Source organism: Motacilla alba, chromosome 3, assembly GCF_015832195.1.
Source record: "Motacilla alba alba isolate MOTALB_02 chromosome 3, Motacilla_alba_V1.0_pri, whole genome shotgun sequence".
Taxonomy (NCBI): Eukaryota; Metazoa; Chordata; class Aves; order Passeriformes; family Motacillidae; genus Motacilla; species Motacilla alba.
The window spans coordinates 19,381,535-19,448,597 of NC_052018.1; the positions used below are offsets into that span (position 1 = coordinate 19,381,535).

The 67,063-nt window shown below is 37.5% G+C and overlaps 1 protein-coding gene across 1 annotated transcript; it reads right to left on the reverse strand.

The window, feature by feature from the left end:
- Nucleotides 1-15,025: 15,025 nt before the first annotated feature.
- TPO (thyroid peroxidase) lies at nucleotides 15,026-60,650 on the reverse strand. Its single transcript, XM_038133466.1, has 15 exons — nucleotides 60,430-60,650; nucleotides 53,405-53,692; nucleotides 52,516-52,609; nucleotides 49,758-49,842; nucleotides 47,975-48,144; nucleotides 45,566-45,698; nucleotides 40,698-40,827; nucleotides 37,954-38,160; nucleotides 31,897-32,412; nucleotides 26,185-26,443; nucleotides 25,492-25,662; nucleotides 24,478-24,715; nucleotides 20,692-20,900; nucleotides 19,633-19,803; nucleotides 15,026-16,417 (listed from the first exon to the last, which is right to left on the reverse strand). Exons 3-15 carry the CDS (start codon nucleotides 52,607-52,609, stop codon nucleotides 16,257-16,259), a joined length of 2,544 nt encoding a protein of 847 aa, XP_037989394.1. The 5' UTR covers nucleotides 53,405-53,692; nucleotides 60,430-60,650; the 3' UTR covers nucleotides 15,026-16,256.
- Between the last annotated feature and the right edge of the window lie 6,413 nt (nucleotides 60,651-67,063).

The window sequence follows — 67,063 nt, forward strand, 5'->3', positions numbered from 1 at the left end:
GCTGCCTCACCATGGTCACCACCACAGCCTGCAGAGGAATCTCAGCTCTGGTGCCTGGAGCACCTCCTGCCCCTCCTTCTCCACTGACCTTGGTGTCTCCATGTTGTATTCCCTTGCAAGGTCTCACCTCCTCCTCTCCTCTGACTAGAAGAAAAACTTTGTGGGCTCACTCAGTTTTGATTTTCTTCTTAACTTTGTTATCACAGAGGCATTACCAACCTCTCTAATTGGCCCAGTTTTTATCAGCAGCATGTCCATCTTCAGAGCCATCAGGGATTGGCTCTGCAGGACATGGTAGAAGCTGCTAGCGGCTTCTCACAGAAGCCACCTCTATGCCTGGCCCTCCTTCTCCACTGCTACCAAAAACAGGGCCGTGTAAAACCAACACAGAGGGAAATAAAAAAATTGCGTGGAACCGCCTCAGTCCAGGACAGGAATGGAATGTGGGAGTGCTTTCCAATTCTTCCCCTTATTTCTATCTCTAAGAAAGCTTCATAGTGCTGCATAGTTTTACTCTTAGAAGCTAATTTCCTGCTTCTAGTAGAATTTTATATTCTCCTATTTTAAAGATCTGCAACAGGAAGGTAGAGGAAATCAGACTGAAATAATGATAAGAAAATATTTGCTATATAAAATAAGCAGCAGCAACAACAAAACAATTTATTAAGACAGCAAATTCAACTAGGGATGACATTTTGAGGACTGTCTTTGACTTTTGTCCCTTGTGTTTATGCTTTGCTTGCTTAGCTATATGCTTGTATCTTTTTTTTCCACACAAATCAGTGCAGCATTGCTTATGGCCTTCAGTGCTTTCTTGTTGCGCTCAAATGTGGCCCTATGCCACACATACCCCTGAACACCTTTTAAATTCAGCTCTAATTCAGAATTATTCCTTTGTTTGTGCTTTTCATGATAATATCTTTATCTCAGAAGTGAGTCTTGGAGTAATCTTGGAGCAAATCACACTGGGTGCTGGAAATGATGCTTGAAGCCCCAACAAGATAAATTTTTTAGTGATATGGATCAAAACATGGATGACTGTGAGACAAATATAAACCACAAGCCTGGGCCTTCTCTTCTAATGCAGATGGAGCCTGTGTACAAAGATAAAATCACACTTCATACTGACCACTCTTGTCTGCAGCAGTCCCGGAGCTGCATCTGCTTGTTAGCTTCCTACAGGTTTGACAGTGTTTATTCTGCTACAGATGATACCATCTGATCTGGTGTCATTCCTAATTTGACAACATCTGCACATTTGCTGAACATGTAGTCTGTGTGATACATGTTGGTGATAATGAACAATGTCAGCCCTGCTATTGAATAGTGCCTTCTGGGGGTAATGCGAAGTAGATGTCAATCTGTCAGTCTTGTGGCAAGCTCACAAATCTGTAGAAGCCTATGGGCATATCTGCAACATCCTATGTAGCTTTTGGCAGGGAAGAACCCCAAAGTTGGCTCCTCAATGATACATCCAGAAGTGTGAGACACTGTCTCTGTGCTGTGCAGAACTAGCAACACTTTTGGAGTTAAACTGTGTCTTTCTTTGTGGTTCTACATTTAAATTATAGACCCTATAGAACAGGTAATTGATTCTTTTTACTGCAAGAAACAAGAGTTCAAGACCAATTGAGTTTTCTTTTTTTTTTTTTTCAGTATTGTAGCAAGAGTTTAATATTTCTCTCCCTGTTATAGTGTGGGTGATTTTTTCACTTCCAAGTGATAAATGGAGCTCATTTAGAAGTTCCCTGTTATCTTATAATGCCTTAAAGTAAATCCATTGTACCCGAGTACATTGTTGTTATGTCTTACAACGCAGAAACAGGGAACTATTCAACCATCCCTTTGAAAACACAATGTGAATTTGACAACAGAAAGGAAAGAAAAACTGTGAAGGCACAGTAAAGTTGGGAAAGCCTCAGTGTGACTAGTTAAAACATATTTTTGATATCCATTGGCAGTGACACAGCTCAAATATTTTGTCAGTCTTTGTAATTAAATCCTTGCTTTATCTCTGGTCTAGATGGTATTAGAGTATGGGGTTTTTTGCCCTGATTTATGCATGCTTTCATGTTTGTAACAATTCATAAGCCTCAGGAAAAGTATTTTGCATTCACTCCGGTTTTGGTTGTTTTCTAATTGCTGCATTCAACAAACAAGGCTATAATTTTTTTAAAAATGAATTTACAGATTGTCTGTCTTCTACAGTTATTAAATACAAAAACATTTAAAATATCTTGGTTTTTTTCATTTCTTCTTTCAAATGAGCATTTGATATGAAAAATCACATATTCTACTGGTGCCTAAAAATCCATAGAGAAGCTCAGAAAGGAGAAGTAACTATAATACACAAAACAAGGCTTCTGACACATCCTCATAGGTAAACTCAGAAAGTGTGAACCAGGTAAGTGGACAGTGAGGTGAATTGACCCATTTTGTAATTCTATGCAAGTTTTATTAGAGTGCAAGGGGATCATGCTTAAAACTCTTTGCTAAAAGGAGTTCAAAAGTGTTTGGGAGCACTCAATGCTCCCAAAATAGTGAATTTCTTTCTGAGTTTTTCCATTGTCTTCTAAGACATTTTAAGATTTTTACATGGTAGGTAGATTATGATGGTCCTAAAGACAAGGAAAAGAGTACTTAGATTTTGTGTCTAAAGCTTTGCCTGAATTCCGTGCACATGTATGAAATTTTTTGCTGATTTGGATCCAAGCATCCAGTTTTAGAGAGCTGAGGCTGATTAATGGCTGCAATAACAAAATTGTTTTATGACTCACCGCTCAGAAGAGAATTTTCATTCTCTTCAGCCCCATCAGACAATGGCAATGCTCGGTGCTAACTTGCTGTGTGCATGCAGAGTGTTGCACAGTGTTTGGGATGACATAGCCTCCTTTGTACTGGGAGCCTCCTGTTTGCAGATGTGCAGCCTGCCTTCCCCCAGCAGTGGTGGAGTGCTCATCACCTGAGCCACTTGGAAGGATCTCCCAGGGCCCTGAGCCTAGATTTTCCTCTCCATGATCTGTTCTCATGGCCTTGCTCCTGCTAAGTTGCTAATGTGGCTGTGGTGGGCTCTCAAAGGAAGCAGTTGTGCCAGGCAGGAGAAACACTCAATCTTGACCGATTTTCACCTCTTTTGGGTCTTAAGGGTAAATTGGAGAACCAATAATATGCTTAATACTGAGTGTAGGAGTGAGGATGCAGTGGCAGCCCCAGTCAGCACATCAGTGATAAGATCTCATAGTCAGGAGCCATCAACAAGGCTTCAAACATAAAGCCTGTGTCTCTACTGCAAGAGTGCTATGGAGAAACCCTGCTGCACTGGAGAGGAGCCTTGGGGTGGCTGCTTACCTGGGAACCTCCATCACTTCTCTTCCTGCTGGCCACTGAGGAGAGTTTTCTCTTTAAAGAAAGAGAAAACTCTCCTGTCTTTTACCTTTTGATTTTATTTTTTCTCAAAGTAACTTTTACTGTTATACAATATATGCCATGAACTATGCATTGCCACTTGCAATTTTTGTACACCTTTCTCAGCATTCAGTCTGTAACAATGGCTCTTTCTGCGACTTGCTGATAGATTCCTGCACCCACTCATCTTTTCTTACCTTGGGTTTTGAAGAAGTATTTTCTGCATCCCAAAGTCCATGCCCCTTACCTTTTTCAGAGGACAGTTGTCATCTGCCCTTTCATAGGTGTGCTAAAACCTACAATGTCCAAAACTAGCTAAATCCAATCTCATAGATTCACTAGCTCCCTGCTTAATTTAGTATTCAGCTCAGAGAACAGTCTGCAAGCAGGTCTGTACCCCAATTTGCATGCCGTGTTCTGTTGATATCCCTAGTCTCCAAGGCTTATTTGTAATTCTCCTTTCTGTGGTACCTCACGTGGAAGGAAAGAAGAATTCACTTGGTGTCAAGTTCCTGGGTGAGATTAATTTTTATTTTTTATTAGCATGTGACAGGTTGCCTCTGGCAGTGATTCAAATATTCTACTTATTTTCAAAGTTATATTAAAACTAAAACCCAATAATTTGTTCAAAACTAATGAATAAATAATTGGTAAAACATGTAAGAAAGTCCCAGTGCATCTGCAGGACTTTATATAAACACTTCACTGTCAACTGTATCTGTTTTCTATAGTGCTACTCTGGATTTGGAAACTGGATAATTCTATGTTTATATGCCCACCCTTCTGTTAAGGTATTGCTGTAGTTAATTAAATACCTTCCCTGTCGATAAACTTTGATCAGATTTACGATTTTACTTCAGAATTATTTTTATGATTCTTTAATTTTGGGAACATTAGACCTTACTGGCTGGATCAGCCAATATGGTGGATTGAGATGTCTTCATCATCATGGCATTGTTTTTCAGCTTCTATTCACTAACTAGATTAATTCTATCTATTGAATATATTCAACAGACCTGATGTGCTAACAAAATATGTTCTGTTTAAAACAAAAGAAGGAAACATGCTGAACTTCTCACACAGCCAATAAAGTGAGCAATTCAGCATGAATCGAAACATATCTTGTGGGTCATTTCAGGTAAAGCCTAAAGAAATTATTAAGCAAAATTTGGAAATAAAAGAAATATATTATTTAAATCAGCTTTCAAACATTAAAAGAAAAAGGAAAGTTACATAGAGTAACTGGAATACTTCTGTGAAGCTTCTAAGAGCTGAATGTCAGCGCTGGTGGCTGTCTGGATAGTTCAGGTTTCAGCCTTAGCTCTTGAAAAGAGTTTCTGACTCTTTTATATCAGTTAAGTGGGGCAGAGGAGATGCTTTCAGAATACTTTTTTAAATCCTTCAAATTTCTCTGTTTTTCATCTCGCTCTAATTGACAAGTATTTTGCCAAAGAGCATGTGTACACACGGGCAAACACCCACATGTGCACAGGCAAGGAAACAGATCAGTTTTAACACTTTGCAGTCATTCTTCTTTTCAGAGTAATTTACTGTAAAACAAGCAATAAAACCCCTGTGTATGGTTTACCACATGGTTGACCTAGCTTTCCTTGTTATGGACATTTAAGCAGTTCAGATAGGATCCTTAAATCAAAATTAATCCTCAGCAACAAGGGGAATCCTTCCCCTTTGGGGAAGGAAGGAAGGAAGGAAGGAAGGAAGGAAGGAAGGAAGGAAGGAAGGAAGGAAGGAAGGAAGGAAGGAAGGAAGGAAGGAAGGAAGGAAGGAAGGAAGGAAGGAAGGAAGGAAGGAAGGAAGGAAGGAAGGAAGGAAGGAAGGAAGGAAGGAAGGAAGGAAGGAAGGAAGGAAGGAAGGAAGGAAGGAAGGAAGTGGCGGAAGGAAGGAAGGAAGGAAGTGGCGGAAGGAAGGAAGTGGCGGAAGGAAGTGGCGGAAGGAAGTGGCGGAAGGAAGGAAGGAAGGAAGGAAGGAAGGAAGGAAGGAAGGAAGGAAGGAAGGAAGGAAGGAAGGAAGGAAGGAAGGAAGGAAGGAAGGAAGGAAGGAAGTGGCGGAAGGAAGGAAGTGGCGGAAGGAAGTGGCGGAAGGAAGTGGTGGAAGTGGCGGAGGTGGCGGAAGGAAGGAAGTGGCGGAAGGAAGTGGCGGAAGGAAGTGGCGGAAGGAAGTGGCGGAAGGAAGTGGCGGAAGGAAGGAAGGAAGGAAGGAAGGAAGGAAGGAAGGAAGGAAGGAAGGAAGGAAGGAAGGAAGGAAGGAAGGAAGGAAGTGGCGGAAGGAAGTGGCGGAAGGAAGTGGCGGAAGTGGCGGAAGTGGCGGAAGTGGCGGAAGGAAGGAAGGAAGGAAGGAAGGAAGGAAGGAAGGAAGGAAGGAAGGAAGGAAGTGGCGGAAGTGGCGGAAGGAAGGAAAGAAGTGGCGGAAGGAAGGAAGTGGCGGAAGGAAGGAAGTGGCGGAAGGAAGTGGCGGAAGGAAGGAAGGAAGGAAGGAAGGAAGGAAGGAAGGAAGTGGCGGAAGGAAGTGGCGGAAGGAAGTGGCGGAAGGAAGGAAGGAAGTGGCGGAAGGAAGGAAGGAAGTGGCGGAAGGAAGGAAGGAAGGAAGGAAGGAAGTGGCGGAAGGAAGGAAGGAAGGAAGGAAGGAAGGAAGGAAGTGGCGGAAGTGGCGGAAGGAAGGAAGGAAGTGGCGGAAGGAAGGAAGGAAGGAAGGAAGGAAGTGGCGGAAGGAAGGAAGGAAGGAAGGAAGGAAGGAAGGAAGGAAGGAAGGAAGTGGCGGAAGGAAGGAAGTGGCGGAAGGAAGTGGCGGAAGGAAGTGGCGGAAGGAAGTGGCGGAAGGAAGTGGCGGAAGTGGCGGAAGTGGCGGAAGTGGCGGAAGTGGCGGAAGGAAGGAAGGAAGGAAGGAAGGAAGGAAGGAAGGAAGGAAGGAAGGAAGGAAGGAAGTGGCGGAAGGAAGGAAGGAAGGAAGGAAGGAAGGAAAAAAAGGTGAATTTAAATCCTGTTCACATATCTGCACCTACAGTCACAGAATAACCATTAAGTACAAAAAAAAGTTCTTGGTAGTGATGCTTTTCTCCACGCTGTGTGAATTTAAGGCAGGGATTCAACACAATATCATCAGAGAATGCATATAAGCAAATGTTAATTCATCATCTATGCAATTCTACTGAAGCAGGTTGGCTATTATGCACAGGGATCATAGAAGTGGGTCAAACGTGCAAATTAGATCAATGCAGGAGTTATTACATTGATCCTTTTCTGTCATCTAATGGAGATGCAGTCTGCACTTCCTGCAGGACCACCAAAAGATTTACTTTGATAGAGTCCACTTATCACAACTTTTTTTCTGCAAAGGGAGGGCAATGCAACAAAGCCTACCAGGCTTAGCAAGCTTATGGGGAAAAAAAACAAACAACGATACTTTAAAATGTTACATAAGCAATTAATCTCATATATTAATAAAAACAGAAATAAAATTATATACAAAATTAGGACCTCTTTATACTGCTAACCATGGATATCAGTCCACCATGGTGCAACTCTAACAGTATCAGGCCTGGTCTTCTGGGGTGAGTTGCATGTAGCTGTAGAGTCCCTGTGAAACCTTGTTTTCTCCAACCTGTAAGCCGTAATGGGATGAGGGTCTATTTGCAGAAGAAAAGATAGATCCCAGCTATTTGCTGAGGAAAACTCATGTCAGGATCAGAATCCAAGGTTTAAATCTTGGGTGCAGAAATGCATTTTCCTTCAGCCAGGAACTGAGGTTTCAGGACTGCCTAGGCTTAGCTGCTTGATTGCTGTACTTGATCTAGCCCTTGGACTCCTGTGTGCTTTTATAAATATTGTCTGATGAAAATAAACCAAGACTTTTTCCATTGAAATGATCAACAGTAAATGTAGTTTCACTTTGAAATAAGCATGGAAAATTCCAGTATTTGTGTAAATTGCTGTCTTGTACGAAAGGCAAATTAGGAGAGCAATCTTAATTAAAAAAATTAGTTACCTGTAAATGCCTAGAGATTTCCAATATATCAGTGTTAAAGCAAGGAGTTTTTCTCTGTTGAACTGTATTGAAGGAATGCTGCAGACAGCATACTCAGGAGAAAGAGGGCAGAGACGTGAAACACAGACAATGGATTCAGGACAGGAAAGCAGGAGAAAATCCAAGCTTGTAGTTAACATTACCTTACCATCACAGTACTCTTCCTGTTTTTAATAATACTACTAAAGATTTTTGATGATGGGTAAAAAAATTGAATTTCTTCAGAAGCCAGAAAGTCTTTGAAATATATATATATATATATGTCTAATTTTTTGTTTGTTTTCTCATATTTAACTGAATAGCATCATCATGAATAATAGGCTAGAACTGGGATGAGGTCAATAATGTAGGAATATAGTTCAATCATGGTGGATATAAGGGTAGATCTGATATTGTTGGACCCAGGAAAGCAATTTGGGTCTCAAAAACAAGGAAAAGAGTCAGATGCCCACATGTTCAATAATCTTACCTACATAGGTTAACTGGATAGCATAAAAGGATTATATTTCACATATTTAATAAATATCCAGTTTCCTAATCACAAATTCTTAGTGAAAATGTAAATATGTCTCAGCAATACTTTTCAAAGTATTAACTTTGTTGCTGCTCCTAAATTTCCAGAGTACTGAAAATCTAATTCTGCTCTGCCAATAAAATCAAGAAGAATTTGTTTGTTCATTAAAATGAAGAATTTGTGTTGCTTCCTTTTCTAAAAAAATAAAATAACATTGATAGCTTTTGTAGTAAGGAAAGATTGCTGTAATTGATTAGAAGTATAGTGAATAAGACTTCTACTCCTAGTTCAGATTGGGCTAGCAGTCTCCAAAGTGTTTCTAGAGCCTGCAGAAAAATACCTTGTAGACACATAGTTATTAAATTTGTTAAACAAATTTCAGTCTTGTCTATCAGATTTTTGTAGTGACAAGTTAATTAAATAAAAAATTCTCTTAAACAAAATTTTCTACATATTTAAGATGCAGCACAAATTAGTATAATTTGGAAACAGCTTTCACAGGACGTGTCTCAGCTGCTAAATATCAAGCAGTCTTTATTTAACAGAGAGAAACCTCAGATTGATAAGGTAAAGAAGACTGCATAAAGATTGTAAACCCCCCTCACATTTTTCACAAAAAAAAAAATTAGTAGGGCTCTAGCATTTGCATGCATTTTGAAGTTTCTTTAGCTTGAGACCTGATTTCAAGCTAGGCTCCCTCCTGCATTGTTTCCCTCCTGCTCTCTGCTACAGATGCCACACAGTTGTGCCCATGGCAGTCCTCTATGAATGTGAAACATGAACCTCACTTGTAGGCTCATGTCTTAGTCCCGCCTTGTCCCATCCCTATTCCCCAGCAATGCTCCCAGTGCCTGGGCTGGGGCTGCTGTGGTGCCCCTGGCTGCCCTGCTCTTGGTTGGGAGGGGGACATGTCCTGCCTGAGTGCCCCCACCCTGCCAGCCTAGGGAGCCTCCAGCAGCTCCAGCAAGTACCCTCAAGCAGCCTCCAGAGCGCCTCATACCCTGGCAAAGTTCATTAAGGTTAATGTAGATATCTGTGCATTATATGTCTAGATTTGGGGTGCTGTAAACTTATGGAGCATTAACTTCATCCTCATGTAGAAAACTGAAGTAAGTCAGAAGAGTATCAGAGGAGCTGTACCCCAAAAGAGTCCATTTCCCCCAGAACCTCACAAAGGGAGGGACTTTAGCTACAGTCAAAAATCTAAAATCAAGTGGTGTAAATCCCATTCTCCAACTTTATCTGGCATAGGAAATAACAACATATAGCAGAGTGTATCATAACATGCAACATTATGTTGCCGGATTCAATACGTCTTTATTAAGCAAATCAATAGAGCAGAATGACAGAAAGAGCTCTGTCTGACTTTACCCATTGAAATCTCCAAGGTTACATCCATATGGGTATAGATACATATATATGGAAGTTTTGGTTCTGGTAATTTAATAGAAAAATGGAAGAAGAGCAGATATTGCACTGTTCATGGAAAACATCAGAACACTTTTTACAAGCATGAGTGACTTCACGTGTCATCATTTTCCCCATTTATTTTAAACCAAATAACTTATGATTTTGGTTTTATGCAGTGTGCCCTCAACTGTGAAAATCAACAGCCATGTCTGCTGCAGGAAGATTTCTAAAGTTTCTGTGGAGAAAGAGACACCTTATATGAGTCTTTTAAACTTCTTCTTCGTATTGTTGCCAGGTATCTTCCACTGAAGGTATATATATTTTTTTGGGTTTAAACTTCTTCTTCGTATTGTTGCCAGGTATCTTCCACTGAAAGTATATATATTTTTTTGGGTTTATGTTTAGCATAAGGAGAATTGTCACCAGAAAACACAAGAAGATCACTCTACAGTAAGCTCACTTAAATACTCCCAAGTTACTTACCTCAACTAAACAGACAGGTTCCTTTTATTTTGAAAGTGTAATACACACCAGACAGAAGCCAGACATCACCAGGTCAGAAAGAGGTCAAAGAAAATAGTACTGCTTTACTTGGGAACAGCCCAAAGGAAGAATTTCTGTCCCATGGAAGAAAATGGCGGAATACTACAGTGTGAGGATTTGTTCTACCTGAAATACCATCCTTCAGTGAGTTTATTTTAATAGTATGTCTGAGGAATATAATGGGAAAGTTAACTCAGAAACAGTCAAAATGGGTCAGAGCTGATTATGAATAGCATAATTCCAAAACATACAGGAATTATTTAAATTCCTTCTGGGAAATTTGTCATTGTCACATATTTCTTATACTTTAGTTAAAATGAAGAGTCACATTTGACTTTGTTGGGTACAAGTAAACATCAGCAATTTTTCAGAAATGTAGTCAGCATGCTCTTTGTAGCCAGCAATTGCTTGACTATCTTGCCACCAACTCTACTTTCAAAGCTCTCAAATTTTTGGGATGGTCAACAGTCTACCTATTTGGTATTCAGAGACCATTTGCAGCAGATCAGAGTCCCTAGTATAAGTTTTGACATGGCAGAGTTAAAAATCTAAGGGTATTGCTAGAGGTATTCAGGCTGCAAAATGACCCAAAGAAGTTGAGAGCTTTGTATTTTTTCCTAAAATTAATAATAGAAGACATAAACATGCTGCAAATTTTCTCACAGACTGGAAAATGGTAAAAGAGAAAAAAGTCACAGATGATGATGTATTTTTCTTTGTCAAAGAAGTCAGTGTTTCTAAAATGCTTTCCAGCTGACATCTTGGTTACTTGCCATCATAGTGAAAAATGTCAAAAAATCCCTGGAACATTGTGGAATAAACTTTGATCCACAGCTCTAAGTCTTTCCATTCACACAAAGGATCATGGGATTTTAATGACCCAAATGGGTCACTACCTTTGATTTATAGCTCATCTAGTAGGGCCCTAACCTCAGCCTGTTCTTGTTTACCTTTATTGTTAATTTGCTATACAGAGAGTGGTACCAATACTTATTCTTTATTTTAGGAGCTCAAAAAGGAAATGGAATACAATACTCTTATTTCAGTCATGTCAAAAATTATTAAAGATCTGGGCATTTGTAATGTGTAGTGCTCAGACAAGCTGAACGACAGATAAGTACTGGGAGAAAATAACTGAGAAAACTGCAGTTAATTTTGAACATTGGCCGAAGTTTCTCTTGGTACCTCCATGGCACTCATCCAATATTAATATTTCTTATGTTCTTCAAAAGATAATGCTCATCCTTTCCCTTGTGGTCAAATCTCGTTCTGCAATCAAATCAGCAAAATAATTATTAACTACCATTAATATTGAAACCTCAAGAAACCATGAATGGAAATAAAGGATAAGCGCTCTGATATAAAGGCAGAGAAAGAGCATGCAGGTCATGTGTGTGAAAAGTAAGCAGGTGCATGAAACAGCCAAAAGGACAATGGGAAGAGCATGATAATTCTGATGGAGGATGGGCTGCCTACCCCTTTCCAAGCACTGTGCAGGCACCTGGACATTGCTCTACCATGACATGGAGTCTAAAATCACAGCTCTGAGGCTGCACCATGAAACAGAGAGCAAACACCTCCTACAAACCTCTGCCTTGCCACTGGCTTTTCAGCATGAGTTCAGCCCTGTGGTTTGGACAAGGCTGTCAGCTTTGTGGTTGTTTCTCCTGAAGTGTTTGCCTCTGAGTTAAGCCTGGGCTGACATGTTGGCTGGAGGCTGGCTGTCTTTACTGTGTGCAGGAACTGGGGATCCAGCATGTGGCCCATTACAAAAAATATATTCTGCTATGTCATGTGCCACAGTATCTTTTGTGGTTTTCACTTTATGTTTCTGCGGAAAACATGATAAAGTACAAACTGGCACACGGTGATAGAGCAACAAAACTTTCCTGGAGGGTGGAATTTGCCTCTGCATTGATGGGCATGCCATGCATCTTCAGCTGCCATCTGTATCCTTGCAAAATTGGTTTCCTGTTTTGGGAGTGGGCAGGCAGCCATCAGATCGGCAGATGTGTGTGCTTCCGAGGCCATGTAGAACCACCCAAAATAAAAATGACCTTCCAGGCTGGGAGGTCTGTTTGCCATTTTTTCTTGAATTCTAGTATCCAAAGGGTGTAATCATGTGACTGATAGACTTCTGAAGAGAGGTACACCAACTTCATTTGCAGGCTGTGAGTCAGAATCAAGAATAGTAAAGTGAGAATAATTATTCCTTCTTAGTTTTTCACCAAAAGCTGTACAGATTTAAAAACTGATTACACTGCTAACTCAGCTTTTTAATTGTCAATGCTTTTAACTATAAATGTAAAAAACTTTTCTTATGTATGCTGGAAGGTACAATGGAATTGCCATGAACACTTACAGAAATCATAATAGAGTTTTTATATTTTTCATTGAAAAAATCTAATTAAAGGGCATGTGTCAGAAAATAATATCATAGCTGCTAAAAATACTGCTAAAACTTATCTTTGATTCTGTTTTAATTCAAGTACTTAGTTATGCTTTTACACATCATTAGTGGAATAAAACTGTGTTTTGAGTTTAGTACATATTTAATTTGAAGTGCTGAACTATTTTGTTTCAGTCTATTATCTTTACCCATCCATGAATATGCCTCATTATTTATCTCAGTTTCTCAGTTAAGTCTTTACAACAATATCCATTCACTGGTAAATACAAAATCAAGCATACAAAAAGATCAATTTTGTAAGCATGTGAGTAGCACAGAATATAAAGCTCCTGTTGTAAATTTTTCCCAAAATGAGCCATATTTTTCCTGTAGTTTTGATAAAAGTGTCAAAAGTCTTGTTTTCTGCCATCTCAAACCAGCTGGCTTTCTCAACCCTGCAGGGTGCAGTGCTGAGTGTACCAACTGACTTTGCAGACTAAAGCACCTGCTGTGATGAGTCACTTCTTACAGCATTCTGCAGCACAGCAAAGAAAGTTGGTCCAATATTATAATTCCATCAAAGTTTAAGGAAGTGTCATTTTTGGGATTTATGTTCCTTTGACATGGTTGTAAAAACATGCAAAAAATTAAGAACATTTATCCAAAGGTTACAATCTGTCTCTGTCATATAACTCAAGAACTAGAGGTAATTTAAATTAGAGGCCAATGACAATATTTCGGGTTGCATGACTATGAGGAATCTTGAGAGTAAATTAGTTTGTGCAGAGGTAAAATAACTGTGGATCAAGAATGAAGATATTTAAATTGTGACAGTATTTTTAATGTCATTAGAGTATGCATAGATAGAAATTGGGAATTTTATGGGTTTTGTTGGGGGTTTTTGTTTGTTTTTATTTGGGGTTTGTTTGGTTTGGGTTTTTTCACTTCACAAGTATCACAAACCACGGGCCAGAGTGGTAAGGGATGAGCAACTTTGATTTGAGACCATTCAACAAATTCACTTCCTGAATAAAGTTATCCTATACTTTAGTTTCCATCTGAGTCAAAGACATTATCCAAACATAGAAAAAAAAGCCTTGAGGCTACTGATCAATTCCATCAATAAAAGCAGGATTGAAGGTTATATAGATTTTTAGTATTGAATAGTTACCATCACTAGAGCTCTTCAAAATTTATAAGAGCTTTTTAGTGTTGAAGACTGAAATGATCATAATAATGTGAAGTGCTCTCATAATTTTAAATCACTCCATATTGCAGATTACCAAATCCTTATTACTGCTCAGTTTCAGCTGTTCATCTATTATAATCAATATGTTGGTTTAGAAAAGTTTTGCACTGCCTTTTTTCCCCAAGTCTCAAAACCTCATTCTAATCATGGGATGAAATTGGCTAGGCCTTATGAATGGTGTCCTTAAAAATGCAAAAACAATAGACCAACAAATGAAGCCCCTCAATGACCTTGATAAAAACTTGTTTTCTGGAATAAAAACACAAATGTCTTTTTTTATGAAAAAATTTCATTTTTAATATGGAAAGTAAACAAACTAGAATACACTTAGCTGTAACATTCTCCTTTCCCTTGTTAATACAAATATTTTTGTGAGCAGTCTACTATCAAGTAGCTAATTGACTGCTTTCCCAATTCCAAAAATATGAGAAATGACAGTGAGAGATGTACACTAGTATGTTACGAACCACAGTTTACAGAGAATCCATGCAAAACACTGCTAAAACCTGTTTTCTCTTTACCTAAACATAGACTCAAAGAGTCTCTGGAGTTGGAAGGGACCTTTTGAGGTCAGCTAGTCAAATTTCCCTGTTAAAGCAGGATAGCTATGGCAGGTTGCCCAGGGGCCTCTACAGATGAGATAAATGGGCTGACAGGCACCTCACAGTTCAAGAGGGAAAATGCAAACTCCTGCATCTGGGGAGGAGCAACCCCAGGCACCAGTCCACACCAGCGAATGACTTGCTGGAAAACGGTTTGGCAGAAAGGGACCTGTGGGGCCTGGTGGCACCTAGCTGAACGTAAGCCAGCAATGCATCCTTCCTGCGGGGGTGGATGATGGTATCCTAGGTTGTATTGAGCAAAGTATTGCCAGCAGATCAAGAGAGGCAGTCCTTCCCCTCTGCTCTGGATGAAACATCATCTGGAGTTGGGTGAGTGTACCATAAACATCAACACACTGGAAAGAGTACTGAAAAGGGGCACAAAGACAATTGGAATCTGAAGTATTTCTCCTATGAGAGGAGGCTGAGAGCTCTGGGACAGCTTAGCCTTGCAAAGAGAAGATTCGGGGGGAGCTTATCAATTTGTATAAATATATGAAGGAAAGGTGCAAAGAGGATGGAGTTGGGGTCTTTCCAGTGGTGCCCAGTGACAGGACAAGAGGCAGTCTGTAGCTTTTCAAGGCAGCCAGGATGAGGAAAGAGATGAGAAATCTTGATTCCATGTCTCAGAAGGCTGGTTTATTATATTATGATATATATTATAATAAAAATGCTAAACTAAAACTATACTAAAAGAACAGAGAGAAAGGAATCGTCAGAAGGGGAGATAGGAATAGAATGGAATGAATAACAAAGTCTTGTCACTGACCAGAGAGTCTGAACAGCTGGACTGTGATTGGCTATTAGTTAGAAACAACCACATGAGACCAATCACGGGTCCACCTGTTGCATTCCACAGCAGCAGATAGTCATTGTTTACATTTTGTCCCTGAGGCCTGTCAGCTTCTCAGGAGAAGAAAATCCTGGCAAGATGATTTTCATAAAATATGTCTGTGACAGCAGTGGGCACAAACTGGTATACAGCGGGTGTCATGAGGAAACTGAGACTGGGAGGGTAAGTGAGCACTGGCACTGTTTGCCCAGAAAATGGCTACCACTGTAACTTATTAGTCTAGTCTCACAAAAATTAGGCCCTGAAGATTTGCTTTTTTTTTTTTTCTACAGCAAGAGAGGAGGTCTATTCTGGCAACCTCCTGTTGGGGAAGTTTTTCTACTGGTGTGCCTCCTGGTTAGTGCAGTCTCCCATTGTACTTCCTTCCTGGGCCTTTGATGAAGTCATGTGGCCTTGCTTAAGGTGTCATTTGAAGAATGCAGTCTTACTGGTCGGATTGCTCATGTGACCTTGAAACACAGCTGGAAAACTGACTGGATGTGCCTCATATAATTGAAGAGATGTTTGTTTGCAACCAGTTTGGTTTTTTTTTTCCCTGTGGAATTATCATATTTTGTTTTCTTAGAGCAATTAATAATAAGTGACAGTGTAGTCCCATGTCATGACCAAGGAAATAGGAAAAAAGTAATATGCTATCAGTGAGATTCGGTGTGCTTATGAGTGTGTGGTGTACAACACTCCATCTGCAAGATCTGAGTGGTTTAAATATTGTGTGCTTCCCTTGGGCAAGGGAAGAAAGTGCTTAGATAAAGCAAATACCTATCCACTTGAGTTTGGATTGAAGGTTTCATGGAGGTTTCCCCAGAACAGGTATTGCTCAGCTTCAGAAGGCAACTGCAGTCATATTCCCCCCTAAACTTCTACCATACAGCTTCTATGCATGCTGAAAAGTAGAAAACCCCCAAAAAATGCATATTTTCTGCTAGCTCTGAAAGCATTGACAGTTTTGGAATGTGTCAGGTAGAACTTTAGATGCTGAATTTAGATCCTGACTAGGAGAAACTGAGACAAATTTGATTCCCTCCTCATATGCACTGTCAGGAAATACTTAGTGGTTTATATGCAATAGGAATGGAAATAAAAAGCTTATTTCTCTATAAGAATTATTTATTCAACACCTTTATTTACAGAATCTCTCTGTATCTTTATGCCCATGGTTGTGTAGAGATTTTTCACATATGTGAACAGCTCTTCAATGAAATGTTATCTGATGAATTTTTACAGCATTGTAAAGTGGAACAGAGAACATTTTAATGGACAGTAGGTTCACAACCATTACCAATGCATGTTCTTCCATCTTCTGCCAGCTTGTAGGGATCAGTGTGGAGACATCTGTAGCTGCCCTTAGTGTTAATGCATATAGCAGAAGGATGGCATGGTGGATTAATTTTATTTTCACATTCATTGATGTCTGCAAAATGAGTACACACTGTTCAATAATAGTTAAAAATTACAAAGGGATTACTAATTTCTCACAAACACTTTTTACAAGGATTCATAAATAAAAGACATTGTACATTTCTAATGAGACAGATAATGATAAAAATCTATATTGTTACCATTTAAAGAAAAAAGTAGAGGGTTGTTGTTTTTGTTTTAAAGCTGGAAATGATGGAAAAAAAATGTTGCTTTCATAATCCTCCAAAAGCTACAAATGGAAATTGGCTGAATTTTCAAAAATGCAAACCCTAAATTTGAGAGCACTTCTTGCATGTGTTTATGTCCTAAGATTGACTTCCTCTATAAATGTTTTCATCCTGTGCTCTATAGACATAATGAAAATAATAATGCAGACACAGTTCTGTACACTTCTAGGCATGATTTTGAGGAGTCAAATTTTCAGGTTAGCTTTGCTTACAAAATTTATAAACACGACTTGTGATATCACTGCAAGGATGGTTGTTTCAAGATGCTATATAAATTCTGTAAAATGACAATATCCTGGCAGAATGTTGAGCAGATGAACAATTAGCCACTGGAAAATGTGCTTACACATATTGTTCTTGAGGCCTTTCAAGATCTTTCACTCTCACTTTCTGGTTATACGATGAAATGGGAAACAACAGTGCAGGAGAGAAAGTACTCAATGAAAGAAAGAAAGAAAGGGGTCTTTTCATATTTTTGCACTTTCTTCTTTCTATGTAATATTTACTTGCATGACTGAATTCAATTGACTAAAAATAGGTGTCCAGTGTTATTTTAGGTACTTTCCAATTGGTTCTGTATATCTGACAGCTTGTTTAATGTCTCTGATCAATGGTCCTGTGAAGCACTGCAAACCCATATGTGAACAAGTAGTCAAGTCTTCAGTGTCTTCTCTTTTTGGTTTTATTCCTTTCCTTCTCTACCATGATGTTTGATCTGCTACTTCAATATAAGTAGTTATTTTCAATCAGTATTAGAAACTGACCTGTATTTACTGACGTAGTTTACCATTGTCACTGAGACCACTTTCCATCACTGGAAATAGGATCAGTCTGATTCTCTCAAATTTTAGCGCAAAAAAGGAGCTCTGCCCAGAGATAGTTATCAACTAAGACAGTCAAAAGACTAACATGGAAGAAAAATCTAGAACTTCAGAACCCTTAAGAAACAACACCTTTCATAACACTTCTTTGAAGCAGGAAAAGAATCTGTTGTTTAGGATGAAGATTTCTGAGTATTACTGCCTTCAAAAATACATTTTGAGTTAATATTCACTGCCTTAATCATCATCCAGGAAAGAAAACCTGCACCTTTGTCTGCACTGTAATTCAAATGTGCTGCTTCTGCTTCTGCAGATCCATAGTCATGCTGTCTGCTGAGTAGCTTCTTCATCACTAAATAGTGCATGTCAGATCTGACCAGTCTACCCTGCTACTCAGATACCAGTAGTTTACTAAATCAAAATAAAGAGTTATCCAGCAGGAGTATGACATCACTTAATATAAAGGAAGGTGGCATATTCTAGCACTAAATGACTTCCTGAATCAACAGAAATGATTTCAGTCAAAGCCCAAGTTAGTAAGCGGGAATTAACAGCTCTCAGAATCCTATGCTTTTGCCAGCAAGCCACTCTGTCTTTTCCAGAGCAGCATATAATTTTGAAACCATCTGCCGAAATGCTAGGCTCTATCCTCCTCATTATATTGCTTGATTTATCCCTAATTTGCTGAATATTTAAAAGAATGGGAACATATTGCACAGACATGCGTGGAACAAAGTGCTTTCTACTGTAAAACTCAAGTAGCATCTGCATAAGTGGGTTTTGATGGTTTTCCTTTAATAAAGGCATTGCTTTTTTAATATATGCAGCAGCTTGTTTCCTATAGAAGATATACAGTCTTTTGTTTACATTACTGAACATATTAAAAGAAACTAGGACAAGGAATGATTCACTCATTTAACTTATTTATTCAATTCACTGCCAGAACATTAATCTATTGAAAAGGTTTTATTATAATTCATTTAACAGCTTTTTTTCTTTATATAGTATTTATGTGGGAGGAATTCAGTGGATAAATAGGATGTGAATAAAGGAAAGAGCTGCAAATTTCATTTGACTTTTTCCATACCAGGTATACAATTAGAATGAAGAGCTTTCTATTCCACTATCACAGAAATACTGATAAGCAGACTTTATTGTGGATGAGCTGCAGCACTTGTGCTCAAATTATTTTACCACCATCCGTAATATATTCTGAAATACAGCCTTTTTGGGTTTAGTTTTCTCTCATGTTCTTATAAAGGAGTGTGAATACACACACACACACACACATATATATATATATATGTGTGTGTGTGTATATATATATATGTACACGCACCCCCATTATAAACACACACATTTGAAATGTGAACAGAGAATTCATTCTTCATAGCATGAAGAGTGAAAGTCTTGAAATATTTGCCACATTCTCTTTCTAACCTATTCTATTAAACAGTAAAAGGTAAAAAGAAAGGAGAAGATGAAAGAATTATTAAAATAACAGAAAAGGGTTCCTGTGAAAATGTGCCAGAAATATGTCTTTTTGCTTATTTTTCACCTGCTCTACTTTTGTACCTGCAGAAATAATTAACTTCTGCCAAATCTTTTCACAGCTCTTTGAGAGACGGAGGTTGGACCTAAAGTGATTATTAGTTTCCTTAATTTCACTTATTCACTTCACAGAATGGTTTTTTTCACTTTTACTAAAATTATTAGGATGACACATGACCTAGTGGTGCAGAGTTCAACTTTTCTCTAGGGCATCCATTGAAACAATGCCAGAAAAATGGCAACTCTCTGTCATACTGTTATGTTCAATGTAGGAGGAAGCAATGTATAATTCTGATTTGCTGCATTTTCCCTCACTTTCTCCTCCCCCTCCCTCCCACTGGCTGTTAATAGACTTGATTTTTGATTAATTGGGCAATTTTAGTGCCATTTTCCTATCATCAACTTGATTGCTGAATCAGGATGGGTAGAAATTGAGATAGCAATTTTGAAGAGCGTTTCACATTTTTGTGCTATTACACCTGTAACCCCATGATGATAACTACCAGAAAGCATAGGAATTAATTTACATCTGAAGAGCTATGGTGGACATTAGCTGTTAGAAAACTCACAATAAATAAATTATTATTAATAATAATAATAATAAATACCTATACAAACTGGAGCCTTAAAGTTCCATCCTTTGCTTGTGCAGGTTAATTGTTCTTCTCCTTCTAATTGAAATCCATAGTGACATGTATAAATCACTGTAGATTTTCCAGATTCTGAGCAGTATACAAAATCACCATTTTCCACACTCTTTGGTGTTCCACATAGTTCATCTACAAATAGAAAGTCTGTATTACAGGCTTTTAAAACATTAAAAGTTTGACATCCCATGTCAAACTACAACATCCCCTTATAGTTGCAAATGGATGGTATTCTCCATTACTGCTATAAACATTAACTTCAGTGAAAATATTCACCTGTTTTAAGGTGATCAAGACTTTATTTGTTCATTTCTGGAAAAGAATTTATATGGGATACCACAGGTTTGACTTGTAATCCTCGCAAAAGTAGCATTACAGCATAAGAAGGACATGGACCTGCTGGATTAAGTCCATAGTAGGGCATCACAGATAATCAGAGGGCTGGGGCACCTTTCCTTTGAAGGGAGAGGCTGAGAGAGTTGGGGTTGTTTTTGTTGTTTTTGTTGTTGTTTTCTGGAGAAGAAAAGGCTCCAGGGAGACCTTTTTGCAGTCTGTCAATTTAGCCAAATCTTTTCAGAATGCGTAGCACAAACTTTTTACCAGAACCTCTTGCAATAGGACAAGGGGTAATGTTTTTAAACTAAAAGAGGCTTGATTTAGATTAAATATAAGGAACAAGTTTTTTACAAGAGTACTCAAACATTGGCACCAGTTGCCCTGAGAGGTGAATGCCTCATCCATGGAAACACTTGGATTCAGATTGCACAGGGTTCTAAGCAATTTGATATAGTTGACTATGTCCCTGGTCATTGGAGCCGAGTTGAACTACACGTCTTACAAAGATTCCTTCCAAGCCAAAATGTTCTGTGATTCTATGATCCCACTTCTAAGTGACAGAATACTGAAGTTCTCATTCATACCAGTAATTCAAGATCTGCCAGAACCAAGGTCAGTACTTCAACTTCTCTTTACTGTCCCCTCCCCTCCCCTCCCCTCCAAAAATTGGTCACTACAGATTACCTTCCTGATAAAGTTCTTGCCAAGCTTCTAAATTCATCCCAGGTATATTGTTACAATGCTTGAAATCCTGGGGAAACTTTCCAAGTTGAAAGGCCTCTGCTGGCACTTCAGAAATTCCTGTGTTGTCACAAATCACACGGGACAGTGAATGTTTTTTGAGTTCCAGCTTTTGAGCTTCTGTGAAAACATCATCATTTTCCCACCAAAATCTGGAAAGAATAATATAAACTTTTTCTGAAAAGATCAAATTCAAAGAGCTGGTTATTCTTACTTACACACTACCTTATATAAAAGACCAAAATTAAGAATTACAGCAAAAATAGGTGAATATAACAATAATAAGAGTAAATGCCATGACCATACAGAGCCAGTCATAAAAAGGCTAGTGTGAGTCTGATGCACTGGTCAACTCGGATCTTGTGTTAAAGCCAACAGAATTGCTTTTCATTGATTAAACCTGTCTCCACAAAAAAAGTTACAATCCTGAGACAAAACCTTGTGGTAGGCTTGATTGGGCTGGATCCTTACTCCTATGCACACTAATATGTGCTGTTCAGTCATAAATTGTTTAAAGCATAAATTACAGAAGGATGGGAGGAGTAACCATAATTGATTTCCCCATACCAAAGATTTTGAATTCTGCTTGCCCTTACTGAAAGGTTGCTAGGAAAACAGGTATTGTTGAATGCTTCTCTGGTTAACTAGGAGCACTTAATTTTCTAAGAAACCTGTAGATATGCAGATTAATTTTAGTAGAAAAATGTAAGACAGTAGATATGTTTTTGATCACACAAAAAGTAAGCTAAGAGGACTGTCTGGTACAGACAAAACCTGTTGATTTTTGTCAGACCAGGAGTGTGGTGTCAGAACAGAGGAACCAGTTGGAGCTACAAAGGCATATCTATTAAATGGTGACATTATATAATATATGTATGCATACACATATACATTCAAAGGTAAAAGGAAAGAAAACAATGAGGAGAAAAGGAAAGAAAAACATTTTGTATATAAAGACGTCGTTAATGGCAAAAATACTTCTGGAGGGTTTGATTTAACATCTCTATTCGTACATTAAACAGTGATAAGCACTGCTACACTGCTTAGTACCCTGTGGTACTCAGGCCAGGCCAGTTAGGATTTTCCCAAATGCTAGGCAGGATTGGTGGTAACATGCCTGAGGATAGTCAGCAATAGAGTATGGGCATGATCACACCATAGAAACTGACCTCAGGTTTAGCACAGGACTTACGATCCATAATACAGGGGGCTCATGGCTGAGGTTTCTAGAAAGTTTGTGAGTTTTTGTTTATATTTTCCTGAATAAAACGGAACAAAAATATTGACTGTGGACTCTATGCAAACCTGACACGTGTGCAGCATTTGAAGATTTTTATGAGCTGCCTGTAAAGGTACCATACAAATAGGAAGTCTGATAGTTGTGTTTGTGTTCTGGGGATGAGGACTGCCAATGTGCCCTAGGGGGCCTTTTCAGGGCAAATTGGATCCTGCTGCCAACAGGAGCATACCTGCTGGATAAGGTAAGTGCATGTGAAATTTTGGAAAACTGGCTTTATTTGTAGGCCAATAGTTACCTTCAGAAGACTGATTTGTTAAAAAACCCATCTCACTTTGCCTACATTGAAGGAGTAGGCAATGTACAGAACCAGGGGTGGAGCGAATGTCCCACACCTCAGCTGCACTGTGGCAAGAAATGCAGGAAAGATGGAAGGGCTAAAGGGGAAAAAAGAAAGGAGCCTTCCTCCTATACCTCACCTGCATGGTGTTCCTAATCTACTCAGAGCATCCTGAAACCTCACTTCCAGGGCCCATTCCTACAACCAAAGCTATCAAAGAAATTTCTTCTCTCAGTTCTACATGTGTCATGTCCCCTTTCACATGCATTAAAACCTATTCTACTTTCATTACAAAATTCAGTTTTATCTACAGGCCTAAATGACAAATGGATTTTTAATCTACCCAACAGATAGGTGTTTACTTTAACAAACATTTTGGTTTACTCCATTCTGTCTGTATCAGGTGACCAAATCCCTATGCAAAGTATGTAAAAACTTCAGAAGTTTTGCCCAAATATTTCAAATCCTGAGGTTGCAAAAATATTCAGAGGAGGAAGGGGCAGAAGAAGGCTGATGGATCAGAAACAAGATATTTCAGGTGATGTGGTTAAGACAGTGGCTGAGTTTAGTAGATAGGAAGAAGAAAACCTTTTAATTTTTTGTGAGATTGCTGAAAAAAACTTTTTTGGGCTATCAGAATTCAGAGAGTTCAGTCAGATGACAATTCTAGGTAGTCCTGATTTTTGACCTTAAAGAGTACATTAGAAGAATTTTTTTAAAATCCCTTCATACAGACCTGTCAATTAGGGTATCTAGTGTTTGTAGTGTCCCAGGTGCAGTTATAGGTAACACCCAACACTCTACCTGACCAGACACTTTTCTATACTTATTAAGTGACCACTACAACATGTTGTTACTTCTAACTTCTCTTAGGTGGTTTCTTTGTTATTAATGACAGAACACCATTTCATATTTAAGTCAACTACAAAAAACTTTGTGGCAGAAACCTGGGGAATTCTTTCCTTATTAGATCTCTCTTTTTCTCAGTTTGGAGTTAATATATTAAATTAGACTTATGTTTATTTAATGCAGGTAGCATTATAAGACACTGAATTTTAAGTAACTGTGTAAGGTACTGAATAATATAAAGGAGGCTGAAAAGACCTCCATAGATACTCCTTCCTCAGATAGGGAAAAGTATGCCCGTACAATTCAGAGGACTTTCAACCATGTTTTTAACACAGATGAGTAGAATGTTTGTTGTCTATACTGTTTCTGCAAATAAAATATTACCTTTATGATTAGCATTGCTTTTTCTTGTGATCTAATTAATTAACATTTTTTAAAGTTCAGATTTAAATTCTGCCATGGATGATTATTTCCATAATGGTTATTTTCCATAACAGTGACTTATAAGAGGAGCTTAAAGGTCACTGTAAGGACCAGATGTACTTAAACACCCCAGCTAGCGTGGTGTGAGCAGTTTTAAAGTAGCTGTCTTGTGAGATCCAAAATTACTGCCACAAGTACATGACAGAAATAAAAAAGTTTGGTTTTATAATTGCTTCTTGAACAGAAGAAAGATATAAACAGTTTCTTGTACCCTGTTGTAACCTAAAGCTGCATTCCTCCTGCTTTTCTGGTATGAAGGGTTGTACTGGCACAAGATCTGGTGGCACTTGTGCAGGGTTGGTTGAACTGACATGCTGTGTCCAATGAGGTAGCTCTGGGAATGCTCTGCAGTCCCTATTCACATAAGGCCAAGTATGTGGTGTTTTTATTATCCCCTCTATGAAAACTGAATTACAGCTTTTTCCTATCCCTTCTGACTTGCTGCAGTTGCCAAGGAAAATATTGAGGTTCTTCCAGCTCCTGAGCCCAGTGCAGCCCTCAGGGGGAATAAAGCCTGCACAGTACTACATCCAACCCTGCAGGAGTTACTGGCCCCTGCCACAATTAACTTCTGGTGGCACCTTGCTTTTTCAGCTGCACACCTCAGTACCATAGAAACAAACGAATTCCATGTCATCTGGAATTGACACTATGTACCAACCAATGAAGAATAATCAAAAGCTCACCCAACAAAACTGAGGGAGCTAAGACAAAAATGTGCAAGAGGTAGAGAATGATTTGTTTGAAGTATTTTTAAATGGCTGTAAAATGTCCATTGCTACTGGGTTTCTACACATGATTTGACTCATAATAAACTCACCGGTCACCATCCCTTAGTGCTTTCATTTGCTTTCCAATAATACATGCAAACAGGGGACCAGTTCTAGCACCCGGAAGAAAGTCTTCCATGAGACCACCAAGCCAAACATCAATATTGTTAGGATTATGGTACAATTCCATGATTTTTTCAGTGACATTGGGATTGGTTATTACTGTATTCAGGTCAGCGTGAGTTTCCAGTTTGGGTAAACCACAGAATTCTCGCCATTCATTATAACCTGCAAATATAATATTTAAAGGAAGATCAGATTTGTCTGTTAGACAGGATGTATGAAATTTAAAAAAAAAAAAAGGAATGGAATCTTGATCATAGTCATAGACAGTTATGTATAAAAAAATATATTTCTGCTATTACTGGTTAAATTGATGAGAGAAATTATGGCAGGATCTGAACTGAGCTCCAGCAGTCTTTCTCTAAGCAGGTTTATCCATGGCCTGATGGGCTATTAATTCCTTGACTGTTAGTTCAATCTTACCCTGGGCTGACTGGAGTAAAAAATCTAATGCAAGAAACAGTGGCAAACATATAATATTTCTCAAAATGTGGAGTGTACCTAAATAAGCCATCTACTCCTGAACACATCTGTCAGCACCTTCTGTGGTTGGTGGAGGCAGTGAGGCTGTGCCTGAATTGACCTACCCCACAGGCTGGGGACAGCCTGCTGATGGGGAATAGCTGCTTCAGGCAGAGAGCCCCACTTCTCAGAAATGGTTCCAGCAAAAACAAGCCTCAGATACCTACAATGAGCGCACACAGATCCACTCACTTGTACTCTTCTTCTAGATTCCAGATTTACCAGACTATTTTAATCTCAAAACTGTCAAATACTTTCCATCAAAGTTAAGAATATTAGCAATGTGTATTTTAAAAGAGACTTAAGTGACTTTTCTGATTACTAAAGCTATTATTTAAAAGCTTATGATTACATCCCAAGTATAAGCAGTTATAGTTCAATTACCAGTTGGAAGAAAAAATCAAGAAAAATCAATAGACCTGGGAGTCCATGATCACGGCCACGTTGTAAATTCAATGACGATAAATCAAGTGAACCATTATTGGACAGCACAAACAATTTTTCTGTTAACTCCTCATTCAGCAGTTGATCTTGTACCTGGAGTTTTGCTGGATGTGCTAGAAGACCCCTTATTAAAGGGTCCAAGCCTCCTTTAAAAATAAAAAACGATGGTATTATAGCATATATGTAAACCATTATAATTTTCATAACAAATGTGAATACATATATGTTTTTATGTTTTTAAAACATTGTCCACACAGGTTTTTACATTCAAACACATGCAAAAATCTCCTTTAGTTTAAAGAAAAAGTAATAGTGGTATGAAAAAGCTCCATCTTCTTCAGGTATAAAAGAACTTGCAACCTGTTAATAAATTCATACACAAAATTTCCAGAAATGTCTTCATCATCACCCATCCTTCTATTGCTAATCTACCTGACTTGTTCAATCTGGAGAGTAATGTTCTTCCAATTAAGTCAACTATTTAATTGAGAATAATAATTCAAGTTCTTTTTAGGGCTCTGGAATCCAGTCAACAACTTAAAAAAATAATTTAATTAAATAAATGCTCCAATTCCTAATTCAGGATAAATAACTTTGAAAAAAGTTACAGTGTTCTGGGGAGAAAAAGATCAAAAAAAACAACAGAAGCAGTTTAAATAAGACCATACCTTCTTTAATGAGTCTCCAGGGACTAAAGAAAACTTGATGCAAATGAAGATTTGGGAGTTCAGGATCATCTAAATACTGTGCATTCAATCGCCTTACTATTGGTTGGATTGTTGCATGACCAAAACGAAAAGCAGCTGTTGAAAACACATTAGAAACTGTAGGATTCATTGTGGGATCATAACCTGTATAAAGGCCAATATACAGATTAAAAGCATCTGGACCAATGATTTTGGGAATGTAATCTCTTAAAGTAATAATCTGAAAGAAAAGAAAAAAAAACATATTTCAGCTTTTCTACAGATGATTAGTAATGAATCCCAGGTGCTAAATTCTTTTTTCTTCATTCATCTATGCCCAAGCATTTGGCATAAGTAAGAGCAGTATTACCTGGAAAGCAATATCAGTCTTATTTTTGCAGCAAGAGGACAAATGACCGGAGAGAATTGGTGGTGCATCTCAGAACAGTGCAACAGTCAGGCCCTGTTAGTCTTACCACAGATATGCTAGACTAAAGCCTCCTGAGCAGAGATTACCAGTGCTGCTCATTTACAAACCACAGGAGTAATCCAGCTCACAGGTGTGTTGAGATTAAAAATGTAATGTATTTCAAGAGTGCTTTCTAATGTGAAGAGATGCTATTTTCAGACACATGTTTGTGACAAAAATCCTCTCTTTTTTTTTTTTTAATTTATTTTTTTTTTTATTTGAAATGTTGAGGCTTTAAAATACTGGTGCCCAAAATCCCCTTGTAGATATTTTATACTAAACTTAAATCAGTTTAGAGACTTCAAAAAAATACACTTCAAAAATGAAAAGACTGATAAACACCTTCTATTAAATGCTTTTATAATGTAATAGTATTACAGTGGCATGGAAAAGCATAGGAGTAATCATTACAAAAGGAAGGAGGGGAAAATGTTCTAATGTACCAAATGAAATGAAAATTCATTATAGGTTAAAGATTATGCTGAACTCAATAAAGCAATATGAGATAAATATGAAGCATAATGATCTCAATAAAATACCTCATAGATTCAATATAATATGCAATAAATATACAGACAAATATACTTTGAACTTGATATAGTGCATATTGAAAACTAGTTGGCATAAAATGACCTTATAAAAAACTTGTATTTTTATTTTAGGCACAGAGCACACACAAGCAAACCTTTCCACAATTTGATCACTTTTCTCAGAAAGTAGAGGTTTAGGTTTTCAGGTTGGGTTGTGCAGTGAACAAAATATATAAAAGACAATATGTTAGAACCCCTTTTACATCTCCTTTAATGCAGCATATGAAACAATGAAATTATTTCAAGAAATGAATACTGACACTGTCATTTGAAAAGCTAATCTTTTGCTTTATTCACAAAGGTTTTGCAGGACAGCAGTTCTAATTTTAGATATAGTTTTTACAGTCAAAGACCTTATGGAGGAGTAGGTTAGTCATGGATACAAAAATCCTGGCATGACTAACTTTTTGGCTTATTTTAAATGAAATCCCAAGCTAAGCTGCTCAGAAAGGCCAGACTCCCTGAAGGCAAAGGCAACTCAGATTTTTCATTTGCTCCAGAGGCAACATCTTCATTTCTAATTTCTTTGATAGGGAAAGAGGAGTTGCTATTTCAACACACAAAAATTAAAAGGCTAAGGGTAAAAAGGGGTCTTATGCCTGCCTGCCCTCCACTAGGAGAAGCATCTGTTTGATGGAAAATTCCAAAGGCTAAATGAGTCTCCATAGAGTAGAGGTGAGTTTTAGACAATCCAGGCTAAGCTGTTACTAATGCAGAAGAATAAGGCTAAGATGTTACTAATACAGAAGAATACAATACTGCTACTAGAATCTGCCAAAGAACCCCATATGCAATGGCATCTAGCATTTGTGAAGTCTCTGGATGTGGCCAAATTTGTCTGCGTGAAGTCAAGGAGAGGCTCACTACAGGTTCCTACAACTGACACATATAAATTTTAAAGATGATGTTAACAGCTGACAAGCATCAAAATTATTTTTGTTAAAATTCTTTTGCATGCAGTCCCTTCTCTCAGATAATGGCATAGAATGTTTATTTGCTTTCATAAATAAGCACAGTACTTTCAGTAGAGTATTCCTTCAATAAATGAGATTCTCTTGTGGAAACAAAGGAATGTGCTTGTTATGAAATATGTCAATAAAATCAGACAGAAAGTGACTATATGGGAAAGAAATCACAAACTAGCATAATGAATGGCTCCATCGTTTCTGGCTTACTTTGAGTCTATTTGTTAAAAAAGTTAACTTTTTGTGTTTGCAGGAGCATAAGGAATGTATGTGTATATCCTGAGTCTGAACTTGCAATGTACTGAGTGGTCTCAACTCTGTGACATTTATGAGATTAGTGGTAATCCAAATTCCTCTCAGGCTACATTCATCACCTCATAGCATCACTCCCAAACTCTGCAGAAGCCTCACGAAGAAAACAATTTTAATCAGTAACATCAATATTTCTACTATCTCATGGCAGTCATTGTTCCAACAGTTTAATTTAGTGGAAAATTATGACAAATGAGCACTGTGTTTTAAACAGAGGCCCATATGCTTGGTGTTTTAATATGACCTTTTTAATCTATATAACCATATATTAACTGAGAAATTAGGATCATTTAAATGCTATTCATTTAGTCATACCAGAGAAAATAAAACACTAATTTCTTAGCAATTCTGCCAATCATTTGGTAAGTATCCAGATAGAAACAGCATCTGAGTTCAGAAAAGGCTTTGTATAGATTTTGCATAATATCATGAATCCCATGTGCACTGTTTACAGAAAAAGTAATTGAATCCTGACCTGTAAACACTAGAATACGGCAAGTCAGACAGGATATTACTGTTAAAGGCAAAACCCTTCTCATTCAGAAGGCAGAAATACAGCTAAACATTATTATCAATTAGATGCAAAAGATCCAGAAATTCTTATCACTTTTCGTAGGGTTCAGGAGACTTTCCTTTCAAAAGCCTTTACAATTATACCCCAAGGTAGGTGTGAGTGGGGCACAATGGTTGGAACAGGAAAACAAAAAAAAAGGTTGGAAGAGTGAATATTAAAATATGTCAACCTCTGTAAGGATATGTAAGGCCAAAAGTGTCTTGTCATTGCCTTTGGCCAGCTGTAACTGCAGAGGAATAGTATCTCACTGAGATAGTGTAGTGCCAATTAAATGAATCTTCAGAGCTTGGAAAAGATTGCAGAAATAACAGAGAACTATCAAACATACCAATGATGTTTAATTCATTAAAGTGCTATGTGTGGTTAGTTTGCAGTTCTCACTGAAAATACTAAAGGATTTGCAGATGATGAAGATGATGTTGCAGTCCTAAACTTTTGGGTAAAAGGTGATTTTACGAGAGTTCAATTTTTAATAAGGAAATGAATACATTATTAGAGTTTTGTTAATAGTCTAAACTATACACTTCATAAACATGAGTTCTGACATTATTCAAGACATACTATTTTATAATATATATTGTTTATCTATTTATTCTTTATAATTTCATATTCTGAGAGGAGCTATCTAATCAACGAATTTCATAACAAGTTTCATCCAAGCAGTTAATGTATGTAAGTCTCAGAAGAGAGACTTTCAACTACTTTCAACCTATGCCTTGGACTATGCAAGATACTCAGAGAACACAAGCAGATGTGGAAGTGAAATAAACACCCACATGTACACTGAAAACTTAAGGCAGCTGTCACCTGAAAAATGGGATTAAGCGGGAGCAACTGCATTCATTCAGGGATGGTTCTCTGGTACTGTACTAAATCAAAAAGAATTGGATTCAGAGTGATCTGCAGAAGTCCTGCTCCATCTGACTAGTGCCAAATAATCCATCTTTCATAATCCAAATGGCACACCAGGGGAAACTGTCTCCAGAAAGAGCAGGATAGGTGTATGCAAACTTCATATGTATGAGATAGTAATGTTAAGACTTGCAGTTGCGTAATTGAACATTTTTTCTTCAGATATTAAATGACAAAGAAAAATGTTTTTTTGCACAAAACATGAGGTAAATAAGAATATGTGTCTTTAACACTGTATACTGCAGTATTAATACTTTATAAAGTTAAGCATGTGTCATTCCCATGAAATAGAAAGGAGGGTTACTACTCCTTGTCAGTGAAACTGATAATATAATGCAGCCCAAAATAATCTGCTTTGTGCAGGATATCAACAGACAAATGTTATGTTTGCTAACTTTGTCAAGTTTCTATTATCAAATACTTGTCACTAAAGATATTTATGGTGCCAAAAAACATCCAGGAAAAAATTATGGTCTAAATAGAATTTTTTTTCCGTCTTCTTTATTCTAGAAAGAAGAAAAGGCTTTTATTCAATTCTCTATAATTACACACTCACAGGAAGGACTCATGCTTGAAAGTATTCCTTCCAAAAAAAGAGAATTTTAGAAATATCCAGCAACTGAAACAAAACTTGATAGTGGAAATCTCAAAGTAAATTCAACCAGAGCTGTCATTAGTGTGCCAGTTAACACACCAAACTAATAGAGATACTCCAATTATCTGTCCTGAATGAATGTCTCTAAACCAGCTAGAGATAACTCAAACCCATTTCTAATGAGCCACAGGCAAGTCTCATTAGTCTTGATACCAGCAGAGATAATGAGCAGTGCTGATCCATGCAGTGCAGTGCCTTGCACAAAGCTGTTTCTTTTAGGCCGTTATGTTTGTGGATGCAAACCAGAAGGGTATAAATTCACAGAGGCCTGCTTTTGGACTTGCACTTTTCTTCTAATGAGTATTAACAACTATTCTGACTTGTCGATGCCATTCTTTTAATGAAAATGGCATATTTATGGCAGAGGAGCTGACTTGGTTAAAGCAAACAAAAAGCCAAACGTTTCAAAAGAACTGACTAAATACAATTAAGTGAAGTATATTACTTCTCTGAAGCTTTAGGGCTTTGAGTGCAAGTAACAATGCATTAGATAATGTAAGTGGTTTCTTCAAGGAAACATGCCTTACATTCTATTCCACTGTCTAAAAATTGTGGCAGAAGAAAGGAAAATTGTTTTATCAGAAAAGTGAAATTTTATTGCATCCGTCCCCAGTTTATCTTCAAAAATTCTCCTTTGGTACTGAAAAAAAATTATAAGAGTCAGAAAACTTGTCTAATGTAGACATCCTTATGGACTCTTCTGTATTTTCCCTCTCTTATTTCTCCTGCTATGCCCCTGATGTTTGTGCACTACTACTTCATTGAGAACTTCACTGGCATTTTTACACAGGGGATTTATTATTTATTATATACCTGTGGAGAAAGTAACTATTTTGTACATTATGTAAATACAGAGACATACATTATTTTAAAATAATTTCACTTACCAAAAAAAAAAAAAAAAAAAGCTTTTGAAAAGACCTCTTTTATAGACAAAACAGACATTGGAGATGCCTGTATAAATATGTATCAGAGTAGAAACTGCCATGAAAATCAGAGTACTGAGGTGCCTAGACAAACTAAGCACCGGGACATTGCATTTAGGAAAGTGGAAAGCAAAACAAACTTTAAACATGCCATATTTGAAGCATGGAAATAGGTGGGAAAGAAAAGGTAACGTGATCTCAAAAGCCCCTCACAGAAGCATATTTGAAGCTTTGTGAGTTCTGTTGTGAGGTATTCACTGCAAAGAGTAGAAAAGCAAACAAGCAGCCAACCTGATGCAGAGCACCAACAATTTTGCGTGCCTCTTGGTAGACGGTCTCTGCGCTCCAGTGGCCGTTGATGCGTTTGAGGGCTCGGGCCAGGCGGTTGTGCTCCCTCAGCCACAGCGTGTGCATGGCAGCCAGGGATGTGACCTCGCTGGAGCGGCTGTCCCCAGCCAGAAAACATTCCACCCTCTCACCTCCACTTGCACTAGAGTCCTGGGCACAAGGGGATGGGATCTGGTCTGTAAAAGGCAGGTATTCCCGATGGTTATCATAGTACTTTAAGTTTACTCTAAGAAGGCCTTCTTTGCTTGTTAAATTCCTCAGTTTGCTTTCAACAGCAGGGGTACTGCCATAGACTGTAGAGGCATCAAGGAAAGAAGTTAAGCCATTGATCTGCTGTCTTGTATTTAGCACAGATATATTCCCAAAGAGAATAGCATGATCACCAGTGCCGCATGCTGGAGATGAGCGGTAGAAGGGCAGGCAATCCATCCCTGCAGATAATGTATCATTGGTGGTTACCTGCATGCAAAATAAGTGCATTTTCTGAGGTGAGGAGAACAGCTGTGGATGATGATTTGAGTCTTGTCTAAATATTTACCTTTGCTCTCAGTTTTTCATTGCTCAGACCTCATCTACTGGAGTGACATATTCTAAATGTGTATAGATTGTTTTTCTTTAGACTGAAGGAAAAAGATGAATCTTTTTTAAGCAGAGACAAATCCCAAAACATTTTCTCTATCATAAGCTATTGATGTAATACATCCACATCTAAATCAGTCTGGCTTTACAATGAAAATTCATCATAAAATGCATCAGAGTGAAGTTGTGAACATCTGGTCAAATTCTGTTCTACTGAAGAGCAACTGAAACAGCAGGTTTACCTGTATGCATCAAAACATAATGAGGAGTTTCAGTGTCTGCAGCAGAACTCTGTAAAAACTTTGGTTCAATACTGAATTCTAATCCAGCTTCCTAACTAAAAACGACACATGTAAATATTCATTCTGCTTTCTGCCAGTCCCCTACTAGTCTTCTGCCACATTATTTTGCTGCAACAGTTGTCTTACAAGTACTGAATTCCGACCATCTTTATAAAAAGCAACGGTTGCACATAGACTTGGCTAAATGAAAGATTGCCCAGTCCTTTATTGATTTGAACCCCACGCAGCTGAGACACTGAGGTCAAATAATGAGGTTCAAAAATCTGACTAAGAGAAAATAAATGTTTTTTACAGACACCTGAGCTAACCCTTATTTGTATTCTATCTGCTTGCTTTTCATTTTTCAGGACTCTTCAGCAGAGACAGTGAATGCTGCATATGTGATGTAATTTCTTCTTCATTTTTCTAATAATACAGAGATCAGTCTGCAAAGATAGAACAGTCATTAAATTGGGGTTAACAGTAACAAAGCAACTTTGGAATGAAATTAATTAACTTTATATAATAACGTTACCTCACTTATTATACCAAGTAAAATTTTCTTACTACTGAGAGCTCATGTCAGTAGAGATTGATACCAACAAATCATTTATGCTAAGAACTGGTTTAATTTTGTTTGGTAAAGAAATTCTAAAATTTCTAGAAATTTCTTAAGAAATTTCTTCATTGCCTAGGTTTTAGCAAATCAAGGTAGGTTATGTTGGAAGAAAACAAGTAATTTTTTTCACTGATTTTTGAAATCAGTAATTTCTCTGTCTTGTGTTTTCTATTTAACATTTGTTATTATGTCTTTTGCTACTAGCGTGGCTTCTTTTTTCCTTCAGCTGGTAATGTAAGCAGGCAGCTCATCTCATAATACAAATATCTGAACTCAACAGCCACAGTCCTGTATGTGTTTCAGTGTCTCCTGCTTCTAGTCATCAGGAGATATTCCAGGAAGAATTCAGATATCACTGAGAAAAGAATGTAGGAGATGTCTTTATGCTATTAAACAGCAAGACTCACAGCAAACCATATAAACACAGAACAAATTTCATACTGAATAATCTTTAGTTAAGTGCCTCTGCAATTTCAGTTCAATCCATTCTAGTCCCCAGTGGAGAAAAACCAGCAGTAATTAACATTAAGGGACTGGCAGAGCTGCATTATGCTGTCCTTTCCCTTTTCATAGGATTAGTAGTTTGCAGAGAGCAGCTGAATGTGTAAAATAGAGGTTCCTTCCATTATTATTTAGAGATGTTAAAAATTATCTGAGTGAAAAAAAAGAGACTCTTTTTTGCTGAAATGGGTACTGAGTAACATTTTTTTTCAAAACTAATGACTAAAATTCATGTGATTATTTTTGTTTATGTCGCATAATTCTAGAGGGAAAAAAATTGCAACAGAACCCTGATTGGCCACAATAGTTTTCTGGTATAGCTGCATGTTAATTTAAATGCTTATTATATATGCATGGTCAAACCTGGTTATGGTGAAATTCTTCTATGTGAAGGAAAATGAAAGGTAATAATTGTTTAGGTGTACTGCAATCTCTAAACTGTTATTTCAGTTAAAGAAAAATCTTGCTTATGGTGAATTCATCCTGTGGGAAATCACCTTGTAAATGTTTTTTTTTTTACAGTAAATTTAAAAGAAAACCTAGCTTATGGTCTCTGAAGGTTTGAAACAAAGGAAAATATTAATGCTTGGAGAAGGGTCCATGATCCCATCTGACAGGAAGCTGCTGCTTCTGAAACAGGAGAAAAAGGCAGGAACTCACTGTGCTGGTTGTTGAGTGAAGATGACTAATCTATTTGTAGCTGAGACAGTAACCTGTCATGTTACATGTCACCTTTTTCAAATCACCTCAATTTTCTGTGATTCTGTTTCTTTTCCACCTTTTTTTACTCAGGCAAAACTGTAAGCTTTTCTGGATGGCATCATGCTAACTGTATGCATCATGTCTATCTTATTGGCAGCAACGTAATTAATACTGAATAAAATCAGTAGCTCTCTTATGAAAGTCTTTCTAATGCTTCTTTATGTCTCAGCTCTAACCTGAATTAATAATATGAGGAATGACAAGTTTTCTCCTCAACCCTGTTCTGCATGTCAGGCTGTTATAAAAGAAGTGTAAACTAAAGCTAGTGGGTTGGGTTTTTTTTTTCCCACATTAGGGGACCCCGTAAATATACAGCAAAAAGAATGTTCAGGCTCTACCAGAAATTACAGGCTCTATGTGAGAATTGCTGTGAGAAATTCTATAGCATTTTTTATAAAAATGTCCAGAACAGAAAATCATAATGGCTCCTGGGAACCTATGAATCATTTGCCTACATTTCTTATTAATATCAATGTACTATCGCAGCTTTTGATCCTTCATTGAATTGCACTGACAGAATATTTTCTAGGCAGATTCCCTAACCTGTGCAGTCAGGAGCCTCCTCTCCCTGCTGAAACCCCCAGAGAGGATGTTCAGCTGCAGGCACAGTTGTCCTTTCCTGTGGGTGGATTCTCCCTTGGGTGCCGCTTTTGTAGGAACAGCAAGATTGTAAACTGCAGCCTCTATGTCTACATTGTTGTATAATATGCTATTGATTTCACTGCCATTGGAAACCAGCCACAGTTTCTTCATACAAAAAATTAATGTATAAACCTGACTGTGGCAGTTTTCCAAATATTTACTATGTGGAGATTTATTTAGTTAATGATTCCAAAAGAAGAGTAGTTCTGGAGGGTAGCAGCATTTTGTTTCAGTGTTTAAAAAATTAGCTGCTCTGATCACACTATTTACTGTATTTACTGAACAACCCTTTCTTTTAAAATATTTTTCTTTTTTTTTTTTTAACAGACTTTGTTCTCTGTCTTTGAGAAAAAACAGTCACAAAACACTGAACATATATAATAAAAGCAAAAGAACAACCATCTTTGTATCTGTCCATCAAAGCTGTGAATAACAGGTTAATAACAAAATGGAGCTAAAAAATTCATGGGACTGTAACCATGTAAAGGGGTCACAAGCTGGGAAACTTATCTAATACTTTCAGGGTTGTGACTGGATTTCTTTTTATTTCCCCTGCCATGGCCAATCGTGGCTACATTGAAGGTAGCCTTGAGTCATCCTCCTGCTGGGCTACACTGCTGAGTAGGAGGAGCATCCAGTGTGAGATTTAGCTACACATTAAATACTCAGTGATAGATTTAGTACATGTTCACATAACTCGCCTTCAAGAGCATCCTTGAAATGTACTCTCTGATCCTCGTCACAGCTCCAAGACAGATCCAAAGTCTGTGCCATGTTTAGAGCACTGAAGGATGCACTTGCAAGTCTATGCCATGACAATCTGTTCACTTTTTATCCCTCTGCACTGTCTCTACCACATGAATAATGTTAGCCTTAGAGTCTTTTTTAAAGATCCCTTATGTTGTCTCCTTTTTAAAGTAGATGGGATTTTGAGACTTGAATTAGTCAGGGTTCAGTAATAAGACTACTGTGGTCCCTATGATCCACATTTCATTCAAGTTATGGGAAACAGTATGAGCCTCCTCTCAATCAAAAAATCCATGTAGTAATAAAAAAGTGAGGGTTTTGCACTTAAAAATCAATACTAGTCACTCTGTTTCAAAGAATTTATTGTAAACAAAAATGATTTTTGAAGACTTTTGCAGTTTTATAGCTACAGAAGATGGACTTTTTAAAATGGGGAGTCAATATGCTGTGATCTATGTTTCAGATGGATCCATCTTCACATCATACAAAGCACTGCTGGTCAGGGAGTGGATGTCTGCCCTAGCCTCTCTTGGTAAGACTTAGGGAATGGGAATATTTCTAAGACTATTACTTAAAAACATAAACAGAAAAAAACCCCAAATTCTTGCCCCAGATGGAAATTTGAAACACGGCAAACTAGAGATTTTTGTCAGAACTATGGCATACTTTTAGTAATTAGGGCTGTTGTGGCTGATTCAGGTTACTCAGTGCTCTCAGTATCTCACTATCTGAAAGAATGTGGTTCTTTAAGAAGCCGCAGTTCTTTCTGAATGGTCTCAAGATATGTTTGCAATCTTTCAAAAGTCCGTATTTCCAGGGTGAGAAGGATGATATTTACACTTGCCTGTGGTCAACTTGTAGTCATTCATTAATTTCACTTAACCTTCCCTGTATTTTAAATTCTCCCACCATATGGAAGACAAGCCACCTTTTAACACAGCCTGATTTGGTTCTCTTTACAGTAAGCCAAATATTTTCCTCTACATTTAATGAAAGAGGAATGAGGCACTTAAAGCAAAAGGAGACTGTGGAATGTTTATCAACTACAGTTTGCTGAGGCAAAAGAGGTTTTCTATTCTGATAGAAGCCCTACATGGCAGTACATAGACAAGCTGGTCAATAACCAAGCTCCAACACTAATAAAGCAATTTAGGTTGCTCTGACTTGAACATCACCTAGTGCTGTGATGAGCATGGGGCTTTCCTGTAGCATGAGTTGGACAGGATGTGTTTTGAGAAACAAAAACATGGCTTTACTTTGCTACTCAATTTTTTTGAGTGAAAGAAGGGCTATACTTTTAAATTAGGTGATCAAAAATACAGTATCCTAAATTTAAACCTATTTATGTTTCTTGTAGCCCTCTAACAAGCTTTGAATTCGTGTTTTCCATCTGCTCAAAGCAAAGATGCGATGTATGTAGGTTTCAGCAACTCCCTGGAGATCATTTTTATACATACATTGAAAAGATAGCTCTCTTTGAAAGTTTGCATTAACTGGAAGAAGTATCTTTGCTTTCAATGAGTAACATTAAGATCCTTTCCTTTTATCTCACTGAAAATGTAAATGACTACTTTGCTATATTCCCCAATGGAACTCAAAACCTGGAAACATGAGGACAATAACATTTGGAGAGACCAGTAAGGTTTCTCTGCAACGTAAACCTTAGGTTAAAAATTTGATGTTTTTATTAAGTACATTACCTATAGTTCATTATCTCTAAAAAAAATAAAATTAAATGTCTACCTGTTTTTTTTTAATAGTTGTACTGTTTTCTATTTTTCTATCACTGTCTATTCTAATATTTCTTTACTTTACTCACCTTTTTTAGAGCCTGGAATTTCTCTTGAAGAATTTAAGTTAGAATCTTACCTTTATTGGAAAGCATGGATTTTGTTTTTCACAAGTCATCTGGCACTCCATCCCACTTAGGAAGGTAGTTCTACTTGTGCTCTGGGGTGTGAACGCAATGTCATGGTCTATGTACTGTCCCCATACCATAATGATATCAGAATACAGGCTGTCTTCAGTAACAGCCTCATTAGGTGCATGAATAATTTTTCTTGTCACTTCACGAACCTGAGAAGAGAACCAATTTACCTTGAGTGTCACACAGTTTTTACTTCCCACAAAGCAATAAAACACTACAAAGTAGGATAAAATCTATCTTCTCCCTCCCCAACTTTATGTTGTAGAGTGCTTCTAACGGTTTGACTAAAACCAAACCAAACCAAACAAAACACCAAAAAACCAACAACAGTAAAATCCAACTCTACCAGGTGCTTATTTCTGCTCAGAAGCTGAGATCAAGGTACCACAAGCAGTTTCAAGGACATTTCAGCTGAATTTTTCTATATGTTTACCAGTGAGCAGTGTATCTTTGATCTGTTCCTTTCCAGAGAATTTTGAAAACCACACACCTATTTTAGACTGTCTAAAAGTATTCTTTCTATTTATTCTGTTTTCTCCTCCTCAAACAAAAGGATTTGCTGGGAAATCTCTAATCACTGTTGATACTCAGAAAGTCTGAGTGGCTCTGTATGTAAAATAAAGAAGTTTACACAGCTCAGGACATGAGGTAGGCTGCAAACACATGGTAGCTGAAAGTTCAGCTTTCTTTTCCCAGGCAAGGATAAGCCAAAAAAAAATTTCTGATACAGTTCTGTGCAAGATGCACAGAGATACAGATGTTCTGAGGAGGAGCACGTAGAGACATCTATGATACATGTCCAACCTTTATCAATAACCAAGCAAAACCATAAGGGCAAAATCAGCAATCAGTTTGTGGAGATGTTAAGGGTATCATTGTTCACAGATTCCTCCCTCATGCTGCAAAATATTCCCAGGCAAATAGCAAATAGCAGCTGCCTTGGAAGTGAAGCAACTGAAAGGGCAGCGCATAAAATCGACTCACAGAGCCTGTAATAAATTTAAGGGCTATATAATGACTGTATAAGGCAGGTTCAGTTAAATAGAATTGGTAAGGACAACAGGCAACATGGGACTTGTTAGGAACATCAGGATTTATACTGAAGTAGTCAAGAGCAAACTATCTACAGCTCATCAGGAATCCAAATCTTTAGATCAGGATTTTAATAGCTTTGGTGGCCACAAACATTTTCTTGAAGTTAGTAAAATTTTCTTATCACTGTTTTGCTTTATAGTAATCCTCACACCTATCTATCACTTTCACAACATTTTCACAATACTTTAGAAAGAATACAGTCAGATAGCTAAAAGTAAAAAAAAAACAAAACCCCCACAATTATGTAAATGAGAAAAAACATTTATGACATTAGTTTTACCCTATCCTTCTCCAAAACAAAGCAGAGAACCTTGCTGAACATCAGATGTTGATGATTAGATTCAGTATAGTTAATCTTTTTTTTAAGAGTGTTTTGCTTCACAAGGATGTACCCTAATGAATCTAGAAAAAGGCAGTTTGTACTATCTACTGGAAATTTGCCTGTGTAAATGTCAGGTTTTCATCTCTGAGTGCTAAATTATGCAACTTAGAGACAATGTTATTTAATTAATAACATGAGTTGCAGGTGACATTAACACTAAATTCTCCTGATTATCCTTATTAAACATACAATGGTTAAAATAACAAGACTTTGAGTCCATTAAAAGTCAGGTTTCAAAGCAATGATGACAAATCACAAATTGTAAATCCAGACCAAATCATTCTACACTGCACTGGGGAATTTTTCTCCCAGTCCTCTGTGCAAATGTTCTTTTTTTCAAACTTTTTCAAGCTAACAAATGAAGTCAGGATTTGACAGCAATACTTGTTCAGTTAAGGCTTGCTAGCCTATGAGGAATGGCATACATGCACACACCTACACACATGCTAGCCCATCGACATGCTTTATATCTGTTTAGGTAACATCCAACCTTTGCCCCCTTCCTTCCTGAATAAAGGTACCATTTTTAAAGCAAAGAATCATAAAATTGCTGGAAAATCTAGGCTGGAAGGAAACTCTGGAGACCACAATGTGCAACTTCAAATTGAAAGCAGGTCATTAAGAGCCCCATGAAGACAGATCTTGGGTATTTCCCATGAGGGATATGCCAGAAGTTCTCTAGCCTGGAATCCATTTTCCAACATTTATTGTGCTCACAACAAATTTAATTTCTTGTTTCAAGACAAAATTTTCTCTGGAGCAACTTGTGACCTTGTAAGCCTCCCTTGTATCTACACTTTCATCTTGGGAAGGTCAGAATTAGGTCCGCTGTGCACCTTTTCTCTACCTGAGCCATCACCACCCTGTGTCTGCTGGCTGCCTGGTGCCTGCCAGGCCAGGCATTTGGCTGGCTCCTGTCCTGCCTCTCTGGCCTACAGCACTCTTTGGAGTACTGGGCTGCCCCTCAGGAACGTCAGTGCCTCCAGCCCTGCACTGCTCCATGGGCTTACCCCAGCCAGGGCAGGGAACCTCTCACCATCTGGCTGAACTTATGCTTTAGCAAAACCACTGGCTTCTTAACTGAGCTCCACAGATACTTCTGAAGTATTTTACACAGATACTTCCTTTACTGATGCAAATGGAGTGGTGGCAGGCGTGATAATGGCCCAGTGTAAGTGTTTCAAGTGATCTGGAGGTACTCTTCCTAACCGAGGGTAGCTGGAATCCATTGTATCGGACACTGGGATCCCATCCTCGAGGCTGGCTGAGGCCATCTTCATAGGCTGCTGGAAGCCACCTAGCCAAAGCTGTGTTGGATGCTCCCCATCTAGGATGTTCCCTATGAGAAGAAAAACAAAATTAAAAATCCACTAAAACAAAATTAAAAATCCACTAAGAGCAACAGCAGCAGCAGAACCTCTGAATATATTCTGAATCTAAAATGTATATATATATAATATTTATGTTATATTTATGTTCTGAATATAATATCTGACCATTAAAATATTGTAATAAAATTATAAACAATTAAATCAATAAAAATAATTACTTAATAAATTCATTAAATTAATAAAATAATCATCAGACACAGAGCAATATGCCAATAAGATGTTTATGTAGCAATCTTTGAAAGTGTCTAAAATATTTGTCTTCGTGTATGCCAATATTAATTTTACTCAAAAGGAAAATAATGAAAATTTAAATTGCTAATAAATTATTACTATTTTACTTGTGTTTATAACCTCAGTTGTTTACCTTTTGAAATTTTTAAATACTTGATGTGAAGGTGAGTTCTTGATAGTGTCCTCATTCCCCATAAAGTCAGATGTATTCTCAAGTGCCTTTGCTAGCACCTTCAAAAACATGTTTTAGAGCGACAAAAATGCTCCTTAAAAAGATGTGCTAGAGCAAGAGAGAGGAAATAAAAACTTGGGAAAATATGAAGAAACCCTTCAGAGTGAAGGTAAAGAAAACTTAAATGAAAATTGGACAGTAGTCATGGAGAAGAAATCATTTAGCAGGACCAAAGGAGCCAGGGCTGAGGAGATGGGAGCTGAATCCAGTGGCAATGCTGCCTCTGGTTGAAGCTATACCAATTTCTTGGGTCCATCTTTGGGAGGGCCTGTGCACAAGCCCAGGCACTGAACTATGCTGCCAGGTTGTCAGCACTAACTGCAGTGTATTTTTTTCCTCACAAAAACTTGTTTTCCCTGAATATCACCTGCCTGAGCACATCTTGGCATCATTGCATACCAGTTTGTCACCCCACAGCCAGCCTACCTGGAAGGGGGAAGGGGGGTAAAAAATAAGTGTAGTCAAACATGGAAAAGTAAGAGGGTGGCAGGAATCAGGTTGTATTTAATTTGAGGGTCAGTAAATGATTCTTGGGGAAATCCATTTATTAGTATAGTCAGTGAATCTTGGGTCTAACCCAACTAATTTTCCCTCTGTCATGAGTATTAGAAATTTTGGGGTTTGGTTTTTTGGTTGTTTTTCAACTTGTCCTGTTCAATATATTTCATATTGTTAAATATATATCAATACTAAAAGGAAGATATATATTTTTTTTTTTTTGCAATGCATTCAAGTTGAGTAAAGTTTTAAAGTAAGCCACAAAGAACCAGAAATATTTCTGGAATATTGATAGAAATACATAGTGTTAAAACATACATTTACATGTCTATCAGGATGCTAAACAATTATATTAATAATTCATTGATCTCCAGCACACTGAAGAGACTCAGTTTGCCAAGCTATATGGTGCTGTAATACACTTAATTATCCACAATAATTCACACTTGAAGGTTGAAGTATGCTTTAATAAAGCATTCAAATTAGTTACAGTTGATTTGCCTTTATTGAAATTGCATAAAATACTGCACATAGTGTAGTGCTATTTCACTCAATTAAAAATAATGAAGTGTTAATGTAACTGTTTAACCAGTGATTTTTCTCCTGATTGCTTTTGTATTTTAGAAGATCACTGGAATGCTACTTTAGTAAAACCCCTCTCACATGCCTTTTTATTATTGCATTAAAGATGTTAATGTCTTGGAATCTTGCTTGAGTTAAAAGGCAGCTGAAAAACTGAGATTTTGCTACCATACAGCTTTATAAAGTACTCAAATTTGATTACTGTATATTCTGTTTATGGAAAGTGGGAGTTTTCATTTACTTGTGAGATACTGGAATTGTCCCATTTGGATTTTGTTTTGGCTGCCTGAGAAGCAACCTGGAGTCTTAAGCTGCCATTTACTATACAGATTTTTATCTTTTGAATCTTATTGTAATGTTCTGCCTAGTTTCAAGTAGGTGGAATGAATGCCATGTGGCAACTAAATAATTGGAGTGTGTGATGTTTTATGTTGTACTGAGCTATCATGTGTGTAACTTCTGGAAATATGGGACACTTCTGGAAAATAAGCCTGCTACTAGTTGAACACTTAGCTTGCATTGAAGTGAAGTAGATAACCTAAAGGAAACATCTCAATTCCTCCTTCTGGAAGTCAATGGACTCAGTCAGGATTGCTCATTCTTTCCACTGGGTGAGCCGTACTCATATTCCTAACTCTGCTAATACTGGACCTCCAGACTGAGCATCAGGTCCTTACCTGACAGAATGGTTAACGACACAGCAATGAAATAGAAATGCTGCAGATAAAATTCCTCCCAGATGCCCCAAATATTAGGTGTACAAAAAGTAAGGTACTCATGGAACAAATTGTCCATCAAGCCAGAGGAACAGACAGTTCTTGGGTGCCATCCTGTCATTCCATTCTATTTCTCACTACCAGGAGCAGCCAAAGATGCAGCCTTGCAGTGGAAATATAACTACCTCTGAAAGGTAAGATTAGGTGAAGCTAATTGCACTCTGAAAGTCCCTTCCTTTAGTACGTGTAATTCCTTCACCCTTGAATTCCTCTCATTGTAGTAGATACTAAAAAATACTTAGATCAATGCTAGCTAGTTGGGATTTAAAAATGGGGGGAAAACCTCTTTGGATTTTCCTTCTATACCTTATTCTTCATTTTAAAATAATGCAATTTTATTTTGCTTGTTTAGGCAGAAAGGAAACTAAAATCTGTTAATATCTCTTACTAGTAAAAGTGGATAATATCTCTGCTGGGACTGCCTGATGTTATGTTGATATTGTCCAGAGAAGGTCATGTTTATGCTATTCTACTAGACCTCTGTTCTAGGAAGTGCACACTAAAACAAAGCAATCTCAGCGCTAAGGAAAACATCCTTTGCAATTGATCTGATTTGTCCCAAATGTACAAACTGATTTACCAGAACATCTGTAAAGCATTTCCTTGCTCCCTTCTAAACTAAAAATTTCATTTTTAAATTTCACTCATGAAATGCAGAATTTTGTGATCTATACTACAGTTATATATTCAAGCAGAGTGAACAAAAGTATAAATGTGCCATAGGTCTTGATATATTTTCTGCCTGAAAGTGGAAGCTGTAAAGCAAGAAAAAGCACATACTGGTGTTTCATTTAATGTCTGAAGTCCTCGAAGCTGGCTTACATCACAGAATATTTTATTTACATTACAGTGTTATGGGCTTTTTAGGCTGATATATTTCAGTAGAATTAGAGGTATTTCAAGGACCTCACAAATTTTTACATTCAGTTAAGATCTGATTCACTCGTTTCAACTCTGGTTTTGAAGGATTTTTCATCACCTTACAACTTCTACAGACATTTGGAGCAAAGAGTGTAAAATACTACCAAATATGAGTGGTGGGTTTAAGTTCTGATGTGGTACAAGCATAAAAATATACAAAGTAGAACAGAGTGACTACAGACCAGACTCAATGAGTCATATTTACCCTACCCAGCTTTAGATATCAGAATGAAATGCCAGTACCCATCCTAGTATTATCAGTCACTGAAGAGAAAAAGCTCTTTTACCTTTACCTATAGCAGAGTGCTTCTCTCCATCACTAGGGAGAAAGACTAAACAGCCACGCCTGTAAATTAAGAGCTTCATCCATGTGTCTGTGTTCAGCTGCACAAATCTTGGCCAATGTATTCAAGCCCTGATGGAGATGTCAGTGCAAATATTGTACTAGATGCTAGTTCAGATTCAAAGCAACTCTGAACATGCCTGGGGGAAATTATGGATATCCACGTAGTTAGATTTATAACACTGATGCATATCAGGGTGTGTCCTTTCAGCAAAGAGTCTATCAGGCATGTTCCTTGTAAATGACTTGTCATGTAGCAAAACAGATTCATTTCATAAAACCAGAATCGCTGAATAATAAAACTGCAGAATTATACTGCTCTTTATTCACCACATTGCAGAATACCTTAACCTGTACAATGATGATGGCCTTCCATTTTCATCTCTGTAGCACTTCACCTGCAAACTTACAGTCTAACTTTCAGTTTGTGGCCTTAGGTCTATGTATCCAGAGGCTGCTGAGTACAAATATTGTTTACCCTTGTACTTAAAGGGGCCCTTATTCTCAGTTTTACACTCATTGCATTGGAGGGTTCTGAAAAGATGAGCACATCTATTACGTGTGGTTTTGCAGGAAACAGTTGCCAAATAGATTAGGCAACAAGTAGATACTAGTTATAAAAAATAGCCACTAAACATATAAAAACAGATATGTAAAATTAAAAATAACACCTAAAACTTTTTGATTCATGCTTTCTAACTGTTAGAATTGTGGGAAAATACAAAAATATTTCTCCTTGGGAAGTAATAGTGTTCTCCTGCTTTATATAATTTTATCCAATTCAATCAAAAATAAATGCTGGGTTAGAATTAAGTTTTCTTTTTATATAGAAGAAGGCATCTAATAAATCAGTTCTCCCTAAATATAAAGTTTCTCACATAATCCTTCAAGCTTTCAGAGGGAAAGCCTGTTTACAAAAAGTAGTGCCCCAAAGTTTAAATGATGATTTCTTCCTCCAGGAACATTCACAGGCGCCTCATTTACAGCCACTGATTAACACCAGTCACCCTTCACCAATTTTCTTGGAAAAAGTAAACACGGCTTCTTGGGTTTAAAGAATGAGAAGGAAAGATTTTTCAGGACACAATTTTTATCATACATACCTGTTATTGCAGGCACCAGTGATGAGTCGATATCCATTAGCTAAGCAATTATTTGGACATTTTGGTGGCAACATATAAGGCAGACATCCAGAAATATTAGCAATCATAGTGAGCAGATCAGCTGATAAATGATCTGAAGGGAAGAACCCAGACAAGCAATTTGCTGTATTGGATTTAGCTGCTAGAGTAGAAAATACATTATTATATCTACAGAATTCTCCCTCTTCCTCAGAAAGAGCACTTAGTGAGAAGTGCTGCAAGAGGCTGTGTCAGGGACTTAGAGGAAGAGCTGGTTTATTAGCTGATGCATAGATAATGAGAAGAAAGAGCTTCAGCAATAGCTGAAAACTGAGGTTGACCCACTTCCTGCTTCCTTTTTTCCCTGTGTTGTAGTCCTTTATTCGCCTGGTCCTTGTGTTTACAACAAAGGTGTAAAAAATGCCATTCAAGGACAAAAGTATATGCCAAAGAAGAAAAATGTGTGAGTGGAAAGATGCAGAAATTTAAAGACCCTGCAGCTGACTATAGAATTCAGTGTTGAGTCGAAGAGAATCAGAATTATTAGCTGGAGTTTGGAAGCTTAGTAAAATCAAGTCCCTTTATACCAGTAGACAGTTTTTTATAAATATATTTCTGATACAATCAAAGATGGGTCTCCCAGTGAGCATCTGATAATGAGGGACAAAGCCACACTATTGTGTAAGCTGCAGAGAGCTGGTACCTATTCTCACCACTGCAGGTATTGAAATACGTGTGGCCAGTTGCAGGTGGATGTACCCATGAAATAGGAGCAACCTGGTCTGGAGGAAGGTGACCCTGCCCATGGCAGGGGGCTGGAACTAGGGGGTCTCCAAGGTTCTTTCCAACTCAAACCTTTCTACAATTCTATGACTATCCTTCCTGAACTCAGAGAACCCTTGAAATTCAAAGTGACTACAATCATCACATGATGAGAGATGAAGGTAGAGGTAACATATAACTCTTGCCATTGTCTCCCCACTGGCTAATGCATGCCACCCAACCCTGATATCTATTTGTTCCGCCCATTCAGCTCTGAAGAAAGCTGCTTTAGTCCATAGTTCAAACCAAAACATTAAGCCACAAAAACAAAGAAAACAGGTGCAAGAATCAAATCAGCTCAAAACATGTTCTGCTGAGCAGTTAGAACCTGTACAAGGCAGTAGTGAGAACAGAGGGAGAATAGGATGTTATACTGGCTACATAATCTTGTCATTATGTACTAGTAACTCGTGCCAAATTTGTGAATAGAGCTGTACTTCTATGTTCTTCAGGTTCAAAATTATACTCAGAGCCCAGCTCCCCAGTTATCTGGGCTGCCTAGGTAGAGACTCACAAATTTTCTTTAAAGTCAATTTAGTTCTTTAATTCATGTAAAACTATTCTGTTGTGGCACATAGACTGTACAGTATCTATTCACATTCTGTTAATGCTGTTTCAGTTCTGAAAATTAACAAGAGCTTTGTGCACTTCTTCTGCAGTTAAGAAACTCAATTTCTTTCGAAATCACACAGCACAAAAATAATTGCATCTGTGTATGTGTGTGTGTGTATAAATATATGCACAGACATATCCATATAGATAAAGATATATTTTTAGTTCTACAAATGTCCCATTAGTTTAGTAAGCTGGATATTTCTGCAAGGAAATAAATAATAACTGTGGTGGGTGCTGTATGTTTGTTTACAGCACTCTAATGCTTCTATATCTTGGAAAAAAAATGTTCTAATACTAAGATAGAACACTTTGTGTAAGTGACAGAATTAAATTATACGGGAAAAAAGTCAATGGTTCTGATATTTTGAGCCTTCCAGATACCAGACAGACATTTTGAAATTCATATCTAATTAACAGCAAGTATTTCACTTTGACAACATTGAACTTTCTCTTTCTTTCCCCATCTGATATAAAAAACCACAGTTAAACTGGAAATAAATGTACATCAGCAGTGCATTACAAAATTAGTTTTGGAAAGAAGAACGTATTTTTTTTTTAAAGAGGGATATACATATGTTGAGAGGAAGTGTGTTTGAAAATGCCAGTGGCGTAGTGTGATGGAAGATCAAGCACTAAACCCAAACTGCTGGGGAAGATAGATATTTCACTGCAAACCAGAAGCCTGCAACACTGAGGATATGCAGGCTGATTTATAGGCATTACAAATACACAGTCATGAGTTCACAGGGTGCCAATAGTGTAATACTGCTCTCCTCAACTATAAGAACACCATCCACACTCTAGCAAAGAAAAATGTAAACCTATCTGAGGTGTTTTCAAGAACAAAAGAAAGTGAAAAATAAAATAAAAGTGAACTTAACTGAACTTCAATCTAAAAGACAGCATTCAACAAATCAATAGGGTGGCTTGCCAATGTCAATATACTGTATTTACCAGTTGGATGCAATGAACGCTTGTGCTTCTGGCAAACTTTTTGTTTCAGCACCTGCATTGACATTTCCATTCGTTCAGCTGCTTGGGAAATCTCTTGACTCTCTTGTTCAGGAAATTTTGAGAAAGCCAGCAGTAAGGTAGGGGTTGCTAGTCCACTCCCTTGGAGCTTTCTATAATTGAGATAAATACAGAAGGTTTTGCGATGTATACATTTTTAGAACTTTTTCATAACAATAAAGCTGACTGTCCTGGATATGTTGTAAGTTTAAGGTATTTAAGGTATTAAGGTATATTGACTGAAGAGAACACTGGGAAAGCAAAGAGGAAGGCTGTTTTGTGACCTTGTTCTGCAAGGAAAATTCTAAAAGAGAAACTGCACTTCTGTTGAATACACAATCAGAGTTCATTTTGTGGGAAGTCTTTAGGATGAGAAAAAAAAATTTTGGGGTGAGCAGAGCCTGCAGCACCAAGTGGAAGACCTTGTGCAGGATAGTCACAAAAGAGGTCTCCCAACTCACTGCTGTGAGTAGGTTTTGCTTTCATGTAACATTTAAAACCCAAGACCATCCTCAATCATCAACAGGACTCCTGAGGACCAATTCTCTTTAAAGTCTATATATCCACATACACAGTATTTCAAAGGAAGCTTAATAGTCTGGTGTCTGGGGTAAGTGGTCTCAGTTTTATTCCTAATAAAATTTCAATTCCTAATTGAAATAATCATTGTTAAGCATTTATCTTTAGCATCTCTTAGCTTTTATCATGTTTAGGATATTGACCAAATAATTGCCACAATGTCTTGTGAGACATAAATATCAGCATCTCCAGCTATTACATGAGGCAGTTAAGCCACTGAAAGCTTGAAACTTATGTTTTTAAATGTCTTAGGATTGCCATCAAAATACTATCACTAAAAACTGAGAGTGACCTCAGTCTACGTTCAGAGGGGCAACAGTTCTTGACAAGTTCTGTCTATATAAACAGTTAACATTCACAGAGCTCTGCAAATCATGACTCATTTTTAAATCACAGGGATAAGTCTTTACAGAAAGTCTATGCATAAGTGTGGGGATTTTACCCTGTAAAACTTAGATGATGTGTTCCAAATTTTGGAGAGAAATTGATTTTGTGTTGCACAGAAATCTAGTCAGAAAATGGTTGAAAGAGCTCATTCTCATACTGTAACTCAAGCACAAAGGAGATTTCCCCTAATTTGCTGCCTATCCACAGTCCAAGACAAAGGTTTCATTTCCTTTCCCTTCCCTTATCTTTTTTTTACATCTGCTGTAGATGAAAGGGGAAATATGAAATTCACTTTAACCGTCCAAATTAAGGCAACAGGGTTTGGCTCCTGATGCCATAGGAGTTGTTTTTGTCTCACTGCACTGGAAAAACATTATCAGTATTCAAAAATAGGTCCACAAAAGTATGATTTTGAGGTATTTTGTTCAGAAAAACATCCATATTTATTTTTGTGTTATTTATTTTGTCCCATATTTCAAAAAAGCAACTTAAATGGTGATAATGCACAAGGTCCTATTGGATCGGATTATCAGTGAAATAATCATAGAATGGTTTGGGTTGGAAGGAACCTTAGAGATCCCCTAGTTCCACCTCTCCTGCCATCTGATCACCTTCCTCTAGATCAGATCCCTTAAAGGTAATGGGGGCAGTGATTTTTTGATTATATGGGTTCTCAAAGAAATGGAAAGATGGACATTAATTTTTTTTTTTGTTATGAACACTTTTTTTCCTGAATACATTGCTCACTTCTCTCTTTTACCTTTTAATTTCATAATGTGCAGCATAATCCACCAGACTAGAACCCTTCTGGATAGCCTTAGTAATGCAGTTATCTTCAATTTGTTCTCAACAGGGACAAAACAAAAAGAAAGAAAGAAAGACAAATATGTTAATAAATAGCATATTTATTAAAATGTTTACAATTAGAAAATATACAAGTTTCTAATATTAAGGTAAAGTTTTTGCCCTTTAAAGCCATCTCCATATTTTATTCCTGAAATTCATGTTGTGGCTGCTGAGCTTTCTAAAAGGTAAGGTAGGTGTGGAAAATAAATTCTTCCATGATTTATAAGAATTGGGGATTTAGATTTCCCTGCTTGAAGTATAAATCCAGTTATGAACATGTCATATAGGACCAAACATAATAGGTCCAGCTGAAACATGTTGTGTTCTCTGTATGCAGCTGTGTTCCTTAGGCTTCATCAAACTGTTCTTGGATGGACAGGCCAAACCTGACCCTCCCTCACAGGTTGTATGAGCTGGGCTGAGCCACATAAAGAATTCAAGTCCATATTCAAGCAAAATTAAGACCTGGGATTGGGCCAGTTCATGAAAACCCTATTCTCATTTCTTCACCTATGTCTGATGGAAAGATATATGTGAACATAATAATACTTCAGCTGTGCTATCTTGTATAATGTTATTATGAGGCTTAGCTTATCCCTCTTTTGTGTACATGTTGCTTTATAATAAAAGAACCAGTCATGTTTAAAGTTCAACTGCTTTATTTCTATCTGAATTTTGTGGGATGGCCATTTTTTTCTTAGAAAACAAATAATAAAAATAATAACAACCATTTATGTCCAATTGTTCATAGTTTATGTACAATTTAATCTTAGGGGAACATGTTTTATTTGTAGTACAGTCTGTGCTATTTCTATCATCTATTTTTTGAATAGGGCACTTAGCTCAAGGAAGAGAAATATGTGATGAGAAGTAATCTCTCTTAGGCTAAATTATACTCTACTAAAGTTTTCAGTATCTAAGTATAGCAGTAGTTATTTCTCTTTTTCACCTATGCATAATAAAATATTCAGATGATTCATTTGGTGTTATCATTTGGATTTCCACTACTTCTGAAAACCTTTTTGAGTCTATGTTAAAAAAGAAGTTTGATTTTTACAGGCCACACAATAAGTAGTTCTTTAAGAATTTAATATAGCATATTTTTAAATTACTTTTAGGGGCTTAGCTCTGAGAAATATAACATGCTTCAAGTATTGCTCATCCTGTGATATTGATTCATACTCTGATGTAAAAGACAATATCCACTTGCTATACTTAAATTCCCTTGTCTCTCTTCATTTTCCTCTAAGAAGTATGAATTTGGTACCAATACCATGTCTCCAAATATGTGGTTCTTGAGTAATAAACATTATCTTGTGCTGTCTCATCAGACCAAAGACACTTGCTATAAAAAGAATCACATATAGTCTATTCTATTTATTTATAGTCCATGTATGTTTTATATATTGGGGCTTTCCTGTGCCTTAAGGAAGACTATAAAAAGGAGGGAAAGGAGCTTATATGACAGGATGAGAGCCAATGGTTTCAAACTGACAGAGAGCAAGTTTAGATTAGATGTTAGGAAGAAATCCTTTTCTGTGAGTGTGGTTAGGCACTGGCACTGGTTGCTCAGAGAAGTTGTGGATGTCTCATTTCTGTAAGTGTTGAAGGCCAGATTAGATGAGGCCCTGAGCAACGTGAGCTAGTGAACAGCATCCCTACACATGGCAGAGGGTGTGGACCTAGATGATCTTTAAGGTCCTTTCCAACCTAAACCCTTCTATTATTCTTGGATTTATTTTGTATTAAGTAACATATAACATAATGTGGTCACTTTAGACCACATCTTTCCAAACAATTTGTATGGAAGCTCAAAGTAAATAATCCAGTATGGAAGGAAAACTTAATCTCCTGTTTTGCAGTGATGGTATAAAAACCATTTCTCATAAGAAGTAATAGCTTGGGAATTTGTTTTTAATTTAATTTTTTTGCATATAATTTTATTTTATATGTGATTCTACACTAAATTCAGGTGAAAACTTTCTTAGGTAATCATGTCACCAAACTTTATGAATCAAGCATACAGCTATATAATATGAGATTGTGTTTTGAAATCCTGTTTCTTTACTATCTCTGCCCTAATTTCATGTAAAATCAATTTCTGCAGATTCCTTTTAAAATTCAGTCTGGAATCTGCTACTCTTCTAGTTTATTAGATTTAACTGATTTAAGTTGAGCAGATGCAAATGTTAGTAAAAATTACAAGATTACATTTTTTGAACATAAGGAATAAGGCAATCTGACATGCTCTAAAATCCTCAGGGTGCCAGCAGCCAACAGACCCACAGGAAAGAAGCACCCTTGTGGGACAGCAGGAGGGTGCCAGGTGGGACATCCTATGGCAACTGCCTCTTGACCAGGATGATTAGCAGATGGGGAAAGAAATCCAGCAATTGTGCTTGACACGTGAATGCCACTAAGAAAGCAAAATCCCTCCTAGTCAAAGCAGTGATTGAGATACCCTACACATACAAAGTTTTACTTACTGAGTTTATGAAACTAAAATTTAAAAGAGCACCTCCATGGAATAATTCTCAGAGAAGCCAGACAGTGTATTTTGCACACGAAAGAGGCTGAGCTGTACTGCTGTTGCTAAACTGTCTGCAGTGTCAGTGTATTTTCAGCTTAACAGTCAACATAAGAAACTAACGTGTATTTTTACTGTTACTTACCAAAGATGGTGTCTTTCCCTATTTGAAAGAAAGAAAAGAAAACGGCTGTGAAGGCTATAGCTGCTGAAAATCCCAAAATAATGAAAACTTTCATCTACAAGAAAGAAGAGATAACAGTTGAAAATATATATACCTTCATCTTCTATTTATAAGTCAAGCTATAAATAATTTTCTGTATACAGCAAATTTTACTTTAAAATTAGAATTCCAACCATGTTCTGACTATTTTTTCGAAGTTCAAAGTAATTCACTTTCTCTTTTTCCCTTACTTATTACTTTTCTTTTACACTTTCTTTTACATTCTTTTACATTTTGAGAAGCTTCTAGCACAATGATACACATAACTTTATTTTATAACATAATTCTCACCATATCAGCAGCACTTAGGCTATACATTAGAAATTCATCATTTTACCCCCATTCACTTTGAACGTCTCTGTGCACTAGACTGATTTGATTGTAAGTTAGTGATTGCAACATAATGAAGTGGCCAAACTAATAACAATTAGTCAGACCCTAATCTATGCTCCTATCCATAGATAACTGTGATATCTAAGCAGCACAGAGAGTATGCTCACTCTGCTTAGGAGAGCTGCATTCTCCATTTCAGTATTGGTACTCTGGCAGTTCTTACAGCAGTGCAAATATATAAACTCTCCAAGAAGTATCATTTTTCATGTGCTCTATATTGACTGGAAATTGAAAGATTTGAAATATTTTTAGCTCCATATTCTATCAAAATTTAAAAAAAAAGAAATCAAGTCTTAAAATTCAGAGAAACTACATTGCCCATAGAAATTCAGTGAAAACACCCCTTCCTTTTACATTTCATGAGTTAATATGATGAATTTCTTCTGGAAAATGTCAAGCATAAGTTTTATTGTCTGACCTTTTGTCTGCTGAGGAGATTATCTTCCACAGTTCTGTACTTTATCGATGGCAGTAACTGTTCTGAATTATGAAAGCCAGGAACTTTCCAGGAGCCCAGTTTATGCTATCAGCTTTATGCACCGGTACTCATTCAAGCTTTAGCAGCGCAAATTATTTCAAAATCTTTTTGGCCACAGTTATGTTCCCACAAAGCAGAAACTGACGTTAATACTTCAGTTGTTTATTTTTTCCTGCTGAGAACCAAAAGATAATTGTGTCATCAGTTCTTAACATCAGAATTATTTTCCTGAAAATGAGAAAGAAAATAATTTCATATTAAATATATATCTATCTATATATACATACACATATATGTATATATATATAATTGCCATGTTATGCAGTAAAACAAAATATTGTTCATTTTTTTTAATTTATTTGACAAAAAAACAACTTTGTGTCCAATTCTATGCATGCTATAGTTTGTGCTTTACGAAAACAACCATTTGGAATTCAGATGCTAACTCCCAAGTTGCCCACCAACTTCCTTCCAGCACTTTTTATTCAGTCTTTTTCTCTGAGCCTAGCTATTTTAATTAAGTTACATTTTTCAACCCTATTGCTTCTTTTAAAGTCAGTAGTTTGACCTAAAGAATCTGTTTGGCTGGGTTTTTTCCCACTGTTCCATAGAGGCAGAGAGGTCAAGATCAGATCTGAAATTAGTATTGAGGATTCCCTCATTCACTCTTTTCTGGTCACTCCAGGAGATCACAAGGTGGAGACAGAGATCAGATCTTGATCACTCCAGAGGGGACAAGGTGAGTAGGGGGTGGGTAGCAGAGGGCATCCTGGAGCTGGAGGCTGTGGTACACAGTGGTGAAAGGAAACCTAGGAGAATGTGAACTAACTGAGGACAAACTCCAGGATGTTATTACAGCGGTTTGGTAATATCATCCATAACCTGTTCACTGCAAAGATGAGTGGGCATGGTTGAGAAGTAAGCACAGAGCAAAGGGGAACAGATCTCTGTTGGAAAAGTAGGCTTATGCTCCTTGGCCGGAGGATTTAAGATTGCAGGCAAGGAGTCAAATTGCAATACCTCTTTATCCTGTTCCAAATTGTAAATCTTTTAAGATTACGTTTCCTTACATAAGAAAGTCTAAAGGAGATTGACTTCTTCTGAGGCCGAGCTAAGCATTGAGAAAAGCAGATCCATTCCAAACACCTAATAGAATAAAAAGCTCGCACTATATCCTTTCATATACTTCACAAGTACTACAGGTTTAATTTCTGAGAGATGAGAGACATCCTTAAAGTGAAAAAAGGTTTGATTTTCTTTGCTGTTTCACAGTCAAAAATCAAAGCTTCCCCATTTAGTTCAAAAAGAGCATACCTACATCAAGATTGGTTTGAATGAGGTTCTCAACATTTGCTCATTGGTTGAAGTATTTGTCAACAGTGGGCCTTAAATGTTTACATACAGTAAATTGGTCTATGATGAAAAAATGAAATGGCAACATTTATTTTGTGTTTTTCTGAGTATGAATATTTAACTGCCTGCTGAGCCACAAACATGGTTTTAGCTAAAACCTGTGCAAAGTCTTAATTACACTGGACTCACACAGACAGGCACAGCTGAATTCCTATTCTTACTGGAGCTCATTCAGATTCATGTTATCTAAATCTGATTAAAGAGATTTAAGAGGGCAAAAATTAGTTGCTCAAGAACAGCCTTAATTTTTTTTTTATTCTGAGGTTTGCATATTGCCATTGTAAGTGCCATTGTAAGAAAATTTTAATGAATATCCTGCTGAATGTACCCTCTTTGTTCCAGATTTTCTGTTATCTGCCTGTCTTAAGCCATTCTTCCTGCAGAAAGGGTTTCAGCCTTCATGCCCAGCAGTGAAACTGCACAGATCAATGATGGTCTAAACATGGAGTACAAGACCAGTATAAAACAGTCTTTATGCTCAACAAAACTCTTGAGAAAAGCAGCAGTGAACCTTAACAGTTAGCCATATTAATATTATTAAGTTTAAAATTACTTGTTCAATTTGCTATATTCTCAAGATTTAAATCTGCATGTGAAGATCAATGCTGTATCGATGTTCTTAAAAGTTAAAGACCTATAAAAAAAATCTCTGACTTGATAATATAAAGATTAATTTTGTTCAGTGAAATATCCCAAAGCAATAGAGTTTCAGATTACTCACAAATATGAATTTCTGCAAACCTACTATGGTATTTAGAAAAATTAACTCATACTCAAAATATTATGCAATTGCAGATGATGTTTGATACAAACCCAGTCCTATAATCTCAAAACAACTTACATTTGCACTGTAGCAGCCTGCAGCCCTGCCAGGCTCTCTGAGGCATCATCAGTTCTTACAAGCATTGGATTAGAATGAGAGGCATCCAACACAAATCTGCACTCAGGAGCTATTTTTGATAGCAGATTACACCCTTTTGTAGCATTTAGTGACAATCCTGGGGTCTAGCAAAGCGTGAAGGACACTGTTAATATGGATGTCTAATCTATAATAGAAAAATTAGTTTCTAATCTCTTCTGGCTTTTAAAGTTCGAAGAACACTCTTGCAAGAGAAGAGGCAAAAAGAGCACATAACTGCACAATACTTCAAGAGAAGGAATTTTGCTGAAGTTCCAGCTTAACAACATAGAAGCAGCAGCAATAAGCCTCATTTTAATATGTTGAGCAAAATATCACAAGTCAAAAAAGGCAAGAAAAGAGTGAAAGAAAAGTAGTTTAGTGGGAAAGATCAATTTAGCTGGGTTTCAGTGATGCTATTACTTCTACTTACTTTAAGTACTTAGGGTTTTTCCCTGGAAGCAATTTAACTTTATTAGAAAGGTTTGGTTTTGATATCACTCTCTTTAGATACAGAAGACTTTGTAAAGGTGTCAGAGGCCAGAAATGGGATGAAGAAGGTGAATAGGCACAATCATTCACTGTCTATTCCAGCAGAGAACTAAAGCTCACACAAGTTGAAAACAAACAAAAAAGTACTGTTATTTAGACAACACAAAGCTATACCATGAAACAGCTTGTGTCTGGTAAAAAATTTCATATAAATTTCATTTAAATGTTTTCAAAATTTTATGGAATAAAAATAGGTTAAGGCCTATGAGGTACAAGATTTATAGCAGGGACTCCTGAATCAGAAATTAAGTATGGCTGGAAATTTTCTTTTTTTAAGGGCTTCTCCCAGCATTAACTATTGCTTGTGGTTTTGGTTGTTTTTGTTTTTTTTTTTTTTCTCTTTTGTGTTTCTCTTTTTTGTTTGTTTGTTTTCTTTTGTTTGAGTTTTTGTTTGTTTGTTTTTGTTTGTTTGTTGTTGTTGTTGTTGTTGCTCTTGTCAAATAAAAAAAAAATAATGCTAAATGGCTCTTAGGACCGGCTGGGTGACCAGGCCCAGAGGGTGGTGGTGAATGCTGCCACATCCAGTTGATGGCCAGTCACTAGTGGGGTACCCTAGGGCTCAATACTGAGGCCAGTCCTTTATCAATTATTTGGACAAGGGCATTGAAGGCACCCTCAGCCAGTTTGCTGATCAAACCAATTTGGGTGGGAGTGTTGATCTGCTGGAGAGAAGAAAGGCTCTGCAGAGGGATCTGGACATGCTGGATCAGAGTTAGATTTGGTCATTACATAGTAATTTTAGTGATGCTGAAATAATGTTCTCAGATAAATCATTTTTCTCAGAACCAGGTGGCATGGAACATCTACAGAACATGAGATGGTCTTGTTAAAATGTTGCTCCAAACCCAAAGTGATGTTTTATCTCATGCAAGCAAGCATTAAAAACTCTTAATTACAGGAAGAATCTCTCAGATGCTCTGTTGTTTTGGAGTAACCCAACTTGCAGAACAAAACTATGTAAGTTAAATTTAATTGCAGAGAAGAGCCCACACGATTTCATGTGTCTGAATTCATGTGAATCCTGTATATCACTGTTTGAAAACTCTGCCTTAACTAATGAGAAAATTATGATTTATGTGAAAGGATGTGGAACAGATGAACAATGTTTAAGGTCTATAAAAGGTCTGAAATTCAGTGACTTGAATCACAAAAACTTTTACTTTTAAAATGACACAGAAAATTAATCTTTCATCTTCACAGAGCACTAGTGCCAGACAAAACTCAAGCTCTTTCAGACAGATCATTTTAATTGCAAGCTTGATGTGAACTTTCTGCCTTCTTCCAATGCATGGCCTTCTTGCAGAGACCACTGCAATTTTGTATTATGAAGTCTATGTCTTGGATTTAAGGATGGTCTGTAGATACACCATATGTCATGTAGTCATAAAGCTGATCAAATACTAATAATTTTGTAATTTAGGAGAAAACAGAAATGAATTTAGCAAAACAAAAGCAATGACCACATAATAAAATTATGACAGATGAATTTTAGTTTTCAGCCTGCTGTGAATGAGGCTCTCAGCATAGTTAGTGACAAATCCACAAAAGAATTTAAAATCCCAGAGAGAAAACTGAGAAGTGTAAATAGTGACAGTGATTCATAACCATACTCAAAGGATGGCCGATGCTTCTGTCCTGCTTTTGTAGTGAAATATTTCCGTGGTAGGAATCATGACAGATGGATATCTCACTTTAGAAGTTCTTTTGATAGCACTAGGATCTGGACAATGTCTTTGACCTCATGCTTCCCAGGATCAACTTATTGGGAAAATCCAGTGACAATGTTTGCATTTTGTACCCATCATTTGAAAGAAAAAAAAAAGGAGGCGTAGTCAAAGTGCTCAAGAAAAGGTGGTGTCATCTATGAAGGAAGAGAAACAGGGAATCATAATGGAGAGAGAATCTGCCCTGCAGATCAGTGTGAATGCTGAATCTGCCCTGCAGATCAGTGTGAATGTGAATATCATGAAGAGCATTTTGTGGTAGTTGTGTGTTCTCAGATGTTCTAACCATCTGGGTCAGATATCTCAGTAGGACAGTATCGGTACAGTCCATTCTGAGGAAAAGCCTGGGCTTTTTTAGGATGTATACCATGCCCAAAATGAGGCATTACAGCTGGTTGTGATATGGAAGCCCCTCTGTAGACACAAATGTTGCAATAACTTGGAGAGCAGTGCTTGAATTCCTCCTCACACTTAAATGCTTTCTGCTGTTCTGCTTTAGTGACTTGCCTGGTAGATGCATTTTCCCAGGTATGGCATTGACTTTCCAACTACATAATTTAATTTTTAAATATTTGTTTTTATCAATTCAAAGATAAAGGCAATGATAGATATTAACACAGTAAAAAATCATTTTGGAGTTGGAGTTATTAGTTTGGAAAAAGAGGTAGTAAAGGGAAACAAACCACCAGTGACATTTGATGATCTCAAGATGACCAGCAGCTCATTAAATGGACTGTTCACTAGACACATCCTACATTATAAACACATTTTGGTAATTGAAAACCACATTTTAAATCTGATGAGTTACTCTTGAACTGTTTCATCCAAATTCATATTCACTCAGGCAAATGAGTATGCTTCCAAATTAATCTCCAAATTTCCATTAGTCTGCCACAAATCAGGAAAGTAAATGATCTGAAGAAGTTAAATGAAACATTCTTCATGAGTGCTGATATTAAGAGGTCACAAAGCACTACTCTCTGGAATATTTAGTGTTCAAGTGAGCCTTATGTAATAAAAACATCTTGGCTATTTGACGTCATGTCAAGCTTCCAAAAATCTTGAACTGTTGTTTTTAACGCCCTGATGGGTTCGAAGCATTCTTTAGCTAAAGTACGTTTTAGAAAACTCTCAGACTGAGCAAACAGGAGATGCTACAACTTTCTTATTTCTCCAGATGCAAAAGGCACATGAGAATTAATGCTCATGCAGCATCAAATAGTAGCTAATAGCATGCATGAAACCTATCATGTTTAAATCAGCATTAATAGGAATCAGTACTTTGTGAAAAATAAGCTGAGGTTACCAAATAAGTGAAGGAACAGGGAAGAGTATGTGTGTGTATTTGTATGTAAAACACACATAAAAATATATATAGACATACTCACACACACACACACACACACACACACAGACACACACAGAGATAGACACAACAAAAGTATACATTTTTTACTGAAGTCCTCATACCTAAATTGAGGAAAAATGAATAATAGATAACATTGTAGACTGACAAATCAAAAAAAAAACTTTTTTAATACAGTCAAATATAAAGTGGTGTCTTTGGAAATAAATTTTATAGACAATAAACATGCGATAAGAGAATCTGGAGAAATTGAGACTCAGGAGAAAGAAAAAGATACAAAGGAATTATTTATCACTGATTCTCAACAGACTTTTCAGCTGAGTACTCTGGCAAGACAAAATAATGTGCATCCATGAGATATAAAAGGAAAATAACAACAACAACAAAAATCAAACAAGCAAACAAACAAAAAAAAAAACTTGCTGTCAATATTTGGAATTGGTAACTCTGCTACAAGTTCATCATACCCACTTTTGAGATATGCAGACTGTGAGTAAGCTTTTACAATGTGAAGCTTAAAGGAGTGAAGGTTCTTGGCTTGGTGTGAAAATGCTGAAGTTTGGTATTCTAAGTGGTTGAGCATTTACACTTAAAAAAAAACAAAAACAACTGTAGGGAGCAAGTTTTCATTTCTGCAGAAAAAGCTATAAGAAGATGAGCTGTACTGGAATTAAACAATCCTGGCAATGAAATAAAACATAGCACCCAAATAGCAAAAAAATACAATTAAAAATTGAAAGTGGTTACAAGGGTGCGCAGTGAAGAAGAAAGAGAAGAAAGCAAGCCTTCTCCACAGGGTCTTGACCCCCTAGGCCTGCCTTAGTTCAGGGCTCCTGCATACAATACCCTTGGGTCCCAGTCTCCTGTCACACCAGCTCTTTGTGAGAAGGAGAACAAAACCAAGAATTTACAGAAAGAACAGCAATTTTTTCCCCTTCCCCCTACCCTCCTCCCAACCCCCCATCCCCCATCTTCTCATAACTCCTCCTGCAGACTGGTATGCAACACGTACCTGCTGCCCTTCCTGTGCTGCTGCCCAGCTTCCCAGCCCTGCTCTTCTGCAGGCAGCAGTGAGCTCTGCCTGGGCATCTCCCATCCATGACCACCAGTCAGGCTTCTTTTCTGCGCAGCAGCTTATTGCAGAATATGTAATGGTAGGTGGCATTTAATTATGGGTAATCTGGGATGGGTAATCTTCTCTGGCAGATCAGCTCATTGCTCTAAACCAGCAGGATGCTTTTGGACGTAATTGTAGGCATCACAGTTAGAGAACCATCTATGTCAGTTTTCTCTAACAATGTACCCCTTGTTTCTTCAGGTACGCAGTTGATCCCTCATGTACCAGGTAGCCCTTTCTTCAACAACAGAAAAAAACCAAATCTATGCACAATTCAGATCAATGGTATTTGCAGCAGAATTTTTTGCCTCCTGAGAGGATCACAGTTGACTTGAGAAATGATAAAATTTGTGTTAATGAGGAATAAACACTTGAGTGAAGTGTCGTTTCATGGGAAGTGGCTTTTGTAGCTGTAGCACCCTGGCAACATGTGCTCCCAAAAAGAATTCTAATCTTTTTTCATTGGACTGCTTAATGCCCTCAAAACACACATCTATGTTACTGTAATATTAAGGGCTGTAAGTCCATACAATGATTATACTGTGAAATTTTGTACGATTTTGATATCCAGCTCCTTTTTTTAGTTTTCAACAAAGTCATCACAAATTAAAGAACTTCTTATTCACAAGGCGTCCATGGAAGACATGAATACCTTTCTCTGGTGCAAAGCAGTGCCATATGGTGGAGCCTGTATATGAATACTGGAGTCCCTGAAATGGAAAGCTGCTTCTGCAGAGTGAGTTAAAGATGCATGAAACACTACAGATTTCATCCGTACTACGGGAGATCTCCACATCCAGATGAGCGTAGGTACACAGCCTGTAGCAAACAGCATCTGCCCTGTGCTAATTCTTCAGCCATGCCTAGGGCATTTCAGCACACTGTTGACTGGCCTGGGGCAGAAATACATCAGAGAGAATTTTCACAAATTTACCTTAGGGGCAACAATAACCCAAGTCCCAACCATTTCCTAATATATTTTAATTTACTCGTATGGGAGCAATGAAAAGGTCTTCACTAGAGAAACAGCTTGGTTTATAAAGGGTGCTCTCTAATCAATTTTTCAAGGTGATTGAATGTGGCCGCTATGGAAGACAAACCCTTCACTGTGTGATAGAATAGTACCAGGTTCTCCTGATGACCACTCTGAAGGGCAAAATGAACTTCCCAGCGCTCTAACAGGAGGACATGATCAATCAATCTGTTTTGGGTATCCATTCATAAATAAGAACACACTGACAACATGACCAGTAGAAGCTTTGGGATGTGAAAAATATAATGTAATACTCTTGAGGGACCATGAATAAGAAATGACTGACTCCTCTTCCTGCAGAAATTATTAAGTAGGGTGTGAAATTGAGTGTGTAATTCATACAGATATGTTTATAATCTTCATATATAATTTAAAACCAAATAATATTATGACAACAGGTAGCTTTTTTCAATAGATATAAATCTAAGAATGATGTCCATATTCTCTTCTCCCTGAGGCACAGAGAGTTTTAGATCCTCACCTTTTTTATTCAGTTGCTGCATGTGATAGCACCCAAGTACCTGAATTTTCATTAATAAAAAGTCATCACATTTGTGGGGCTATGCAAGAGAATAACTAGCCAGCAGTGCAACACCAGACCTAACCATCTGTGACATCGCCTCAATGCTCATTCCCACAGGTTGTTCTGACTCCAGCCTGTCTGTAACAGATGAATGCAGTGGACTGTCGCCTGTTAACAACTACTTGGGCAGAGGGGAGAGCTATTCACAGACAGGGAAAAGCAGTGGGGGGAAAAGTGCTGATGAGTGCAAATCTGGTATTTCATGGACCTTTGACCACAAGGAAGTGTTGACTGCTCTGAATTAACTGTCACCTCTTGAGATCTAATCTGACACAAAGAACAGCTTCATTTCCCCAGGCAGTGAACATATCTGCCTTATTACATAGATGACTTTTATGAAAGGTTGCAGAAAAGTTGCTAAATACACCACTGACATATCAACATTAGCTCAATATGCATAAAGATGCTAAATATGCCACTGCTATATCAACACTAGCTTAATATTAATAAAGTTGTTGCCACATAGCATGCATGTCTTAGGTAACGTGATGTGCTTTGTCTCTCAGAGAGAGAGATTAGCACAGGCTGGGAAAGGCAGATGCAAGCAGGTTAGAACAAGGTACAAGGTGGCAGAAAGAACAGGTGGATCCTTTAAAGAGAGAACACACAAAAATGGCAACAGCAATGGGCAGAAAAAGACATAACTTTCCTGGAATTCTGCCTGTGCCAGTCGCAGTAATTATATGGCAGAACAAACCTGCCAGCAGCAATATTTGTTTGCTGTGTAACAGCCAGGCTGTGGTATACATAATTAGCAAGCAGATGGCTAAAGCCCCACAGGGACCATAGTTTGTGATGACTTTTGCACTCCACTGCTTGTGCCATAACATTCTTTTTAAAATAGTACATGTGCCAGGTCTGGGTAATGGTTTAACAGATGCCTCATCTTGGCTGCAGGACAGCAGATGCAGGAATGTTTTTCTGAGAGACAGGGAGGAGATGTGCATGAAGTTATAGATATTCCAGTATGTACAACCTCGCACAGGTGTATGCTCTTTTTGCCCTGAGAATGCCAGGGATATATTCATATTCAATGTGGGTATTCAAGAAGGAGAAGTTACAGAAGACAGAGAACTCATCTCTTCCCAAAAGACCGCAACACTCTGTAGTTAGTCCTATGCAGTGAACTGAGTGGTTTTCTCAGTTTTGGGTACTGAAGTCTTCAAATCTGGAGGCCAGATGCTGTTTAGGAAAATGCTGGAAGGCTGAAGAGGCATCAGGGAACAAGGTCCTGTAGTTGCATGGGCTCTCTTACAGAAATGTGAAAGGTCCTCAATGAAAAATGTTATTGGTAACATCGTATGTCTACTACTATTTTTTTATATTTCAGAATATTTTGTATTGATCAACTACATTAATTCTCAAGAATAAAATGCTCAGAGAATTAAATAGGTGAGAATGAAATGGCAAAGAACAGTTATTCAAGAGGCCTTGCGTATGCTTAGATACAATACTTTTGCAAAAACAAAGTTGTGGTCTGTCATTTAAACCTGCTTTATGAATCAGTGTTATCTTGACCCATGTGTGTAAGCCAATAGGTTCAGGCAGCTTAGCTGTCTGCATCTGTCTGTACCAGACTGCTCTCACTTTGCTTTTCCTCACTAGTTGTTGTTGAAATCTTCAGTAACTTTCTCCTCTTTTCTTTCCAGCTGTATTTGATCTCATTTCTCTTCTGTTTCATCTTTCTGTGCTCCCCACATCAGTCAAAATTTTCCGATGTAAGTCTCATCCTTTCCTTAAGTGAACACACCTAATGTCTAAGTAAGTTGGATAAGAGGACAAATTGTAACAGAACAACTCTGAAAATGGATAATATTTAAATATTCTGTGCAAGAAATAAAAATATGAGACCATATCCTTTTAAGGTCCTTCTTTCCAGCTTTGATCTTTTTCTATTATTTTTGAATAATTTTATACTTGTAACAAACTTGTAGCAACTTACTGCATCACCAGGAAATGTCTTACCTGACAACACCTTCTGATCCAGCTCTATTCAGAGTTTCCATCCTACTTCCTGCTCCCTCACTCCAGTAACACAAATGCTCAGTATTAATGTCTGAGAGGGAGCACCCCTCTAATTCTCAACCAAAGGTACAGGTATTGGCCAATTTTCCAGGCAAGGACACCCTCCCTACACTTACCTCTCCAACCTTTACAACCCTCAGTATCATCATGTATGCCCTCTTTCAGATCTCACATTCTATCTTCACTTTCCAGTCCTTTCCCATGCTCCCATCCTCCATTTGCTCAGCCTTTCTACCTCCATCGCTTGCTCCCTCTCCTCCTCCCTGTTTTGCTTAATATTTTTTGTCCCTACCCTAGTTCTTCTGTTGTGGGTCTCTTTTAATTGTCAGTTAACTATTCTCTTGAATTCCATCAGAATTTTGTATAGAAGAAGGAGCGATTGACATGCTTTAAAGTCCTCTGTGCTGGGTAAGCAATAAGTATTTCATGCAATGGGAGTTTCACAGATGGCAGAGATACAGAGCAAGTACTCCTAAGCTCTTGCTCTACTTTTGACACCATCAAGTAAACTTCCCCCTTTGGATGCACAATAGCCGCACTTGAATCATTAAACAAGGCTCCATATGAACAACAGAGTCCAGCTCTCAGAAGAGAGAAAAGGAAAACAACCTATTCCCTTTGGGTACTTAAAAATTAACCCACCCATTTCTCTGTCAGGTGCAATGCTGCTAGCCCCAGTTCATAGGCTGGAGTGCAGACTGAATACAATCTAGTTTAATAAAAAAAATAAAAAAAGAAATGTGAAGAACAGCTTCTTTCATTTGCAAAAATCGCTAAGTTTGCAACTAACCCCAGCTAGTATTAAAATCATAAGAAAAGGATAAATGCTAATACTTTAAAATTTGCCACTGTCTTAACATTTTTTCTGCAGTTGGAAAAAAACCCACTTTTTTTCTCAATAATCATGAATTTTCTTCTCTTTTGATGTGCATTCCACAGAAAGTAATTCAGCTCTGTCATTCCAAACATGAAGCAGAACAGACCACCTGAAATAGTTAATATAATTTAGTTCAATGCAATTACATCAATTGCCCATGAACCTCAATTTACTACCACAGGGAAGTGAAAAAGTTCAATATGTTATAGTAAAATGCACTTTAAGCTGCACATAAATGCGACCTTCCATCTCTGCATATTTCGCTTTGGAACCAGAGCTCAGGGCTACACCTCCCCAGATGACTGCCCGGCCTGCTGGGTTACCAAAGCTTGCACCTTTATCTGTGCTTACTTTCCCTCTCCAGCAAATCTGCCTCCTCTCCTCCGTAGTTGCACAACCTCAGCAGTAGCCCAAAAAGTGCTGCCATTCACAGCAGCCTCCTGAGATAATAAAGGCAGCTATGATATTGCACTCCAGGGCCTGGGCACATGCAAAGACAAGTCAATGCTTAAGGAGTACACAGCCCCCCCAGCTGCCTGCCCTGTCCTTCCTGCCTCATTGGTCCCTCCAGGCTGGACACTGAACTTGACCTCTTCAGGGCCTGCTGGACCTTAAGTGCCAGACTGCCACCCACAATGCAGGTACACACTCTCCTCTGCTGCCTCTTCTCAGGGGCAGCCCTGCTCAGAGAAGAGGTTCAGGCGTGCATCTATAAATTTGCTCTAGGAGCTCACTTTCTAAAAGAACATTTTCCCCTTGGGCCCAGTGCTGTAATCAATGGGCAGTCAAATGTTGGTGTTACTCTGCCTTTCCCCACCTGCCGGTACATATTTTAATGGAAATTGCAGCTGCCATGTCCTCTTCTGGGGAGACTGACTGCACTTTAAAATTGCACTCTAGCATTGAGCCTTTCTGTGCACCAAGCAGCCTTCCTCCCAGCTGGCCTCTGCCTACAAAGAGCCCACATGAGAATATGTGGGAAATTTGGGATATTAAGGATGTGCAAAGTTTTATAGCCTCTATGAACAAAAGACTTTTTCTGTGACTGCTTTTTCATTCTGTGCTTTCAGTTTAGTTGTCTAAGTCCTACTTCAGATTCAATTTTGTGATACTAGCATACCTCTGGATTCAAAGACTAAGAGGAGGGAAGACTGAAAAGTGTTACCTTAAAGACAACTTATAGATTGTTTTTGATGACACCGCTATGGTCATTATCTAAAATAGCAAGCCCAGCTCCATTAAAGAACACACTATTTTTCTTTTAGGTTTAGATTCAGGATTTATACTTTTCCTACGGAATATAAATGGGCTTTCTTATTTCAAGCTAGATGTACTAGAAGACATGAAAAAGAAAAAAACCTGCCTGTTTATAAAACTTTCCTGAAGTCTCTTTTTCCAAGCATCTGCCTGGTAGAGGTGACTTGCTCCTAATGTGCTGTATTTTTTCTCTGTTAGCAAAGCAAGGAACAAATCTAGAAGAAATCTTAGATTACAAATCTGAATTATGTCCAGCTTTGAACGCTGCAGATATTTTGCTGTTTAGTACTTTTCAATTCAGAATTTCAGCACTATTCTCTCACTGAAACAAATATATACTGTGGTCATTATGCCTTTCAGTAAATATCAACTGGCTGCATTTAAACCGTGGAAAATGGAAGTGCTTCCATTTCCTTGCTATGTTCCCCTCTGTCCATACCTTGATTTCCATGGCCAAATTGGTGTTGATGACTGAGGGAAGATGCTGTGGCGATGTCCTTTTGCTGGCTGACTGCTAAAAGGACTGGGGCTAATCACAGGTCACACCTTGGCTTCCTCTCATCAACTAGATCAAGCCAACAATGATTTAGTGAGTGAAAAGGAAAATGTGACAAAGTCCTTCACTGTTCTAATTCCAAAACCTTAATTTTAAAAAGTAAGAAACCCACTAAAATCACTGATGATAAAATATAAAACTCAAATTGGTGCTTTCAAATACATTATATTTATTTCATAAATGACAAAAACCCCCACT

What these genes read in the sequence shown, in the direction of transcription:
- TPO (XM_038133466.1), bottom strand. Translation starts at nt 52,609, where the DNA reads ATGAAAGTTTTCATTATTTTGGGATTTTCAGCAGCTATAGCCTTCACA. An exon ending in GCGTTCATTGCATCCAACTG is followed by an intron (nt 45,699 to 47,974) that starts GTAAATACAGTA and finishes TCTTCCCTTCAG; the next exon opens with ATCATTTATCAGCTGATCTG. An exon ending in ACTGGTGCCTGCAATAACAG is followed by an intron (nt 40,828 to 45,565) that starts GTATGTATGATA and finishes TTCTTCTCATAG; the next exon opens with GGAACATCCTAGATGGGGAG.